The sequence below is a fragment of the Aotus nancymaae genome, unplaced genomic scaffold (assembly GCF_030222135.1).
Source record: "Aotus nancymaae isolate 86718 unplaced genomic scaffold, 86718_ANA_hifiasm-v0.15.2.pri h1tg000022l_1, whole genome shotgun sequence".
NCBI classification, from domain to species: Eukaryota; Metazoa; Chordata; class Mammalia; order Primates; family Aotidae; genus Aotus; species Aotus nancymaae.
Window position 1 is genome coordinate 34,122,420 of NW_026988435.1, and position 72,089 is coordinate 34,194,508.

Consider the following 72,089-nt stretch of genomic DNA (forward strand, 5'->3'; position numbering starts at 1 on the left):
AGATATAAAAATGTATGTGCATAGTCACATATGTTCATGTGAATATTCAGTTAACTTTTTAATTGAAATTTAAATTAAACATGTATGCAATTATATTTCAATATATATAGTCATTCTGTATTTATTATTTAAGGTCCAAAGTAGATTGGTTTGATTTGATTATTGGGCTTTGGATACTAATATATAAATTAAATTTACCTGGACATCACCAATTTCTCCTTTCAGATAACCCAGGTTTAACATCTTTCGGTAATACTTTAAAGTCAGTCTTCATTTTACTAAATTTAAAACATTATTTTTATTGTAAAATATAAATGAAAACATCACCACTGTAAACATATTTACACCAGAAAACATATTCAAACCACATGTCCTATGTCAATACAGGTAAGTTTTTTTTTTTTAAAAAAAAAAAAAGCATTCTCATATTTCAAAAAAGCATCACAAGTCTGAATGAGGAACTCCTGGAAAGGTTCAGACACTTACAGGCTGAAGTAACACATCTTGAAGTGAACCTGATCCACTGTAAGCAGAGGCTGGATTTGCTCAAGCAGCACCTTGGGATTCAAAGAAGAGCAGAATCAGACCGCAAACAAAAGAACAAAATGCCCCGGAAGTGATAAAGTATTCAATAAGAAGATTAATCAATAAACTCCTGTTGCCCTATCTCTTGTATAGCCAAGTAGCTGGTATCCTCTGTAGCTATAACAGGCAGAGGACTACAGGTAAGAAGGCACCGTCATAGCCACAGGCAGCACTGTAGCCCAAAGAAAACCCATAACTTCCCAGCAACCATTTCAGTAGTTCTCAGGGAAGAAGTTATATCACCTTGTCCAAGGAATAAAGGTTTGATCAGGCAGCAAGGTCAATGGTTACATACAGCACATAATAGGATCCTTCTTCCTTTGTGACTCATATAACCTCACCAGAGGCTGTGATGAAGAAATGTACCTCCTTCCTTTATTAGATCAAGGGAATTAGTAGTCTCGTTAATTTCCTAGATCTCCTTGAAAAAAAGAGATCCTCATTATTCTTGAAAGAAGTTTGAGCTGAAGAAGGATTCTACTTTACGGGTTTTTTTGCCTGTAATGAGAAGTTACTGCAGTGTCTTCAAAGTCTTTGGTTAAAATAGACTCCAAGTTGGATCCTCCAATTATCAGACATCTCAAGAACAAAAATAATGCCAATTGCAATACCAAACTGTGCTTTTGGTCTGCAGGAATTTACTAAATGTCCTCACGCTTCATAAAGCCCTATACCAGGATTTGAAGTAGAGATAGTAAAGAGTTTGTAGTCCTAACAAACCTTTCAAATTAGAAGCAAAGGCAAAGCAGACAAGCCTACAATCAACATACGTCTATGCAGCTAAATGCCGTAGTTATAAAAGGTTGAGTGGAGGTAGTGAGGCAGGAATAATAGTAGTCATTTGGGTGTATATAAAATTCCGTAAATGAATTATACTTCAAGTTCTGATGTTAGGACGAGTGAGAGTGTGGCATAGTACTTATAAACTACAAAAGCAAAGTTTGAAAGCTGCTGGGAAGCACTGAGATCTGGGATGAACCTCTAGCGTCTCTTTTTTATTTCTTTCTTCCCTGGCTTTCTTTCTCTGGGCAGTGCAACTCTGAAAAGCGTACTCATCCCATCATTCTAAGGCAAGGCATAAAGTCATTTTTGACATTTATGGAAAAAAATTACTTAGAAATACTCTCTATTTGATATCTCTAAAATCTAAGGGACACAATTAAATGAATGTCACTGAGACCTGGGGGAAGTAAAATTGCTGCATGATGTTACTGCTTCAGCCTCTCAGTGGATCCTGACCAAATGGCATCTGTAGCCTGTCCTGACATCTTGGGAGGCCATTTCTGGGCTCATAGTCTACACGTTCATGGGCTCTCTCTGGGGTATCACAAAAAATCCCAGCCAAATATTGCCGTGTTCATGGTTTAAATAAATGATTTCAATGGATTTCATTCACAAGCTTAGAGATGATAGACTGGACAGGGAAAATGTGGCACATATACACCATGGAATACTATGCAGCCATAAAAAATGATGAGTTCATGTCCTTTGTAGGGACATGGATGAACCTGGAAACCATCATTCTCAGCGAACTGACACAAGAACAGAAAATCAGACACCGCATGTTCTCACTCATAGGCAAGTGTTGATCAATGAGACCACATGGACACAGGGAGGGGAGCATCACACACTGAGGTCTGTAGGGGGGAAATAGGGGAGGGACAGCAGGGGATGGGGAGTTGGAGAGGGATAACATGGGGAGAAATGCCAGATATAGGTGATGGGGAGGAAGGCAGCAAACCACATTGCTATGTATGTACCTATGCAACAATCCTGCATGTTCTTCGCATGTACCCCAAAACCTAAAACTCAATAAAATATTTAAAAAAAAAGAAAGAAAAAGAAAAACATAGCAGCCTCTTTTTTTCATTCATAATAGTTTCATTGAGGGGATAATATGAGCTCAATGCTATGCCTTATTTTGGGAACATGGGGGTGAATAATACAGAGTGAAGTCCGTATACGGAGTGTGTGTTTTCAGTTCTATAGGATGCAACCGGAGTGGACTCTGTTAGCAGAGAGGAAGGTGGCGAGGCTTCAGCATCCAACACACCCAGATTAGAAACCCCACTCTGTCATATTGTAGCTTTGAAACTATGAACATGTCATTTGAACTTTCTGAACTCCAGCTTCCTCAAGTGTAAAATGGGGATAATAGAACCTGGAATAAAACCAACCTCACGGGGTTGCAAAGAGTAACGATGACCCACTGCAGGCCCAGAAATGATATTGGTTAGTTTTGCCTCTTCCCTAATTATGTTTGCCTCTGAAATGACTGAAAAATTATACTGGACTACATGCAAAATGATGGCCTAGAATCTCAAATAAGCCAAATTGAGAAGATAGTCAGCATCATAAGAAATTAATGAGACAAAAACATGTGTTTACCAAGAATTTAGCTCTAAAGTAATTACGCTGTTCTAAAGATGTACACAAAGAGGAATGGCTGGGTTTGTTTGTTGGTTGGTTGTTTTTTGTTTTGTTTTGTTTTGTTTTTTGTTTGTTTTTTTGTTTTTTGAGATGGAGTCTCACTCTATCTCCAGACTGGAGTGCAGTGGCATGATCTCGGCTCACTGCAACCTCTGTCTCCCGGGTTCAAGCGATTCTCCTGCCTCAGCCTCCCAAGTAGCTAGGATTACAGGCATCTGCTACCAAGCCTGGCTAATTTTTGTATTTTTAGTAGAGACAGGGCTTCACTGTGTTGACCAGTAGGTCTCGATCTCCCGATTTCGTGATCCACCCGCCTCAGGCTCCCCAAGTATGGTTGGTTTTTAAGTATGGTTTTCTTGCACATGTCAGAAATCTATGGGTTGAAATACGCACTGGGCAAAAGCTATACACTTTGGATGACTCTGAGAAAGGCCACTGTCTGTCTGAAGGAAAATTATGAAAAACCCAAAATCACCCGCATGAGTATGAAGCATTTCTAGTTTCTGCTTTGCCTTCTGTGTCTAAAGCTATTGTCAAAAGAGCAAGAAAAGCCTTTTCCGGATAAGAAAAGATTTACACTTTGGATAAAATTTACCAAGTGCCAACATCATCTATTCTTCGGTTTTTTATGTTTGTGTCCATTGGCATCTTTACTGAGAAGAACTCAGATTTATAAGGCATTTGATAATCTTCCTGAGGTATCCATTGTGGCTGAAAGCTTTTTGGGAGGTCTGGAAAGCAGGGCCAGTATGAATCTTTGGGAAAGATGACTTCTTATGACAATGAGATTACCCTGTGCTAGGAAGACTCCTTCCTTGGCCTAGCTTCTTGGTGAGAAACTGTTCTCAAATCCACTTAGGAACTGACCTTTCTATAATCAAATCTATGGGAACAGAATATAATCCTGAAGAAAGATATAGATGCAGAAGGGACAAAAATACAGGAAAAGAAAAAACAGGAGGAAGGGAAAATTATTTGGCCATTTCTTATGTGCAAGAATAACATGAATAGAGTACAGGACCCCTGCTTTTATCAGATTCACTACAGCTCCACTATCTTCACATTTTGGGGTATCATAATTTTATGGTCAACACCTTTGTTAGATAGTGTCACCAGATACACTGGTCACATAAAGGGTGCCATCTGGAGAATGTCTTTCCACCAACCTTATAAGAGAGGGCAGATGTCAGATCCCTTCAAAATAGCCTTTAGAGAATACATGAGAAATATTAAATAGGGTATCACATAACATACTATTTATGTTAGTTAGCCATGAAAAATTCTGTGGGACTCTAAACCTCCCCTGTGAGTCAAATGGGTAAATTCAAATTAACATTTATATATTCAGTTACCACTGGTTAATTATCACTTCAGAGTAGCCAAGGGATTGGGAAACCTAATGATGAGGAATGGGGGTCTAATTGGACTTACTGGGGGGGTCTCTCTAGAAGGTTCTTCTATACATAAGATGCCTTTAATATTCAAATCAAGTTCTCAGTAATACAGACTGTATTAAGCAGGGAAATGTTAAAGATACACAGCTTGGTTTTCAATTAGAAGAAACAAGCAATTGATGGTGAAATAGAAAATCAAAACAATACTTCCTGTGTGACTTTGTGAGATAAACCTAAGTCATAAAATGCACAGACATCAAGCTTCCAACCCACAAATGGCTATGAATTAAAGAATAGCACTGCAAGATGGTAGCAAACAGATGTTTAACATCTTTTTTGTGTTTATTGAGGAAAGCAGCCTGATAATCTAGTCATATATATTGAGTTTCTACTATGTACAGAGCACTAAACTGGGCTCAGATCAATACCAAAGTTGATAATGCAATTAGAAATGAATACCTAACTACAGTCTATACAGGCTACCATTAAGCCTTAATGTAGCAGTAAATGTGCGTTCTAGGCTTTTCTTAAATTTGCCTGTAACATGTTACTTATTGTTTTCATTTTTATGAATTCTGTATGGATATGGTGAAATTATCTTGGTCTTTAAATTCAAAATAAAAAGAGAGAACTGAGAAGCACAGAAAAGAACAGCCATGAAAACAGACCCAGTAATTGTTCTAAATTGATGGCATAAAATCACATTACTTAAAGGGATTTTTTTTTTAATACAAATCCCCAGACCCCATAGATCTTCCCTTCAGAATGTACAGGGGTGGGATCTGGGTATACGCATTTTTAAAAGACCTATAGGTGATAGAATTCAATTTCAGTTTTTAAAAATAATCATCAAATAATGTCAAGTAATGCAGGTGCACTAGGAATTTGTGCATTTCTATGCAATAGGAAAGAGTGAATTTATAAAATCCTTCTATAATGTACTTTTTCCTTTTAGCAGATCATGGCATTTGAGCCTTTAGCACCAGACTACTGGATATCTACTTAATAGATTCTTTCTCTATCTAAAAATAGTAGGCATTTTTATAGCCAAAGCAATCTTCAGTTCGAAACTTTCTAGCAACCACTTATTAACTCAAGTTGAAAGGTGCTAAACACAGATGTTGTACCTCCTGTTCTCCTTTAGGGATTTAAAGAATGTTCCACCCTCTATACTTGTCTTGTTGAGATGTCCTAGGCACCTTGGAGTAAAAGCCTTTCTTTTATCAAGACTCAGTGTCATAAATAAATGGTGTGGGTGGGTGGGTAGTGTACATCTGTAATGATCTGAAACAGTGCTTCTTAGAGTGTGGACCTCAAACCACCTGTGCTAGAAGCCCTCAGGAGCTTCTTAATTTAGATTTCTGGCCTGGCAGGTGGCTCGCGCTTGTAATCCCAGCACTTTGGAAGGCCAAGGCAGGAGGATCACAAGGTCCAGAGATTGAGACCATCCTGGTTAACACAGTGAAACCCCATTGCTACTAAAAATACAAAAAAAAATAGCCGGATGTGGTGGCACATGCCTGTAGTTCCAGCTACTCAGGAGGCTGAGGCAGGAGAATCGTTTCAACACAGGAGGCAGAGGTTGCTCTGAGCTGAGATCACATCATTGCACTCCAGCCTGGGTGACAGAGCAAGACTCGGTCTTAAAAAAAATTAAAAGTAAAAGATTTAGATTTCTAGACCTAACCCCAGATGTACTGAGTCAGAATCCCTAGGCGCAAGGCATGGGAATCTAAATTTTAAGTCAGCTACTCAGGTAACTCTCTTGCATACTGCAATTTCCAGAATACTGGATGAGATACTCTCAGAGGTCCCTTCAAGCCCAAAGTTTTATATGTCAGTCATCATTACAGAACAAACTGATAATCTTCTAATTTCTGAAAAATCCCTGTTTTCTTTTTCTGTTCTATTTTAACCTGCATGTTTAATTAATTCACTGTTCTCAGCATGAGTTAACATGTGGCTGCTAGAAAGTTGCAAACTGGAAAGTTTGTTGGCTGCAACCTTGTCTACTATTGCTAAAAGCGAAAACAATCAGATATTTCCTGATTTTTTTTAAAAGATATACATTAAAGTATGGTGGAGAAAATACTCTCTTCTGAAATGACCTCTTCAAATAGTCTTTATATTTTTAGCTACAAAGTGAACCATATGCAGTATAACCTCTTTCATATATTCAATAAAAAAGCAGAGTTAAGTCAAATCTTGTTACCACCAAAATGTTTGTACTACCAGAAGCAGCTTTATCACACAGGATCAACAATTCTTTGCTTTCTCACTGTTCCTAATGCCCATATGAGAAAAATAAATTCACTCCCCCCGACCCCCAATGTAACAGAAAATATGCACACGCCAAGAAAGGAAACTTCACTCTAGCATGAGAATATGATGCCAGTTGAAACTAGTTTATTGAGATTTTGACAGACATGTCCACGACTTCATCATGACAAGTCATGAGTGTCATGAAAAATTCAAAAGTAGTACATGTCCAAGAGGGATGTCAAGTTTCCAAATATGTCCCAGAGAACATCAGCCAGGGGAGGCAGCATGAGGAAGCGTCTGGTTTTTCATTTTCCTCCCCTGGGTCTCGAGGCAGCTTGGAAAGCAGTGTCTCTGAGGTTGATGAGCAAATGAGGACTGAAGGAGTGGATACGGGAGGAACTTGGAGATGTGCTGCTCGACCTTCAAGGGAAAGAAGATTCTATGCCTCGGGGATTTCAGCCAATCAGTAGAGAGCAAATGGCCAGTATCTCCTGTAGCCGAAAGTCCCACAGCCGTTGTAGCCATAGCCGAAGCCATAGCCCACTGGGGAGTAGGTGCTGCCGTAGCCACAGCCCACGCTGTATCCCAGCGGGTAGCCATAGCTGCCCCAGTAGCATCCTGGGAAGACAGCACGGGAGAAGTTGTTGCAGTACATGGTGTCAGGAGTGGATGGCTTAGGTAGCAACGGAGTGCGTTTCCTCAGTGAGATGGATTCCTAGTCTCAGAACCTTCTTTATATACCCTGGCTGTGGTGTGTGGTGAAAAGCACAAGGCCCTCATTTTCATTCTTGACACCAATTTACATTCTGAAAAGCTCATTAACTTGTTTTGCCCTTGCTTATGATGTCTTTACAGTTGCCTAAGAAAGCTCTCATGTGATACAACGCAGGGAGAAGATGCCTTTAAAAAAATTACCTCCCTTCCTAAAAAAAATTATTGCCAGCACTTCAAAGCACATTGTCTTATAGACCCTATGTAACACACTGTAAGCAGGCATATAATATCAAGAAATACTCTGAGGTTATTAGCTGTCATGCAGTCCTCTTGCTCTCTGAATTTCCACAACACACAGTTGGAATTCAATAAATACATGTTAAATACATTAATAAATAAAATCACAAATGGATAGTGAATCCATCGCAAAATTCCCAAAATTAAAGTATGTCTTAGAATACGTGTGTTTCAAGGATTCTCTTTCTTTGGAGTATGAAAGACAAGTGCCATAGAACTCATCAGGAAAACTCTTTTTTTCCTCTATCTACAGCTACCTTGTTTGGGAAACTGGTTAAACATGTAATCTTAATGACAGTCCCCTCCTAAACCATACCCAATATCACATTTCTAGAAGACTGCTCTAATTCATAGTATCAAAATAGTACTAAAATTAAAAATGGAGTATTTGGATTAATTCTTGTACTGAATTGTCAAACAAATTGAATTTTATAGCCTGAAACATTTTCTAAACTAAATGTTGAAACTAATAAGGTGAACACAGAAAAATGAATGAAAAAATTATCATAAAATTTAGAATATTTTTTCTCCGAGATCTGATAAAACCAGATTGTCTGAAAAATGTGATGATATTATAAAGGGCCAGATGACAATATGAAATTAGTTGTTTCACTTTTAGAATGATCATTCACCCCAGGATAAAGAAGGAATGTTATTCCTCTCTAAGCAGAGAGTTAGTTCTCAAATATGAATTAAAGAAGGGAGAAGGCTGATCAAAACTATCTTGGATCATGTAAGACCTGATATCTTATTCCCAGACACCTGCGTTAAGATTTCTTACAGTGGCACTTAGCGGAGAACTTACAGAACAAATAGCCGAAGAGGACACATGGAACAGAAATAGGCATAGAGATAACAGGAATCATTCTAGAAAGCCACAAAACAGGTATGTATTACACATGAGCTCCCCTAAATTTTACTCCATAAACCAGAGGTAATTTTGTTCCCTGCTATCAGCAGCTCAAAGACTGAATCCAAGAGCAAGACTGAATCAAAGACTGAATCAAACAGATCAAAGACTGAATCCAAGAACAAGATGAGACACTTGGAAAATGCAAAACCATGCCAGTGTTCTAACCAGTAGTAGATTAATTATATCAAAGGCATTTTTTAGTAGATACTTAGCATTTTTTTTAGTATATTTTTAATTTTTTTTTTTGAGGTGGAGTCTTACTTTGTTGCCCAGACTGGAGTGCAGTGGCTATTTTGGCTCACTGCAGCCTCTGCCTTCTGGGTTCAAGCAATTCTCCTGCCTCAGCCTCCCACGTAGCTGGGATTACAGGCACGTGCCACTATGCCCAGCTAATTTTTGTATTTTTAGTAGAGACGGGGTTTCACCATGTTGGCCAGGCTGGTCTCAAATTCCTGACCTCAAGTGATCCACCCACCTCGGCCTTCCAAAGAGCTAGGATTGCAGGCATAAGCTACCACACCCAGAGATTTTTTGATACAGATATGCAATGCTTAATAATTACATTCTGGAGAATGAAAACACCTACAGTACCCTGCTTCTTGAGCAAACCTGGATGGCCGCCTATGGGGATTCAGCATTTAAAATTCAAACAATACATGTGGCTTAAAGCTAAATAAGTTCAGGGAATTGAAATTAGATTTATTCCCAGAAAGTAAAGGTATTCAACAGCAGATTATTCCCTAAAAATCATAGAATGATTTACGTTCTCTTTCTACTGGCATCACATTGCTGTGTTTCATGACGGAAAATTTGGTAATGTTAGGAAAAAAGAAAAATTAAACAAAAAATAGCATTGTATAATGGAAAATTTAAAATTTTGAATTAATATTGTCAAAGGTCAGTTGATGCTCTATTTAAATGAATTCTCCCATTCACCTACCCAATCTGACAAGATGCTAGCCTTGCCTTCTGCAGCACAAAATCTAGCTCTGTACATGAATAGTAATTAAAATATGTTGTCTTTTTTAAAACTTAAGCCCTATTTACAGAGAACAGCTTGAATTTTCTCTAGAAAGTCTACAGAAAATTCCAACAAAAGAAAATTTTAGGGAAACATATCATTTAGCAACAAGTCATTTAAAACTTAATAGCAAACTTAATCCTATATTGAGCCTATGAAAGCTTTATTCTGATATTAGGCTTATTAAAGAAAGAGTCAGGTTTTCATAAAGCCTGAAAAGTATACAATGTTGAGAGCCCTCTTTGTTAAAAAGTACACAATATGACAAATATAAAATTAAGTACAAAAGTAAATATTTGTTAAGATGCTTAAAAATCATGAAAAAAATTTAAACACTAATAAAAAATACAAATATCACAAAATTCAGAGAAAAAATATTATTTGTATTATGAGTTGCCTGGCACACTACTGTAATAGTTTTCTTTCCCACAGGTTAGCTTCCAGCTCCATCATTTAAAACTGTTTTCCCCTCCACTACTCATCCTGTGCCCTGTGCCATGGGAAAAACTCAGGCTGAGATATGGCCTCTGGTCCTGCATTTTCACATCACACACACTGGATGGATCAACAGAGTGGTGGCAGAATTCCTGGGAGCCATTCCCACATAAGAATGACTAGAAGTAGCCTAATTAGATGCAGAAGTGGCTGCAAAACACATAAATATATCCCACCATGCCCAGACTGAGCGTATCACTGACTCTACTTCTCCTTAACCAGATCCTAAAAATGTCCACCGTCTCTCCAGTGCCACCCTACATGAGGGGAAATGTGATTGTGAGGCAGCCCAGTGGAAAGCAGCAGCATTTCAAACCAATTGCTGTTAAAATATCTCCTTTTGTAAATGTTCCCCCCAAATAAGCTATGTAACATGAAGGTTTATGAAAAAGAAAAATATATTCTCACATGTTAACTAGCATGGTAATAGACTGATCATTGATGGGTATTTATTGGCTTGGATAAAATTCATGACCCTCTTCTCTTTTAATAACAATCCTAAAATGTTGTTTAATAAATAATTTGACTTTTTCTTTCATATTTCTTTGATTTCAAATAAGACATGTTATAAATAAAGATAAGAAAAATTCCTGCTTTTTGACTTTCTATAAGGGAGCAAGAAATATATTGTGTACAAATTTCAGAAACAGAGTCAATTACAATATGCACAACAAAAATGTTCCTGTCTTATCAGCTTCAAATATAATGTCTACACATTCAACATATTACAATTTATTAGAAATGAAAGATAAATTAGAATGGAATATTTTTGTTTGTTTTTATTTTTGTTTTCATTTTTAGTTTTTGTGTTTGTTTGTTTGGGTTTTGGTTTATTTTGAGACAGGGTCTTGCTCTGTTACCCAGGCTGAGCGTGTGGTATGATCATGACTCACTGCAACCTCCACCTCCCAGGCTTACATAATAGAATGGAATGTTTTAAATAAGTTTTAGAACATGTATCAGTGGTTACCATAGAATACAAAAACTATCTTCCACTCATTTTTTTAAACATCTATTCTTACAGACATTTATTGATCATGTATTATGTTCCATACATTGTGTAGGTGCTGAGGATCCAAAGATGAATGAGAAATGGTAACTAAATGAGAAATTACAAATGAATGAAATACCTGTTATATGTTCTTTTATATGTTCTAGCCTAGAAGTCCTACTGCCCCTTGTAAACTTCTGGAGTAAAGGAGACAGTGGATGATTTTACCTGAAGTAGGGGCTACTTGCAGGAAAATTTCAGCATGAAAGGAATAGATACATGAACTGGGTCTTGAAAGAGGGTATTTTACTGGTGGACATTGGCTAGGAAGATGGCTGGATATAGGGAATATTCCAGAAGGAGGAAGTAGTTTAAAGCAAAGTCTCAAAAATATTAAATAGTCAAGTGTCTTCCAGGAACTACAAATAATTCAGAAAGACCATAGCCTTGGATATAAAAGAATAATTAATGGAAGGTGGTGCTGGAAAGGCAGTCAGGGGCACATGTGACTGTATGTGCTGTGGAAGGAAAGGAGCCACTTTATACACTAAAATGGGAGTGACATAAACAATTTTACACCTCAGAAATATCACTACTCAGAGAGTGTGGAGGATGAATTAGAAAAGGGAAACCACAGAGGTAGAAAGACCAAGTTTAAAATTTTATTAGGAATGCTTTTGGCTGCAAGTTACAAAATCCCATTTGAAAGTTGATTAAACAGAAAGAGTTTATATTTCACAAATAATAGGAAATGAGAACATGAGTAATTCCAGGGTTGCTTCAGGCCTTGACAGTGTCAGGGTTCAGGGCTGGCTTCACGGTGATTCCCTCAGCAGGTACATACTTCACATTCTTATGCATCAACATCCAAACCCAGGAAGAGAAAAAGAACTTCTTCTCAACAATTCCTCCTCATTTTGTTTCAGGAAGGAATATGTTTTACATTTGTCCTCCCATGGATTTCCTTTGGGGTCCTTTGTCCAAAACTGAGTTACATCTCATGATTGAGTTATGGGGCAAGGCAGAAAAATGTACACCTGCCCTTTCTGCCTAAATGGTGTGAAGCAGGCTCTGGAAGCACAGAAAAAGATAGAAAAAAATGGTCATTGGATTGATAATCAATAGTGTTGCCACAAAAGCCATCACACTAACTTAGGCAAGACATAATGTGAGTCTAAACTAAGGTAGTAGCATTAGCAAGGGGGTGACTTTAAGAATTGTTTGGGAGTCAGATTTAACCAGTGTGGGGATAATTATCGTCTGATGGGATCATCACCCAATGTCACCAAGGGGGATTTTGACACCAGGCATTCATGAAAGACACTGTGAGAAGGAATGACAAAGGCCAGTACCTTCCAATCTTTTGGCATTATACATTCTTATAATGTGATGGAGTAATCTGACAAGACTCACGGAGAGGAGGCAGACATCCCAGGAGTTCTGGCACCTGAGATCCTGCCAAATCTGGCAGATCAGCCACACCTCTGGCACACCTGTAATTCATTACTGAGGTCCTAGAATTATGAAGCTCTGCAAAGTAATTGGGACAATTAGAGATAATAAAATAGCAGCTAAAGGACAATATTTAATAATTGCTACAAGGAAGCATACAAAGAACACAACTTCATGCTTCCAGAATGTCAAGTTACATATCCCAAGAAAGATGCTCGCTTAGACTTTCGATCTAAACTCCTAACTCTTGTCTTTCAGTTACTATTGCCTGATAAACAGATACTATGACCCTCAAAAGTGACTTTCTTTCATCTAATTTACTAACTTGCATATAAAATTTAATTATTGTTGTCTAGAATCTCATATTAAGCAACTGCATCTGGTTTTTGCTATGTAACCAAGTCACACCCATGCCTTAGGATGATGTCATCTGAATAAGAACTGACACTTAGGATTGCCCTGGGCATCCCTGCATGTGTAAATCCAATGTGTCACAACACACTGTCAGTTTTACCTTCTTCAAGTCTGTTGGACCCATTAATTTCTATACTGCCTCAATTGTTTCTTATTGTTTGTAAACGCCACACATTACCACAAAGTTGGTGGTTAAAATTTATTATCCCTACAGTTCTGGGTGACAGAAGTCTGAAATCAAGGTGTCAATAGGGCTGGTTCCTTCTGCAGGTGTCAATAGGGCTGGCTCCTATTCCTGTCAATGGGGCTGAATTCTGAGGGGACAATTCCTTTATTAGCTTTTTCAGCTCTTAGAGGGCATCTGCATTCCGTGACCCATGGCCACTTCCTTTCATCACTCCAATCTCTCACTTCTGTTGTCACATCTCCTGCTGCTAACTCTGACCCTCCTGCCTCCCTCTTTTAAAACCCTGCTACAATCAGATTCAAACCAAATAAGACTTCACTGAGACATATTGTAAATAAACTGTCAAAAAAAGCAAAGACAAAGAAAAGTTTGAAAGCAAGAGAAGAGATTCATCATATACAGGAGAACCTCCACAAGAGTTTAAGCAGATTTCTCAGCAGAAACCTATCAGGCCAGGAGGGAACAGAATGACATATTCAAAGTGCTAAAAGAAAAAACCTGCCAACCAAAGACACTTTATTTGACCAAGTAGTCATTCAGAAATGAGAGAGAGACAAAGATTTCCCAAACAATAGCTGAGGAAATGTATCATTACTAGGCCTGCCTTACAGGAAATGCTACAAGCAGTTCTTCAAGCTGAAATGGATGTTAATTAGCAATATGGAAATATATGACGGTGTAAAATGCACTGGTAAAGGAAAGCACATCGTCAAATTGAGAATATTCTGATACTGTAATGGTAATGTATAAATCACTTATAATTTTAGGATAAAGGCTCAAAGACAAAATTATTAAAAAGAAATTTAGCTAGGATAATTTGTCAGTGGATACATAATAAAATAAGGTTTAAATATTGACGGCAAAAATGTAAAGTGTCGGGGAGGCAGCAGAAATGCACGGCATTTGTTTGTGATCAAAGTTAATTTGCTATCAGCTTAAAGTAGACTTTCACCTAAGGCTCATGGTATTCCAAAGCAAAACCTGTAACAGTTATACAAAAGCCAAAGAGAAATGAATCAAAGCATACGACTTTAGAAAATCATCTATTTACAAAGGAAGACACCAAGAGAAAAGAGAGGAATAAATTACAAAACAACCTGAAGACAATTAACAAATTGGCAATAGTAAATCTTTACCTCAATAACTATGTTAAATGTACTGCCCACTAAAGACTTGGTCACTTTTAAGGATGCACACAGATTGAAAGTGAAGACATGGAAAAAGATATTCCATGCAAACAGAAACCAAAAGAGAGCAGAAGTAGCCTCAGACAAAATAGACTTTAAGTCACAAACTGTCACAAGAGACAAGGAAGCTTATTATTTAATGACAAAGGGGTAAATTTATCGATACATATAATAATTCTAAACACATATGCACCCAACATGAGACCTGCTAAATATACAAAGCAAATATTAATAGATCTGAAAAACAGATAGAAATATATTTACAGTACAGAGCTTCATGCTCCATTTTCAACAATGAATAGATAATCCAGACGGAAAACCAGCAATGAGACATTGTACTTGAACTTAGACCAAATGAACCTAACAGGTGTATACAGATAGTCCATGCAACAGCAACAGAATACACATTCTTCTCAAGCACATACAGAACATTCTCCAGTATATATCATGTTAGGCCACAAAATAAGTCTTAATAAATTTAAGATTGAAATCATATCAAGCATCTATTTCAACTATAACTGTATGAAACTAGAAATTAATAACAGGAGGAAAACTGGAAAATTCACAAATATGAGGAACTTAACATCTTCTGAACAGCCAGTGGATCAAATGAGGAATGAAAAACATCTTGGCTGGGCATGGTGGCTCATGCCTGTAATCCCAGCACTTGGGAGGCCAAGGCAGGTGGATCACTTGGGGTCAGGAGTTCAAGACCAGCCTGACCAACATGGTGAAACCCTGTCTTCACTAAAAATACAAAAATCAGCTGGGCACGGTGGCACACGCCTGTAGTCCCAGCTACTTGGGAGGCTGAGGCAGGAGAATTGCACGAACCCCGGAGGTGGAGGTTGCAGTGAGCTGAGATCTTGCCACTGCACTACAACCTGGGCGACAGAGTGAGACTCTGTCTCAAAAAAAAAAGAAAAACATCTTAACACACTAAAAACAAACTAGAAAAAACAATACCAAAACTTTGGAATGCAGCGAAAGTTCTAAAATATAAGTTTATAGCAATAAATTCTACATTAAGAAAAATTAGAATTTCAACTAAACAACCTAATTTTATATTTAAAGAAACTAGAAGAAAAAGAACAAACTAAGTCCAAAGTTATTAAGAAAAAAAGGAAATAAAGATCGGAGCAGAAATAACTGTGGAGTCTAAAAAACATAGAAAATAGCAATGAAACTAAGAGATGATTTTTTAAAACATAAACAAAATCAACAAACCTTTAGCCAGACTAAAAAAAAGGGGAAAGAGACAAATAAAATCAGAAATAAAAGAAGAGATAATATAACTGATACTACAAAAATGTAAAATATCATGAGACTACTGTAAACAATTATATCCCAAAATAATTGGATAAACTCCAATAAAAGGATAAATTCCTAGAAACATGCTACCCACCAAGAATACATCATGAAGAAATAGGAAGTCTTAACAGACCAATAACAAATAATGACATTGAATCAGTAATAAAATATCTTCCAACCAGAACCAGATGGCTTCACCATTGAATTCTATAGAACATTTAAGAAAGAACTAATACCAATCTTTCTCAAAGTCCTTCAAAAAATTAAAGAGAAAGAAACACTTTCAAACTCATTTTATGAAGCCAGGATTACCCTAATACCAAATTCAGACAAGGACACTACGAGCAAATGAAATGATAGGACAATATCCATAATGACCATAGATGCAAAAATACTAGCAAACCAAATTTAAAAGCACATTAAAAGGATCATACACATGATCAAGTAGAATTTACCCCTGATATGCAAGAGTGGTTCAGCATACACAAATTAATCAATGTGATACGCTTTACACATTAATAGGATAAAGGATAAAAATTATTTGATCATCTCAATCAATGACCCAGCAATCCCATTACTGGGTATATAACCAAAGGATTATAAATTATTATATTATAAAGACACATGCACACATATGCTTATTGCAGTGCTGCTCAAAATAGCAAAGACTTGGGACCAACCCAAACGCCCATCAATGATGGACTAGATAAAGAAACTGTGGCACATATACACCATGGAATATTATGCAGCCATTAAAAAGAAGGCGTTCATGTCCTTTGCAGGGACATGCATAAACCTGGAAACCATCATTTTCAGCAAACTGACACAAGAACAGAAAACCAAACACCACATGTTCTCACTCATAAGTGGGTGTTGAACAATAAGAACACATGGACATAGGAGGGGAACATCACAAACCTGGGCCTGTTGAGGGGTTGGGGGATAGAGGAGGGATAGCAAGGGATGGGGGTTAGGGGAGGGATAGCATTAGGAGAAATACCTAATGTAGATGACAGGCTATGGATGAAGCAAACTACCATGGCACATGCAAAGCTATGTAACAAACCTGCGCGTTCTGCACGTATACCCCAGAACTTAAAGTATAATAAGAAAAAAAAAGAATTTGACAAAATTAAACAATCCTTCGTGATAAAAATTCTTAACAAATTAGGTATAGAAGGCATGTACCTCAACATAATAAATGAATAAATCAATAACAGTCTTAGAAATAAAACAAAGTGTTTCGATCGCTCCTATTGCTTTTAGGATATTTTTTAATCTTTAAACTAACCTGAAAGTTCTCAACTCCCTCTTCGCTAAGTTTTGCTGTCTTTTAGTTCTTCAAACAAACTGACACATGCTGTTTGTTCTGTATGGAATTCTCTTCCTTCCTCCCCTCCTGATCAACTCCCATGCAACCTTCACATGCCAGCTCAATCACTTCCTTTGGGATGCCTTTCTGCCATTCCTAATTAGCTGGAGCCCATCTGTAACATCACAGCAGCCAACCTCTTTCTCATATCTGTAGGACCGAATCGCAGTTGCCATATAACCTTCACTCATGTGATTAGTATCTGTCTGCCTCATTAACATCCTTGTTTCCATGAGAGCAAAATGGTGTTTTTAATCAGCCTTGATTCCTCAGTGCCTCGCTCACTACTGGGCATAATATAGGTTTCAATAAGTATCAGTTGAATGAATTAATGAAAGAACATTCTAAACCTAACTTGGCTACCTACTTGCTGTGAAGATTTAGGCAAACCACTTTCCGGGCCTAGTGTGACCCGACTCTAAAATGAGATGAGTTGACTTCCTGGGACGTCCCACCCTAAACATTGTATGATTCTGCTATCAAAATCATTGATGAGTTGATCCAACACTCTCTCATTGGAATTTGGTCAATTAGGCATGCGACTACCCGGAGTGCTTTTTCTCATCTTATTATACATTCCTACTAAGACAAACTAATGAGCTTCCAGCTGCCATCGCTTTGAAAAACAAAATGTAGTGACAGGAATCACAGAAATGTTGAAACCTTTGCAAGAATACCGTAAGAGTTTCAAAAGTTTAATCTGTGCAAGAATCTCCCAGGACACTTGTTTTAAATGGATATTTCTGAGCTCCATTCCTATAGATTTTGATTCTGTGCATCTGATGTAGGGCCAAGAAATCTGAAATTTTTTTTTTTTGAGATAGTTTCACTTTTGTTGTCCAGGCTGGAGTATAGTGGCGTGATCTCAGCTCACCACAAACCCACCTCCCGGGTTCACGCGATTCTCCTGCCTCAGTCTCCTGAGTAGCTGGGATTATAGGCATGTGCCACCATGCCTGGCTAATTTTATATTTTTAGTAGAGACAGGGTTTCTCTATGTTGTCAGGTTGGTCTTGAACTCCCAACCCCAGGTGATCCACCCTCCTCAGCCTTCCAAAGTGCTGGGAGGAATCTGAATTTTTAATAAGCAGACCAGGTGATTCCAATAAAGGCGGTACTTTAGTCAAACTTTGAGAAATTTGCAGTGCTCCTTAATAAGATACCTGAAAAGGCATCCTCTTTAACAAAACTTACAACATAAAATGGGATGGATGTGAAATGGTGAAGGAGGAAACAGAGACATTCTTTTAGCCAGGCTTAATGGCTAAGACTCGAGTTGATGTGACATCATTATGGACAACTGTGCTCCCAAGAGGACATCTGACAATGTCTGGAGACATTTTTCTTTGTCATAACTCAGGGTGGGAAGGGGTGCTACTTAGCATCTAATGGGTAGAGGACGGGGATGCTTTCAGACATTCTGCAAGGCACAGGACAGCTCCCACATAACAAAGAATTACCCAGCTCAAAATGTCAACAGAGCCGAGATCAAGAAACCCGAAGTCAAAAATCACACCAAGTCAAATAAAATCACCAGGCAATATACAAAAAAAAAAAAAGAAATCTTTCATGTGACAGGATCAGAACTTGCTGACCAGGACTTAGGCTAATTTAAGACACAATTTCAGTACCATGCTACCACAGCACTTTTAGGGATAAGCCACGTTTGTGAGGCTTTGTGGTTAATTATCACAGCAAGCATCTAGTTAACAAAGTTTAACTTCATTTGATTCAGAACCTATGTGGTTTTTCTTAAGAAATAATGTGATACCACAACAATGCCTAGATGCATAATAGATTGATGGACTCTGGTTAGAAACACCTCATATGTGATTCATAATGAACATGAAAAAGCAGTTCAAAGGAAGGCACGTTTCTGCAGCATGCTTTTTACCACTGTAGAATAGGAAGGTCAGTTTGGGCATCCATCCTCTATTCTTGGGGATGCAAAATGGAGAAATTAAGGTCCTCTTCTTATGACACAAAGGCAGAGTTAGAACCAGCAACTGGAATTGTGTATAAATTTAAATCAAAGCACCAGCCTGCAAGCTGAGTTAGCGGAAAGGGTTACAGATATGGTCAGTTGTGCCACCTCAGGGTGAAGATGAACTCACTGAAGAATAGAATCATGATGCTTCAAATCATTTACTCATTGACTGGCCTTTGGGAGACCAAGGGCAAATCCTTCTGACAATCTTTAAAATAATGCTTCCTGTTACTGGCAAACAGCAAATGAAATGGCAAGCTCAAAGCATTATGTTTTCGAAGTCTTCACTGACCAAAACTAAACACAAATGAAATTTAAATTTAACCAAAAAGTATGAACAGTTACAAAGATTTCTTTCTTAAAATTTAAGGTTGTTCATAAGGAAAGTCATAAAAATTCTGAAGTTGTGTCCTAGCGCATTAGACATGGAGGCTTCAAAATGGAAATCAGAAGGCACACTTGCAAAGTAGATTACTAAGAAGGGAGGATAGTTGAAAAGGGAAAAAAAAGAAACAGGATACGGTGGTGCAAATACCATTGTCAAAGATAATGTCAGAAGACTCAGAGGCAAGTCACTAAAAAGGAATTGGTGTCTGAACAATAACAGCTTATTTTGAGAGACAGCAATGCTTGACATGTTTAGTTTTATAGAACACCCAAAGAGTTCCCTGCCTAGCAAGCTTTAGAATCTGGAAATATTTCCTTTTATCTAATAGAAGTCTCTCCTGCTACAATTTTAAGTTCTTTTCCTCTATCCTCAATGGAAATGAAAAACATAATCTGATTTTTCTGTAAATAGCAATAAAAAAATAGAACAAAATTATAGGAAAAATAATAAAAAAGAGAAAACTTTCTTTTCTTGATAAAAATATTAATACTATTTCACCAATTATTTTAAGAATCAACAGTGAGAAGTATCTCCCTTTCTGCTTCCTTTGGGATAAGAGTCAACAGGACTGGGCCAGTCCTGAAATTCTATGTGCACACAAATCACCTGAGAATCTTGTTAAAGTGTAGAGTCTAATTTAATAGAGGAGAGGCCGGAGATTGTGAATCTTGAGCAAGCACAAGATGATGCCAATGTTTCTTGTCTGCAGATCATATTTTTTTTGAGACAGGGTCTCACTCTGTTGCCCAGGCTGGAGTGCAGTGGTGTGACCATGGCTCACTGCAGCCTCAATCTCCCAAGGCTCAGGCAATCTTCCAACCTTAGCCTCCTGAGTAGCTGAGGCTATAGGTGCACACCATCATGTCTAGCTAATTTTCATAGTTTTTATTTATTTATTGTTTTGTAGAGACAGGGTTTCATCATGTTGCCCAGGCTGGACTCAAACTCCTGGCCTCAAGTGATTCTCCCACCTTGGCCCCCCAAAGTGCTGAGATTACAAGTGTGAGCCACCATGCCCAGCCTGCAGGCCATATTTTAAGTAACAAGAAATTGGGCTTTTTCTCTACGGTTTTAAATAATTATATTAATTCAAAAAATATTTATCAGCTGGGTGCAGTGGTTTATGCTTGTAATCCCAGCACTTTGGGAGACCAAAGCGGGTAGATCACCTGAGGTCAGGAATTTGAGACCAGCCTGGCCAACATGGAGAAATCCCATCTCTACTAAAAATTAGCCAGTCATGATGGCAAGTGCCTATAATCCCAGCTACTTGGGAGGCCGAGGCATGACAATTGCTTGAATCCTCGAGGTGGAGGTTGCAGTGAGTCAAGATTGTGCCACTACACTCTAGCTTTGGCGATAGAGAGAAATTCAGTCTCAAAAAAAAAAAAATTATCAATTGTCTGGGATCCAGAACACAGGTTATGTAACACTGAATGAAACATGGTGCTTGACCTCAAAGAACCTACAGAATACATGGCGTAATGAGGGAATCACAGCCATCAGCTAATGAAGGCACCAGTAAGAAAGATAAACAGCAGCCCTGATAACACTAACATTAAACTAGAGCATCCCCTACTTCCCATCTGCAACTTCCAGAACAGCAAATCAGATGAGGTCAGGCTGTGATGACACTAGAGTGAGACAATAATCAGACCCCTCTGTAATCATGTCTGAGAAGGGAGAAAAACAAGTGCCGTGAGCTACGCAAACCACAACAATGACCACACATTGCCTTTGATGACTGCTGCTTCTTTACCAGTTACAAACGTAGCCTTGTTCCACCTCCTAAATAAAATTATTTGAAACTAGAATAATGTTCCCCCAGAGATGTCATCATTCTAATCCTACGAGTATGTTATACAGCAAGGCTGAATTAAGGTTGCCAATCTGTTGACCTTAAGACAGGGAGATTATCCTGGATTACCTGGGCAAACCCAGTGTCATCACGAGGGTTCTTATAAATAGAAGGGGAAGACAGGAGACTCCTGGATACGTATCAGAATCAAAGACAGAGCTGAAAGGTGCCGAGCTGCTGTCTTTGAAGAGAGAAGAAGGAACATAGCCAAGAAATGCAGGCAGCCTCAAGTGGAAAATGCAAGGAAGTGAATTCTGCTCTAGACCATCCGGAATGAGTGCAGTGCTACCAACACCTTGATTTGAGCCCAGTAAGACCCATTTGGAACGTCTGACCTCCAGAGCGATACAAGAATAAATTTGTGTTGTTTTAAGCCACTAAATTTATGGTAATTTGTGACAATGGCAATGGGAAATGAATATGCAATGTAGACGAGACCTCTGCCTCCTTCAATCTTCTGGAAAATCACCTAATTCAAGCCCAAATCCCATAACGAAACCCTCCTCACACTCTCTTATTGAGATATCTTGCAGATTCTCATGTTTTGTGGTCTCCGCTGTGACAAGTTAACGAGCCTAACTTGTTTGACTATAGGCGTGTTTCTGGTGCTCTTGGTTAATGGGCTTCAACAGCGCAGTGTGAACAATATGACATCAAAGTAAACAGAGGTAAGACTGTTCACCTGGGAAAAGGAAAGCACCCTGCGGTGGAGGAAGACCTTGTGAAGGACCTGTAGGAGTTCACTAGATTAAAAAGAATGTGGAAGGGAACAAAAAACCATGGTAGGCCTCACCGCAGGGGAAAAGGAAGCCCTTTAAGATGTAGGAAATAAGGCTAGAAAAATTGGTAGATCTGCGAGCGTCTACTTGATCATTGTCCTGAAAGCTGTGGAAATTTTTTTTTAAAATCACCAAAGAGTTTGTGGAAAAGAGCTACATAATTAGACTTGCATTTTGAGAGATTATTGTGCCTGCTGTGTGGAAGATGGATTGGAGACTGCCTGGCAGAATGAATAAGTAGCTAGGCTACTAACCCAGGCAAGAAACGATATGGGTGTGACTGAGGCAAAAATCTCAGGAATGAAGTCCTGACAACATTTCTTAGAGACAGTGAGAAGGGAAAATCTAAGGACTTGGTATTAAGATAAAGAATAGAGCCTAACAATTATTAAAATCTTTTTGGAAAGCTTGTGAAAACTCTAGTGAATCCTCTTCCCAAATGAATGATACAGTCTGAAACAAATTATTTTACTTTTGAATTTTGGCATCTTCAGTAATAGGAGGATAATAAAATCTACCTCTAATAATTATTATGCAAATAGTGAAACTGTCTATTATTGAATCTGTCACATTCTTGCTGCAAAAGAAAGCCAGTTGTTGTTGTGACTTGTTAATCCATCCTGACCCTCTTTAAGGAATTTGTGGTTTTTAGGGGCAAGTTGTCAGAGTTACCTACAGATTTCACCCTCCTTATTCCCCAGAAGCCATGGACAGCGGGGGATGGGGAGTTGGGGAGAGATAGCATGGGGAGAAATGCCACATATAGGTGAAGGGGAGGAAGGCAGCAAATCACACTGCCACGTATGCACCTATGCAACAATCTTGCATGTTTTTCACATGTACCCCAAAACCTAAAATGCAATAAAAAAAATTATAGCAAGGGAGTGAAGGAGTGGAAGCCAATAATGACAGAGAATTGTACGAATGATGTCAACTGAAGAAAGGTTAACTACATTTCTGGAAGTTGCAAAGGAGATGACCGAAGATCACAAATAAAGAGGAGCCATAGCAGAAACTGTGACAAGGGGGAGCTAAAGGAAGGAGCAAGCCTTCAAGCTCCCAGAGAGAACTGAGATTCGCAGCACTAAGAATAATAAATGCCAGGATTAAGGCTGAAGCAGAGGAAAGGTGACATGAAATCTAGTTGAGGAACAGGGAGAACTGAGGCCGCTGGTATAGTCACACAGAAGACCTTTATACTCTGGCATTTGAAGACCTTCCTCCTGCCAATAGGTCAGCCTCTCTTTTACATTAAATGCAAATTCTGCCCCTCAGTGAATTCTGTTCCCACACACAGAGCTCTAGTGCAGCTTCTGAGTGTGTCATTCTTAAATCAGAAGGACAATTAAGAATCATAGCAATGATTGTCATAGCATATGGTATGTAGCGATGACAGCACAGCATTGAGCTCCCTTAGCAACCATATCTTACTTTTTTTTTTTTTTTTTTTTTTTGAGATGGAGTCTTGCTCTGTCGCCAGGCTGGAATGCAGTGGCACGACCTCGGCTCACTGCAATGTCCACCTCCTGAGTTCAAGTGATTCTCCTGCCTCAGCCTACTGAGTAGCTGGAACTACAGGCACGTGCCACCATGCTTTGTATTTCTAGTAGAGACAGAGTCTCACCATGTCAACCAGGATGGTCTTGATCTCTTGACCTCAGCCTCGTGATCCAACTGCCTCAGCCTCCCAAAGTGCTAGGATTACAGGCATGAGCCACTGCACCTGGCCCTTACTTTCTAAATACCAATTTGCACTTTAAAAACTCAGGACTCCTAGGAGAAATCCCTGATTCTATGATTAGAGCAGAAAAGCCCAAGATGAGCCAGGCGGGAATATCTTGTTGAGCCAGAAAGAAAGAAAATGATGAAATAGTGATAGAGGACATTTCCAAAGGACATAGAAGCCAGCACAAAGGTATTCCCACTGTCCAAATCTGAGACAATTTGGAGATCAAAATAAATTTAGTGGATTATTATTATTATATGTTGAGTAAAATAAGAATCCATGAACCCCTACTTATATAAGTATTGGCACATATAAATAAGCAAACAAAAAAATAATAAATGGAGAAAAAAGAAAGTTCTTTCTTACAATAGAATACCAACTAATAAATGTAAAGGAATTTCTTAATATAAAATTAGAAATGTATGGATGAATCATAAAATTGACAAGTAAAATCTTGATGAGAAATAAGATATTTATATAGTGTCAAAGTATCAATGCACAAAGTAATTATTCATTACAAAGGGGAAAGAGCAACTTTACAGTAAGGAAATATGAAAGATACAACTTTCCCCAAGTGATTAAAGTTAGTATCAACCAAATTTGCATTTACCAACATGATGCGCCTCCTGATATGATGTGCTGGGAAGGATAAAGCATCACTTCTATGATGTTTCCAACAAAAGTGCATGATATAAATCTAATCATGAGGAAAGTCAAACCCAAATCAAGATAAATTCTGTGAAATGACTGCCTGCATTCTCCAAATTGGTTGAGGTCAAGAAAGGCAGAGAAAAGTTGAGGGACTGGTCCAGATTAAAGAGGACTAAGGAGACATACACAACACTGGACTGCGTCCTGAGGTGCAGGGGGAGGAAACTATAAAGGACGTTAGTGAGACAAGTGATTAAATTTGAGTATGCACTTTGGGTTAGAGAATAATATTATACTAATATTAAATTCTTAATTTGTATAGTTATATTGTCTTTGTTCTTGAGATAAATGGTATGATACCTGCCACCTATTCTGAGTGGCTATCCAGATGGATGGATGGATAGATAGATAGATAGATAGATAGATAGATAGATAGACACACTATATGCATACATCATATAGCATATATACTATTTGTAATAATACATTCAATGGAGAAAAATGTAAATCTGAGAATGCAGGGCTTTTTTGCACTATTACAGCTAATTTTTCATAACTTTGAAATTTTCAAAATAAAAATTAACAAAATACAAAAACATGGCCTTAAAATAGAAAATAAATGTTAATCATAAAGATAGAATCTAGAGTCTTATGGTTGATAGAGATCTCAAATCACCTGTCCAGTACCCAACACTCCTGGAATCTCTCCACCAACAGGTCATTCTACCTATGTATTGGAGTCTTGCCAGTGATAGTCTGTTTCAGCTTTAAATAGCCCTATTCTTTTTCCCATTTGCACAGCCATATTTATCTTGATATGTAACATGTACTCCCTCTCATGGTCATGTTTATATACCGAAGCTTTCCTTCTGTGCAAGCCTATAACAGTTTGTATATATACATGGTTCTTATCACAGGCTGTCTCCAATACTGAGTCCTGGGAAGTAAATGAGTAAGGAATATCTATCTGTCTTTGGGTAGTCATTTACAGCACATTGATTGACATAAAATAGGAGATTATTAAAAGCCCTTTAAATATTGAATAAAGTGTATTTGATTCTTGAGGGCAAAGATGTGTTTTAGTTATCTCTAAGATTTGTGTCCCCAAATCTTAAGCCAATGCTGTGTTATACTATGTGATGGGTGCCTCTTAAATGAATAAATCTTGAAGACAGTCAGATTCTCAGACCAAAAACACCTCTGCCTAGGTGTTTTTACAACTGCAAAACTATTAACAGAGTGTCCACAGCCCAATACTTGATACATGAACTTTACATTGGACAATACAATATTTTGCACCCATACAGCAGAGATTGAACAGGTAAAGTCAACGAACAATTAAGCACCTTCTCTCAGACAGAGGTGCAATAAATACATCATATGTAAATGAATGAGTTTTAATTCAAACATGATGTATTTTGCTTCAATAAAGTAGAGATTTTTCAGTAAGCAAGACAGGGAGCATTTCCTAAGTGCAGACCATATATCATTTCAAGTGCTTTTGATGGCAACTATTATTTCAAAGAATAAATGCTTCATTTCTAGTACTAGTTATATGTATAATCAAAAATGAAGAAAATGGAGAAAATAAAACCCATCTATCAAGAAAGATTAAAAATGGTATGTGATTTTAGCAGTTGGCTTCCCTTTATTGACCAAATTTTAGAAACTCCTAAAGATAGTTTAATAACTAAGTTGATTTAGTTCCAATTCTTCCAACAATCTGAGGGGTGCAAATCTCACCAGAACTGAGTTTTATAAGCAGTAGGAAAGAAGAAAGGAACCAAAATGGAATCGTGTCACTAACGAAAAGAGAAAAGAAAACATGTTTTAGCATTCAACAGCTAAGAAATGTTCCTGCTTTATAATCAGCATTGAGAAATGCCAATAATTTTGCAGTATATCTGGGTTAAATTTGGGACATTTTCAGGGAGTTTTTAAAATTGAAGTATCAATATAAAAATAAAAAATCATTAGACATCACCCTATCCTGACTATATAGTCTGAAATCAGAATAAAATGTGGTTAAAGTCAACCATTACAGGTTTAAATTGGTTGATGAATTCAAGAGCATAAAAGCAAAGTAAAATAAATAACCAGAACAAAAATGTTTATGCTGAAGGAAACAGATTTATTAGGATACTAACAGAAAATTCCCTTCCTACCCACACCCAATTTGTAATACATTAATGTTGATGTAGAAGTTAATAGTACATGAGCAGAGCAACCATGGGAGGCAAACTACTGTTTCACTGCTAAAATTCAAGTATGACAAAAAATGCATCTTGCTTCCTTTGGCTGTAGATGAGTATCAGTTCAGTACTTGAGTCTTGGGTGACTTGTCCTACAGCATCAAAGACAAGGACCACAGCAAGAGGTCAGCAAGAAGATGGAAGACATATCACCCAAGCACGTGGGAAGTCAGGAAGACATTGCTCTTCAGGTTGCAGAGAATTGATTGAGAGTCCCGTGGTCGCTGGAGCCATTGGTCCATCAGTAGGTGCTGTAGCCGAAGCCAGAGCCAGAGCCCCATGGCCTGTAGAAGCTGCCACCATAGCAGCAGTCCAGGTTGTTGATGTTGCTACCACCAAAGCCGTAGCCCAGGGAGCTGTAGCCATTGCACCCACAGCCATAGTTCAGGGGAGAGCCCAGAGGCACAACACAGTTCAAGGGGGTGGCTCTGAAGGTCCTGTGGAAGTTGGTTCCATAGCAGGGATACCCTGGGAAGTAGCTTCCGCAGCAGAAGTAACGAGTCATGGTGGCAGCAGTTGAGAAGGCTTTAGATGGATTGTGAAGGGTAAGTTACCCAAGTGTGAATGAAGTTCTCTTCTCACACAGGGCTTTTTATACCTCAGGCTGGTGGGCACAACACCTCTGCCTAAACATCTTCCCACTAATTTGCATAGGTAATCTCATTCTTTTCTAATAAGATGCTTATAAGGAATGCACAGACTCATTGCCCACATTTTTGTTGGCTTTTCTCTGTACTATTTTCAAAGCCAGTAACCATACTTGACATGCAATTGAATTCTTTTCATCAGAGTCCCATAGTTTAACTACTGTGCTTGATTGCATCATGTGAGACTCTTTAAATCTTCTGATTATAAACTCTTCCCAACTGACATAGCTAGACTAAAAAAGCTTTGGCAAGAATGCAAACACTTCAAGCCAAGACAAGGCCATCTATTGAGGTCTTTTGAACATTCTTTTGAAATATCAAACTGAAATTCTATAACCTCTTGAAATTTACTCCATGTGCCATTTTAAAACAATTGTATATCAACTGGTTAATGGGTACGGAGTTTCCTTTTGGAGTGAAGAAAATCATTTGGAACTAGACAGAGGTGTTGGTTGCAAAACATTTTGAATGTACTAAATATCACTGAATTTTTCACTTTAAAATGACTTGGTTTATGTTATACAAATTTTACCTCAATAATGTATTTTTAGTTTTAAAAATCATTGCTACACAAATCCATCCAAACAACTGTTTTTATAGAGGCTGCAAGGGTGCCAAATAATAAGTTGGCTGTGGACAACCTGCAAGTAATTTTCATCTATTTCATATATGAGCACTCTGTTTGTTAATACGTATTTTATTTTTCATGGAGAACATACCATGTTTTCTTGTAAATCACCTTGAACATTGCCAAGCTGTCTTTTGTGGAGCTGCCACACTGGCCCTGAGTGGGATGATGCCCAATTTCACAGTCATGTTACACCACGCTTGCTTCTTACTGACTCCTATAAAACAACCTTGAATACCATGATCCATTATGAAATACCAGTTATATTTAAGGATGCAACACTTTCTTCTGCTTTTATTTTGCCTTACATAACCAATTCTCACGAGGAACATAAACAAGAAAGAATCTGAGCTCAGCAGAGCTAAGTCTATTCCAATTTAAAGGTTTAAGACATCATCTTTCTATATGTGAATAAAAGTCAGGATTCTCTGAAAGTAGAAGAAAAAACTTACTGAATACCAATTTCTTTTTTTTATTTCCACTTTAACAGACAATCATAGAGTCCAGTAGGCAAAACTAATCATTCCTCTCAGACATCTCTCTCTCTTTAAGATTCTCTCTCTCTTAGATTCTCTGACAGAGAGCTGCCAACAGAACACTCTGTAAGTGTATATAATTTCTTTTGTTCTACAAATTAATTATATATCATGAGAGTTTATATAGAAAGTTAAAGAAAAATAAATTCTATTTTCAAATTCAGTTTAACAAAAAGAATGAATTAAAATGGTAAAAGCCTATGTCCTTAGGGTGAAAATTAAATAAACTCTACATCAGATAATCCAGAAAACTCAAAAATACATTTGTGATTAGGAGAGGGTAGGGGCGACTAAGAATTAAACGTGACTGAATGGTGGCAACTTGAAGAATTTACTGATTCAATCACATGACATTGGAACCTGTAATTTGTACATTCTGCCACCAGGTGGCAGTGGTATTTCAGTTACTCCATATAAACTGTAGGACTGGATTTGAAGTTCTCAAATGTAAGCAAGTAGAAGAATCTCCTAAAGAATTTGTTTGAAATTCAGAATTCCAGGAGCTCTCCTCTCCCACCACCTCCTGATATTCTGGAAATCTATATTTATAATGGGTATCTCAGATAATTATCATGAATAATCATCCTGATATATTCCAAAGCCAGTTTGTCATGAGAATTCAAGAAATTTTTGCTGGGCTGTGTGAAATTGCCCAGAGCTGCTTATCTCTTATTGGCAGGAGTGTTTGGTTTCAGTCGCAGGTGAATTATTTCCTTTTACTCTGAATGATAGAGGTTATTAAAGAAAAAGCTTTAGTTTGTCTTCTTCCATTTCTTCTGCTGTCTGCTTCTTGTCCCAGGACACACCTGATTAGAAAGGGAAGGTAACAGCAATGTGTTCAGGCATCTTCCCAGAGGTGAAATCCACCTGTGTGGGCACTGGTTTTGTTACCCATAATCCAAAGAAAAAAATATATTTTCTCCTTTGCTTGTTTTTACTTTCCTATCTCTTAGACTTTCCCAGAGAAAACTATCAGCCAACTACTTGATTGCTATTCAATAATTTTTATTTTAAATATTGGTAATAACAAAAAGTATTCATTGAGGACTTACTCTGTGCTAGGGTCTTAGAACAGAATTTGCACATAGTACTTAACTATATATTTTAGCTCTATATATCGGAAAAAGATTTACTATGCACTATTCTGGGCACTTGACAAATGTTAATTCATTTAATTTTTATAATGATGTTATGATGTGGGTACTATGATTCTTTATAAGAAAACTGAGTCCATAGAGTTTAAGAGAATTACTGAAGGTCACATGGTTAATCGCAGAATCAAGCTCCAAACTCATGCCATCTACCTCCAAGCCATGCTCTTAACCACTTTACTAGCCTGCTTTTGATAGGCCATTACAACTTTAAAAGGCTATAGCTTCTATGTGCCTCAAATCTATAATTCATTGCATTATTTTATTGAAGAACATATGGGTATAGTTTTTGCTGCTAGTTTTTGCTGCTAAAAACTAGAAAACAAAAAAATTAAAGGCTAATTTTTGTTGCTATAACAGACAGATAATCCAAACTTCCATGTTTAGAAATTTATTGCATGCTCACACTACAAATTCCTCTCAGATTGGTGAGTGTCTTGGATACACATCGTTCTCATTCAGAAGACTTAAGCTGACAGTGCTTTCATTATCTGAAACATTACAAACAGGGGAGATGAATAGGGTAACCCATGGTAGCTTTTAAAGACTCTCCTCAAATATTATACGCTACTTCCACATTTGTCTCATTTCCTGAAGCAAGTTCCACAGCCACCTCTAGCTTCGCAGGTCATGAAGAGCAATGCTACTACGCGCCTGGAGGGAGCAAGCCCACAGTGTCTCAGAACAACATTAATGACTTCCGTGGAGTTTCTAGTCCTTACATGGGCTAAAATAATTTTAACGGATTTTAACACATATTTCAAAAGATTAGATAAGAACAGGAATAAAGTTTTTTTAGGGCTTTACATACGATATTTTAAAATGGTCCTGATAATTCTAATACTGAACAATTTTAAATATGTAGGTTTTCTAGGTTGTTTGTGCAATTCATTTACTCTTAGTCTGCCTTTGGTTTTAGATTAACATATAGCTTTAATTCCTTTTCTTTGTTTTCTTTTCTCCATTTCCCCCTAATCACTATGTGCTCTAATTGAGGGAAGAGTTGCCATAAATATTAGTTTTGCAAAGAAAAATCCCTCAATTCGGGGACAGATTAGTTCTAATACCAGATTTTATTTGACTTATTTGAATGCATATATTTTCTTTAAAGAAAAGAGAAAATGAATCAACATAATAGTATTTACAAGGAAAAAAGCAATAAGGAGCCTACTTGACATATTCACTTGGATATTTGACTCACCACACACTATTCTTCCTCCCTTCCTATAAAACAGTGAAGAGATCTCCTTCCTCACTGCCTGTCTTCCTCACTGGAATTCCCTGAAGGTAGGCACCTCTTCTGTCTTGTTCACCATTGTATCTCCAGCATTCTGTGTCATACCTGACTACTACATAATTGGGACGCAATAAGTATCTATTAATCTGTTAAATATATGAATGAATGAATGAATGGATGTTTGAATGAATATCATGGAAAATAATACCAGTACAGCTAAAGATGATAGAATTCCAAATACCCTCCTGATGGCAAGATAGATATCTGACATCTCCTTGCCCCCAACAAGTCTAGCTCTGTGTTGACATAATCCCTGGCCTCCCAGACTGTGTAACGCTAGTTCTTGGACTCTATGTAGACCAGGGATCAACCCATAGTGGGCCTTGATTCTCCTGGATTCAGGAGGCAGGGCTGTCTTTGGCTTTCTAGAATCTTGTGTTTTGATGAGACAGATAAAAGACAGAACTCATGGCTAGGTGTAGTGGCTCACACCTATAATCCTAGGACTTTGGGAGGCCAAGGCAGGTGGATTGAGGCCAGGAGTTTGAGACCAGCCTGATCAACATGGTGAAACCCCATGTCTACTAAAAAATACAAAACTTATTGTTAAGGTGTGCCATGAAGGACAGGTATGATTTCAACAGGTGGAGGAGAAAAAGGATATTTATGAAGAAGGAACACCAAAGGCAAAGACAGAGCATGAATGTCTGGGTTTGTTTGGGGATTGGAGAGCTGACCTATTTAAATTGAAGACAGCATGTGTAAGAAAAGAGAACTCAGCACATGTAAGAAAGGAGAACTTTAAAGAGAACTTTCTGGCAAACGAGTGCCAGAGTTAAAGAAAAGATGGGCATACGTGCAGAGCAGGTGCAGGGCATAGATAAAGAGCAGCTACTAAAATACTTAATTGAGGAAATGATACAATTAGGACTGAGTTAGTGTGAATGATGGATTCTAAAGGAAAGCTATGGAGAAAGGGCCGTCTTTTAGTATTCTATCCTAATCATCAATACAAGAAATAAGTGAGAATCTGAATTAAGTTTGGGGCAATACAAATGGGAAAAAAGAAGACAGATCTGAGTGAAATTGGGGAAGAAGAATGTACAGAAGTTGTTTAGCAATGAAAAAGATGGCAGATATGGAGGAAAAAAAGATATCCAAAGAATCACTCCTGGTACCTGGATGAAAGGTGCTTCTGGTAATAACAATAGAGGAGTTAAGAGAAGGATTTTAATGGTGAGGACTCTCTTATGCCAATAGGTTGTAATTAAATATTTGGAAATAAAGAAAAACAGCATAGAAGAAAATAAGCTAAATATAATAATCAGAGCATCATCTTCCAAGAAGTGATACTTCAAGGAATGTTAGACAGATAGAGAAGACCCACCAGATAAAACAAAAGGCTGAGAACAGAACATTGGGGATGTCTAGTTTTAGAGGGATGAGAAGTAAGAGAAGTCAGAGGACTCAGAGTCAGAGAGTCAAGGTGTTGGAGCTCACAGAAGCCATAGGACATGGAGGTTTTCAGGGCAGAATAGTCAATAGCACCTAATGCCACAATACAGCTGGGGAAGGGGGGATCGAGAATACTTCGCTGATTTGGCAAGAATCGTTTATTGATGATTTTTAAGGGAGAAAAAGGAACAAGGGAAAAATCTGTATTGCAAGTGACTAAGAATTGCAGCACCAACAAAAAAGTAGCAAATGTAAACTCTGCAGATGCCTAAGGGAAGAAAGAAGAGCTACGAGAAAATATAGCTCAAAGAGTATACAGATCAGGGTTAAGTTTCTGTTCTTTGGGTCTTTTAATACTGAAAGAAATTCTGGATGTTAGAACTGGAGTAAATACCAGTCTAAACTCGCTTTTCCTTTTATACATGAGGAAAACGAGACTCAGAAAAGAAAGTGAGCTGCCCAATATTGCATCATCAGTGTTGATTTGAGCCTAAAATCAAAATGTGACGTTCTTGTCCATTACAGATTTGAATCGAACCAACCACTCAACAACAACAGAACGTATTCCTTGCCTGCACCTGGTATCCTGTGGTTGGCAGACTCAAAGGCAACCCCATGATCCCTGCAACATAGTGTCCACACCCTCGAGAAATGCCTACCTTCGAACATGTGTGGAGCCAGTGGCTCGCTTCTACTAAACAGAGTACGGTGAAGGTGGCAAGATGTCACGTCTGCGATGACATTTATAGACTGTAGTGTCTGTCTGGCTGAAAGACTCTCTCTCTTGCTCATTTTGATAAAGTAACCATGCTGCCGAGATCTCGTGACCAGGAAATGGAGAAAGCAGCCAGCTAACAGCAAAAAAATAAAAAAAAAAGAAACAGGCAGCGCACACCTGTAATCCCAGCACTTTGGGAGGCTGAGGCAGGCAGATCACAACGTCAAGAGATCGAGACCACCCTGGCCAACATAGTGAAACCCCATTTCTATTAAAAATACAAAAATGAGCTGGGCATGGTGGCACGCATCTGTAGTCCAAGCTACTCGAGAGGCTGAGGCAGGGGAATCGCTTGAACTGGGGAGGCGGAAGTTGCAGTGAGCTGAGATCGCGCCACTGCCCTCCAGCCTGGTGACAGAGCAAGATTGTCTAAAAAAAAAAAAGAAAAGGAAAGAAAAAGGAAAAGAAAAAAAAACTTGAGGTTCTTAACCTAACAGGCTATTCCACCAACAATATAAATATGGAAGTGAATCTCTATCTCAATATCTTCACAGGGCAAATATAGACTGAGGCCCCACTCAAGCCTTGAAGTGAGACTGCAACCCCAGCAGACACTCTGGTTGCAACTTTCAAAGAAAACCATGAAGCAGAGAACCCAGGAAAGCTGTGCCCAGAATCCTGACCCCAAAAAAACTGAAATAATAAGTGGGTGCTGTTTTAAACTACTAGGTTTGTGGTAATATTGTTACACAGCAATAGAAAAGTAATACAACATGCATGTGTGCATACCGACCTGCCACTGAAACCATCGGCTCCAAAATTTGTCTCAAATCCATTCACATTTTATTTCTACGGTCACCAGCTACCAAAGGAAGTAGCTCTTGGCTCCCTACAATTTCTGCTTCAACCTTGAGGTGAATTTCTCATCTTCACACTGCCAAGCACAGGGAAGAAGGGGTACCGGCCAGCTCACCCAGCCCCTCCTGAGAAGCTGTCCTCACCAGACTATCACAATCTCCTGCACCCGCCCCAGCAGACCTGCGTGTGCCCAATCTTGTGTGCTTTTTGTCCTTACAGGATTTCATATTTCTGTTGTCTTCTGACGGCAATCTTTTTTCCAGGATTCTTACAGTTCATTATTTTTAAAGAAATTATCTTTCTATCATTTCTAGGTCTGTGGGGAGAGAGTAGAAGGCAGGCTCCTGTGTTCGGTCTGTCATTTTGATACAATCTTCTTTCCAGGGTAATTGTGATGATTTCATGCTGTCTCCAAAAGAAACAACAAAAAAAAAATCCATTTACAACATTTTTTTCAGTAACTAAAGTCTAGTGGAGACTTTTTACAATGGTTCTTGTAAGTACTATGGAGCCACTACAAATTTCATTTATAAGGAATGTTTCATGGTGTTGCCATAAGTTCATACTGTAAGGATAAGTTATAAGACAGTATAAAAAGTATATTGAAGCATCGTCCTCCTTGAGGTGAAATGTTAAGCCATATGAATGAACGATGTACACAAGAAAACAGAAGAGGGCTGAGAACAGACCTCAGAAAATCCCCAGGAGATTTCAAAGAGAAAAAGAGAGAGACTAAGAATTAGAGAGAGAAAAAGCTGCAGACAGAGAGAGAAAGGCACTAAACAAGATTGTGGACATCCTGGAAGGCTTCCTGAAGTAGGACCCAGGTGAGCTGATTCTGAAAGATAAACAGGAAGGATCCAATAGAAGAGATCAGAGGAATAAGGGACCAAGGAATGAAGGGAGGAAAATGAAGAAAATGAGAAAGCATTTAGATTTGGAGACGCTGGTGTCACAGAGCCTGGTACACAGACGAATTCAATAAGTATTTTTAATACATTAATAAATTGGTGCTAATTGGCTAATTAACAAAATCAAAAAAGTGGTTCAGATAAAACCAACATGGTAGCATTTTTATAGCAGCCAGACCTGCAACGTGAACCCTGGACTCTTTGAGGAGCCTGGTCCTGCAGTCTAAGCTGAACTCTCTGCTGCCCTCTTGTCTACAGTCACCATCACCACACCGCTCAGAGCAGCCAGGGTCCTGGGCAGCCTGCAGTCAATGAGTCACGTGTATGAGTCTTCTAACTTTGAGCTACCCGCGCTCTCTATCTCAATATCTTCACAGGGCAAATATAGACTGAGGCCAACAGAGAGGTACCAGGAAATGGTAGCTCTCAAAAAGCAATTGATAAGTTATTATTAAATACCTTTTTTTTTTTTTTTGAGACGGAGTTTCACTCTTGTTACCCAGGCTGGAGTGCAATGGCGCGATCTCGGCTCACCGCAACCTCCACCTCCTGGGTTCAGGCAATTCTCCTGCCTCAGCCTCCTGAGTAGCTGGGATTACAGGCACGCGCCACCATGCCCAGCTAATTTTTTGTATTTTTAGTAGAGACGGGGTTTCACCATGTTGACCAGGATGGTCTCGATCTCTTGACCTCGTGATCCACCCGCCTCGGCCTCCCAAAGTGCTGGGATTACAGGCTTGAGCCACCGCGCCCGGCCATTAAATACCTTTAATTTTACTCACCTATGTTTCTGAGTCCCTATGCACCTGTCATAATTATTCTGATGATACCTATTGCTATACTTTCTTTCTAAATTGCTTCACTCCTTGGTTTTATCAGTGAGAAGCATGGCGTGGGCTTTAGGCAGGAACTGAGAGATGTCCTTTGGCTCAGTCTAGTCCAAGAATATGCTTTCCCAATTTTCCAAGCAGAAAAAAAAAACTGAAAAAAAATTCTTTTAAAAAACTCAGGTTATCAGGGTCCCTAAACATCATAAAACACAGGCCCTGGGTCACCCTACAGTGATTGGTCTTACAGTTCTGTGCATTCTTTAATATATTAATTTATAGAACACTCTTGTCCGTGCACAACAGCTATAGAGAAAAATCAGAACTTTTTCTACATTGGGCTTGATGCTCTCTATAAAATTAAAGTTTAACGGTCAGAAAAAAATTGGAGCAAACTTCAAAACTAACAGTGAACAAATGAAGAACTTAACTACAAAATTATGAAAATATTTTTTTAAGTTCTAGTTTTATAATTCAAGAGAAAAATAATCATTACATGTATTTAATCATTCAGTCAAAACTGTATATTCAGTTACTTTTTGACTCAGAGATTGCCTTCTGAATATCTATCCCAAAGATGCAATGGCAAAAATTTAAAATGACACATGCACAAAGCTATTCATTGCATCATTTTTTGTGAAAGTAAAAATCTAGAAACAAGTCCTATATCCATCACTAGGATACTGGTTGAATAAACTATGGTATATCCAGAGACTGTGGGAGTAGGCAACTCTAAGCCAAATAGGGGAAACTCCCAAGATCCCAGCATAGGGGGTTATATTCAGAATTTACTCATCAAAAAAAAATCACAGTGTGGAGTATTTGCATTATGCTACATTCTGAGGAAAAAAAAGAGAAATATACAAATATGTATCCATATTTGCTTGACTTTTAAAATAAACAGTGAAACGGTAATTCAAAAACTCATTAAAATAGTCACCAGTGGGAGTAAGAGAGAAGCATGGAGGGGACACAACTTGTTTTACTGTTTTGACATTGGGATAACAAATATTTTAATAAATTTTAAAAACTAAATAAAAAGAAAAAGGCAATCTGAAAACAGAAAACGATGTGAAATAAATGAATCTAACTAAATGTCAAATCAGTAGCACAACTCGTAGAATTATTTCAAGTGATTCTGAAACACAGAATTTTGGTTGTACATCTCTAGAGGTAAAATATCCTCAGATGAAAAGAAATATTAAAAAGCCTTCAATTGTATTCAGTAATCTTATTGTTCACAATGACATTTGTTTTATTATTTTGAAACTGTCATAGGTCATGATAAGATAAATAAACAAAAACTAAGATTTTCAGCTTAAGAGGAAAAAAAGAAGTTTAAAAATCAAAGAAGAAAATGTGAATTTGAAATATCAGAAAAGATTCACTATTTATGTTTCTCTCTCAAAAAATACAGATCCCCTGGCTCCGTTTATTAAAACTGTAATGACAACTCAGTAGCAATATGGACTCATAGCATCAAGACTGTGTGCTTTTTTTTTTTTTTTTTTTTTTTTTTTGAGACAGAGTTTCGCTCTTGTTACCCAGGCTGGAGTGCAATGGCGCGATCTCGGCTCACCGCAACCTCCGCCTCCTGGGTTCAGGCAATTCTCCTGCCTCAGCCTCCCGAGTAGCTGGGATTACAGGCACGCGCCACCATGCCCAGCTAATTTTTTGTATTTTTAGTAGAGACGGGGTTTCACCATGTTGACCAGGATGGTCTCGATCTCTTGACCTCGTGATCCACCCGCCTCGGCCTCCCAAAGTGCTGGGATTACAGGCGTGAGCCACCGCGCCCGGCCCGACTGTGTGCTCTTAACGTCAATTTGCAGCAATAGGAAAGAGCTTCTTGGGAAAATGCCTACTTCCAGGTCTGGAGGAAGACATGCATAAAACGAGCTTGAACACCTGTGCCTGAAAGCACATGAGCTGTCAAAGACACCTGGAGTCACAGCAAAAGGACAGAAGGCAACCTGACAGTATTCCTACTGGCCAAAGGTGATATAATATAAACACGAAAATAAAAATTACTGTAATTGGTTGAGAAAAAGATTTTTTTAATTCCATGAATTGTTAATAATATACAAGTAAATGAACTGGCAACTTTGGAGGTTGCTACAGCACCAAAACTTTTAGCGGGGGCAGGTAGTCGGTAAGTAAAGTTATAAACTATGCATTTATCTTCCTTATTCTATATACATTCTATCTAAGAGTAAAATGAATAATTGATGAGAAAAAGTTAATCTTCATAAAACAACTTCACCTTATAAAGTAACGGCAAAAAATAGAAAATTCCTCTCCACAACACTTAATGAAATCATGGGTCCTGGCAATGATCATCAATGGATCCTAAAACTATTAGGTAAAAAAATAATGTGAACTGTACGGGGTGGCCAAAAGGTCTGGAAGCATAGGTATTATTTTACCTGGTATTGCAATGTAACATCACTGAAACGTTCATGATGCATTTGCCTGTGATTTGAGACTTGGTGGCCACTCTAACAGGTAGATTAAACATATAGAACTCAGACTTACTAATTGATCCCAGCAACACTACAACAAAGTCAACCTGTGCCTCCTGATGTCTGCTGTGATGCAATGGAAGCATAAGGAATTACCTATGAGATAACTTTTTGAAAAAGGAAGAAAGAAAGGAAGGACAAATGAATGAGAAGGGAAAGAATAGGAGGGGAGGAGAGAAAGGAAAAGAATGTGGAAGGGAAGAAAGAAAAAGCCTGAATTTAATGAAACCCCTAGATCAGAGTTTCTCAACCTTGGTACTATTAAAATTTTTGAGCTACATTATTCTTTGTGTGAGGGCCATTCTTTGCAGTGTGGGGCATTTATTTAGTAGAATCTTCAGCCTCTACCATTAGATGCCAACAGCACACTCCCCAACAAAATGTGACAATCCAAACTGTCTTCAGGCATTACCTAATGTCCCATGGTGGTCAAAATCATCCCATTTTAGAATCACTGTTTTAGCTCTCACTGCCATTTTAGATTAAGACAGGATATATAAGAACAAGTAAATGAAACATGAAGAAGCAATGATCTAAACCTAGAATGAGTTACCACCACAACACTCCCCATCAGCAATAGAGCCCTTCAGCCATCTGACTGGTTAGTGATGGAGAATTCCTCTTTCAAGAATTTGCTTTCTTGGACTATTCCTGTTTTACATGTCTAAGTCAGTGTTATCCGAGAATCAGCAAATGAAATCAGGTTTGTGTGCAAGCAGTTCATTTGGGAAGAATTAACTCTCGGCAAGCTGAGGCGGCTGGGATCGTTACATGCCAGCCCCCTAGTAGCACTCATTGTGGACTGTGCCTCTGCATGTTAATTCCTTGGCACTTCCAGCCTGCACCACGCAAGAGCTCCAGAGTTCTCTACAAATCCAGGGAAAGGCACTCAAGCATAGAGATTACAGGCACTGACAGCTGGAACCATGCTGGAGAGAGATTTGGGGTCATCTAGGAGTTAAGATCAAATGATATTTGAGATTTGCTTTAAAATACTGAAGCAAAGTAAAAAGTAAAGGAAGATAGGCAAAACAATACAGGCAAATGTCGATCATTAGTGAAGTTGCTGTCTGCACAAGAGTGTTTATATCAGTCTCTCTGATTTTGTGTTTGAAATTTTTTATAAAATTTAGTGAGAATAATACCACTACCTATCACTGTATTTATTATTTCAGGAACCATTATCTTCTGAGAGCCCCATCTCTTCTCTTTTATTTTTGCTAGTAAATATTTGTGTGAAGTCTTAATACTGTCACACAGTATTAAGTGTGTAGTATTCACACAGTATTGTGTGAAGTCTTAATACTTCACACAAATATTTACTAGCTTCTTCTCATCATCTATAAAATAGTATTGGGTTGGTGCAAAAGTAATTGCAGTTGTTATTATTGAAAATAATGGCAAAAGCTGGATTAACTTTTGCACCAATCTTAATAAATGAAAATTACATAATTCCACATTTTTATGTTGTACACAGGATTTGAGTCTGAATAAAATAAGTACTTGTATCATTTTCCAAACTATATATGTAACTTCTATGAAAACAATTAGAACATGACAAATATTAATGAAGAGCATGTACTAAACAAAATTAAATAGAGGCCAGGCGTGGTGGCTCATGCCTAAGACCCCAGCACTTTGGGAAGCTGAGGCAGAAAGATTGCTTGAGGCCAGCAGTTGGAGGTTACAACGAGCTATGACTGCACCACTGCATGCCAGCCTGAGCAACAGAAAGAGACTGTGTCTCTAAAATGAATAAATAAGTAGAAAGATGAACACTTATGTTTATGACTTAGGAGAAGAAAAAGACAAACTATTTCGGAAGGAAATTTAGCATATAGACACCAAAAGGAGAACTCTATAATTTACTAATGATTTTTAAATAGACAAAATAGCAGTTCTATGCCAAAAGAGAGGACATTTACACCAGGGTGTCAAAGAACAAGGGGCCATTCTGTGGGCTGTCTCATATGGAGTACAAGAAATACAAGTTAATTGTTAACAATTAAATGGAAGGTTATATTTCCTTAAAATGTATTCATTACTAACAGTGAATCAATGAACCATAGAAGTCTTTAGAAAACTTAACAGAGTTTATTTTACAATGGTTTATTTCACAAATATGAATAGAAGCTAATCTAAAAAATAGTTCCACAGCTTTGCCACAGTCCCTGAATCATACAAACCTCCTGCACATTAAGATCTTCACTAACCTTAGTGAAAAGTTTAACAGGAACTCGGGCATAATAGCGTGACATGGTATGTCACAACTTTTTAATAAAGGAGAAAGATTTATTTCATTTTCCAATATCCTCAGAAACTCTCTTCTGCATCTTGTTTCATAATAGAACAAAGCAATTGACAAGATAATGTTATGCTTTTTATATTTTTACATGTATTCTGCAAGTCATTCATTCATTTTCAAAATACTATTCTAAGAAACACTGCAATCTTATCCTTTTATTTCCTTTCAAAGAAATATAAAACTTGTAAAACATCTTTCCACATAAATGCTCGAATTTCAAGAAGTTATTAACAAATGAACCATCACATCTGTTCAAACAGGAAGCCAAATTTTGTAAACTCTAAATCAATTTGCAAGAAAAAAAGAGAGAAAAGGAAAATTTTCCTCTGTACTTTTGGTAAAGAAATATCACATGCCAAGATTGGAAATAACTTATAATCTTATGTCTTTCCTGAAATATCACAATGGCTTCTAATATCTCTCTGATTTCAGACTCTCCTCTTCCTACCCATTTTGCAATTCTTCAAATGTGTCTTTGTAAAACCCTGTGTCATTATGCTGTTGGCCCGTTCAACAGCTCTCATCCGTTTTCCATTGCTACTGAATTTCAAACATTTCAATCAAAGATAAAGCCCTCCAAAATCTGTCCCCAGCCAAACTTTCCAAGCATGTCATTCACTACCCATTCCTCTTCCTTTCTGTGCAACGGGGAACTTCAGTGATCACCATTTCTCATATGTACTTTTTCTTTTTTTAGACAGAGTGTTGATCTGTCAGCAGGCTGGAGTGCAGTGGCATGATCTCAGCTCACTGCAACCTCCGCCTCCCAGGTTCATGTGATTCTCCTGCCTCGGTCTCCTAAGTAGCTGGGACTACAGGTGCACGCCATCACACCCAGCTAATTTTTGTATTTTTAGTAGAGGCAAAGTTTCACCATGTTGGCCAGAATGGTCTCAATCTCTTGACCTCGTGATCTGCCCGCCTCAGCCTACCAAAGTGCTGGGATTACAGGCATGAGACACCACACCTGGCCCCAATTTTTTACTTTTTACTTCCACTGCTTATTGGAATGACCCTTTCTCTGAAATCCCCTCTGCCTTTGACAGAGCCTCGTTTCAGTCATGATTCAGTTACATGCCACCTCTTCTGAGAAAGTAACCTGACCAAACATCAGAAGTGATTTTTCCTACCTCTGAATTCCATTAGCCCTTGTTAAAGCAGATTAGAACCCTTGTTAGAGCAAATGTACCCTTTATGCTTTTTCTTTACCCATATTAGACCATGAGCCTTTTACAACGACAATTGCAGACATTTTCCTTAGACCTACCTAGCTGTGAGTTTGCCAAGTTCCAGCAAAGGAGCAATATTCAACAGGAATAAAACAGCCCATGCACTCACCCCCTCTAACTGAACTGAATACTTCTGAATGATTACTTCTTGGATGGGTTGAGTGAGACACATGGACGAAACTTTGGGAAACTGAGAAAACTATAAATTAACTTTCCTAAGAACAGGGATAATAAGACATGTTGTAGGAGAAAAAAAAAAAATCCAGAGGGGAAGGAGGAAGGCTAGAGAAATTATGACTGAAGAAGGGAGCCAGGAGGAAGCAGAGGAGGAAGATGTAGAGCAAGAAATGAAGAGAGAAAAACACAGGCCATGAGAAGAAACCAGGTGACAATTCCATGGGGAGTGGAACTTTGGAGAGGGAAAGAGAGATGGAAAGAAGAATTTTAGGAACTTTAGTTGCAAGATATGCACATAATCTCCTTCCCTTTATTATCTATCAACTGCCTTGATGTTGAAATTTGTGACGCTTTTTAAGATCTGGCAATTTGCAAGACTAGCTTTAAGGGTAGCACATGTTAAGAACAGAACTGGCTGAAGGGAGTCAGTTTACAATGTATCGCAATTAATTCCAGAATCATACTACATTTATATCTGAATATTAGTTTGGGGTCCTGGTACATATGCAGACTCTACAAAAGCTAAATATTAGGAAATTTTATGTAAAGTTTTGATTCGCTTATTCTCTAGTATTAATTTCATTATCTTTGCAATATTTCTTTATACAAGGAAACTCATCAGGTATTATTAAAGAAACATAGTACCTTAACTGCAGGAACAAATTAACACTTGCAGACAATGTTCTATCTAATATTCCAGATACTGAGAAGCAAGATCCCTTTGCAGAATTGAGCCTGGACAAAGTCTATTTCTACTCCAGTGGGCTGCACTTTACACTAACTAAGGGCATTATTTTTTACTGGCTGAGGAATGAATAAAAAATGAATAAATTTCTCTGTCTCTATTCAGAATTATAATTGAGATTAACAGACTTTTAAGTCAGTGAGTTATTTCCATTACTATATTAACAAATTTGTGTTTTGTCTGCCAAGAATATTTCAAAGCCCTGTAAGTCTCCCACAAAAAGACTCTTTTTAAAACTTATCATTAGACTCTAAAATTGCTTCTCCTCTTTTCTCACAAAAATGCCATTCTCTTAGAGCCAAACAATCCCAGTTAGGTATAGAAAGCAGGATGTAGGGGCTGGGGAGTGGGCGGAAGAAGTTGAAAACACTAATTATGCGAAATTAACTTATATGACCACCGATCTTTAGTTGGTGACATTTCAGTGACAGAAGGGAATCATTTGAGTGGAGATTTCATTTCCAGGGATCTTTAAGAGTGCCATAACCACATCCCAGGTACTATTTCACCTACAGTAAATTCAACACTGAACATAAATTTTTGGAAGATAAATCTGTGTACTCCATCCTCTCCCCCATTCTCCACTTCCAAAGTAACTGAATTAGCTGGGTCAAAAACTTGGCTGATGAAGAATGGTGACATTTAAAATAGCATACTTGCTACTACACTTTGAAGATTAAACAGAAGCTTGATATAAGACAAAAAATCCAAGATCTCACCAAATGGAGTTGAGAATTAATATGCACCATCACATCTTAGCAAAGACTTGATCATCTACATAAAGTATATGCTTTCAACATACTGCTCATTATTGTCATCTGAGAGTAAATGCTTTGAAAAAGATAAATATGAAAATGATTCCTTGAGCTGCCTGCAACTGTCAGGCCCAAGGTACACCACTTGAAACCATTTAAATAAGTGAAAGGATGTGACTGCCACAGTGGCTTTACCATCTGTGACTATTTATTAGAAAACGAAAACAGAAAATCTTTACCTCCCTTAAACAGAGCAAACAGAGAAAAATAAACAAACAGGCACCTTTTAGAATTTAAGAAAGCTTGTCCTTGAGCATTTAATATTTAAAGAGATAATTTCTGGATAAAGACAAGCTGGATTCTTAAGAACTATGCATGCAGCTAATGTCCTGACAGCATCCATTAACTCAAAACTGATCTTTGAAACTTAGCCAATTCAAAAATGTTATTGCAGGAAACACATTGCCAAACACATTAACCTAAGAAGCACGTTGTCCGTGACCCGTGACCCAAGGTCATCAAAACCCACTGTAGCCCAGCAAGGACCAAGGCCCCATGAGCAGCAGATAACAACATGGACATTGCATTGAAGACATTACGAACTGTTGGATGAATTCAACTCCATGTTCCCAACTGGTCACAGGGTAGAAGGAAAGGTACACCATCTGGATTGAACTGACCTAGGGTCAAAGTCTTCCGAACTTGGACACTTGGAACGAGACTGTACACCTCTAACATAGAAATATTATTATTTCTAAAGGACTGTTTGGAGGTTATAGAAGATTATAAGGATGAAATATGTGTCATTAGCATTAAAATGCAATTTGTTCTTGTCAACCACTCTTAATTAACACAAATATTCTAACAACTAAGAGCAAATTCTAAAACCCAGTGAATAAAATTCCCTTTGCATTATATGTTTAACCCCTAGGGATAACAAAAAATGTATCTTGAAATCTCACATCAAAGAGATATCATTTAGAAAATGAGATATGACATAATCTGAAGTGTGTTGTTACTTTCTGAAAATTTTTCATCATGTTAAATCAGATATACATTATCCGAAGTTAAGAAATTTAAACATTTAAAATCATAAAATAATGCTTTTAAACATTTTAAATTACTTTTCTAAGAGTTGAAAGTTGAATAAATTTTTAATAATAATATGTATAAAAACTAGAAAAAATAACAAAATCAGTGAAATTTTTATTAAGTTAGGTAAGCTTTAATCATTTTTGTAATGTGAGGAGAGTAAGAGTAGAAATGGTCTTTAAGGATTTTGTTATTTCTGTCTGTTAGGTTTTATTAATAGATTCACAATGGAGACAATTATACTATCCTCTTGCTAGACAATAGATGTAGCACTATGGTGAGATCTTGGCATTGTACTTTAAGAGGTAAATTAATAAACGCTGATGTGATGTAGAAAGACAGAGTGCTTTAAAACACATTTATGTACAGAAAGGTTAAAGAAACTTGGGCTTTTGAGCTTAACTTTTAAAGACAAGGAAGAAATAATTACTTCCAAATATTTGAATAGCTATTAAAATTACAGATACTAGAATTAGAAATAATTGCAGGCAGCTACAGGAGACTATATATCATTCCTTTTCTGAGAATAGTGCATACTATTAAAGAGGAGGATGGACAACTATTGAATGTCATTAAAGAGATTTTAATATTAAATGGAATAAGTAAAAGGTTACACTACGTCATATACAAGGTCCCTCATAACTCAGGTTTTATGATTCTGTAACTTTTTTTCTTTTATAGCTCAATGTAAAACAAATGCAATATATGCAGCTGAAATGTGCCAACAATCTTACATGAACCATGTATGCATTTTTTACTAGCATAGCTCTACAACTTAAGGGTGATATTGGTTTTAGAACCAGAAGAAAAATAAATAGAGTTAGAAAAATGTCTTCTCACAAACATGAAATATGAAAAATGTTAAATGTCCTTTCAGGAAATACAGAAAAAGGACCCTTGCTGACTTCCACTTTGTGAAGTGCCAGGACACATCCCTATTGAAAAAGAAAAGTAAATTAGTCATTTTTATGCCAGTATCATGCTGTTTTGGTTACTATAGTTTTGCAGTATAATCTGAAACCTGTTAGTGTGGTACTATCTCCAGCTCTGTTCTTTTTGTTCTGGATTGCTTTAACTATTTGAAGCTCTTTGTCATTCCAAAGGAATTTTAGAATGGGTTTTTTTTTTCTATTATCCATTGTGCTATGAGAGAGAACAATTATCCCCTAATCCTCCTGTGTCGTTAAAGACAAAACTTTCACTTCTTGGGGTAGGGAGTGGACATTCAGGATAACACTCTGCATTTATTCCTTTTTATTATCTGATTTGATGAGAGTGGGAGAAAAAACTAGGCAGGTTAGGTTCAAATCCCTCTGGGTTCCCTCTGAGAATATATATATTTATTTCCTTTGCCATGTGGTTTTCTGCCTGCTGCGATGTGGTGACTTGCAGTTGTCTGGCACTTACCTATGACTGTGTCCTAAGTATTATTTAGGGGTGAGTGAAGAGGGGTATTAGAGTCTAGGTATGAAAAGGCTGTATTTTCTTATTGATTTCTAGGTAACAAAGCTGAGATAGTTTCAGTAGCCATCTGCTGAAAATCTATGTTTATTTTTTGAAACTGGCTGTAACTAATGCATGAGGGAAAGACATATGATGAATTATTTGCTTCCAAAACATGCACAAGTTTTGCCCAAATGACAGAAACACTTCACGTTGTATGCAAATTCATGCTGGCATTGTCCTAGCGACCATGTTTATTTGGGCAGAAGAAACATCCGCTAAACACAAAAAAGCGGCAAAGAGGGAATAGACACATAATAAATTTAGAAAGAAACAAAATAAATCCTTATTCGACATATAGAGATTTTTGTTCTTTTTGTATTATGCAAAGTTACATATAGTAGCTATTGACTACACTAAGGGAGAAGAGTTCACTTCAAATTTACTATAAATAGATGAATGAAATACAGCTGGTTTTGAAACTTTACTAAAACCTTACCACAAAATAAAAAGATTTTCACTGCCTATGAAAGGATTCTATAAGAAATGAAAAGGAAATATTGCACTCAAGAAGAAAAAGCAAAGCGTTTTTAAATAATTTATTACAGAGAAAGGAAAATGTTAAATGCATATGTTGTAACCTCCATAAAATATAATTAAACAAAAATTCTAGGAAATAAAAGATAAAGATAAGATAAAAAAGACAAGATGAGATAAATAGGGAAATTTTTTGAGATGCAAGTTGTAGTCAAAATGTTTCAAATAATATAGCAAAATATTAAAAAGAGTAATAGAATATATATACCTGTATACACATATATATGTGTTTTTTTGGTTTTTTTGGAGACGATGTCTCACTCTGTCACCAGGCTAGAGTATTTTGGCACAATCTCGGCTCACTGCAACCTCTGCCTCCCAAGTTCAAGCAATTCTCCTGAGTCAGCCTCCCAAGTAGCTGGGACTACAGGCACGCGCCACCACGCCCAGCTAATTTTTATTTTTAGTAGAGACAGGGTTTCACTGTGTCGGTCAGAATGGCCTCGATCTCTTGACCTCATAATCCGCCTGCCTGAGCCTCCCAAAGTGCTAGGATTACAGGCATGAGCCACCATGCCCAGCCAGACTTTATATTTTTAGCACGTTGAATACGGAGTAGGATTAGTATGATAGAAATAAGTCTATAAAATGAAAAGAAAGCTTCAAAAATCCCAAATGCTAAGGTTAAAAAAAAAGATTTAAAAAATAAGAGCACTTGGTTTCTATTTTCACCTATAGCTAATTGGACCACAACAGAATAGAGATTATAGTAAAATAAAATACGCTAAATTTTGAAATACTGGCTTCAGTATTTTCAAAACAAAAACATTTGCTTATTGAGTCAAAAAGTCTAAAACATTAATGGTAGGCTCACACACCTATAAGAGTTATGCAAGAATATAAATATGTGAATCACTGTAGTTAAAAGACAATCAAGACTTTGGAGATTGTGGCAAACAGAACACATATCCTATCTAAAGGCCCCCCAAAATAAAAATTTTAAACGAATTTGCAAGTCAAAAAGCATGTGTGTTAGCTACATTGGGCTCTCTTCCAGTTGGTAACCCCTGGTCAACAGATTAACTTCTCTTGATTTAAATCCCTTTATTGTTTCCTCTTTCTTATATATACATTTATATAGATTGTTTTATATATATATGCACATGTGTGTGTATATATATATAAAACAAATGAAAATATTGCATTTAAGAAGAGAAAGCAAGGCATTTTAATTAAATGATTCATTGTAGAAAATAATAAATATATACATACATGTATAGATTTATATACACACAAAATATATAACCATGCCTACTTCTCAAAAGGTGTGAGTTATTCAATTAATTTCAAAAAATGTATACATGTATAATAAGGCTCCTAAAATGCAGTTTGGAAGCAAGAGCCATATGCCGTAGAAGGTGATGGCACATCTCAAAACCAGTTGAATGGATAACACTGAAGCATAGCGCTGAGCTTCCAGGCAGGCTCCTTGTGACTGGACTTAAGTTTTGGAATCACAGAGGCAAAGTCTGAAAAGATGTGCGGAACCCAATCAGATAGCACTTTGTGATTTATCAGTTGTGGTCTGGCCAAAAAAGCGGAATATGAAAAGAATTCAGAAAAGGTTTAACTTTAAATAAATTAACTGTATTCTTCAATTCAGTGGTAAAACAAAAGATGAGAGATTGCAGACCTAATCATACCAATAAGAAATTAGCAGTAGTAATAACCACTGAATCCCATGCTGGTTCCAAAACCCTTTCCATCTGAAGTGAATAGACTTAAAGTCCCCAGTGTCACAGAGACTAAGGGTTTGGTGACCCCAGACCTAAAGGAATTCAAGTAGTTAGCTGACCTCTTAAACTCTGACCCATTGACCATGAAATTTGTAGCTAAAATTTTGACGGGAACAGAATAGAAACCTTCCACATCAAAATCTCCAGTAGGCCTTAAAATGTAAGCCAGCTAAGTATTGATTCAAAGACAATTGATTTTAGATACCTTTTCTTGGGAGCGTCAACCTCCACATTAGGGAAAAAAAAAAAAAGGCAAACTTAAGTCTGACTAATACTCTGGCCCACATGAAAAGACATGACAAGGCTCCATTTGTCTTTCTTGGGCCTCCAGCAGAAGTCACAGTCATTTCCATTCCTTACCATGACAGTTTGGGGCAGAATCAGGTATTGTGAGACTCCACCCTGTGCCTAATCAGACCACGGCAAGAGCCCAAAATGGACATACGCTCACTGAAATATTTGAAATGTCATAGAGAGCCTGGATGAGTGACCATGGTCGCAATTAAAAACACTCCTCCAAAATTTTAGTCCAAGACTCCTCATCACATATTTCAGACTCTATTCATCAAAACTGAACACACCTCGAAAACAAAATCTGCTAAATGAAGCCACTAAAATAAATGAAAATATGTGATCATCTTGTTGGCTTTGGTGACATCATTATACTTATTTAAGAAGTAGAGCAAAAATAAAGAAGGGAGCATGTTCAGAATATCCTTCTAGAAAAGTGGACTCAATAGTCAATGTCAACAGAGCTCAGTCTCAAGTAAATACGATCTGGAATTTCGACAGCCACAGATGGTGACTGTTGTATTGGAAAGACCAGACAACAATTTGTCATTAGCTAAGAAATGATTGCCGAAACCTAGGAAAGCAAAATAATTGTATAAATCTGCATAAATCCGTAGTCCCTGAATTCTAAAGTGTGGGGATTGGTTGATGCTGCGGGCTCAAGTTCAGCTGCATCTTCAGCCTTCAGTAACTGCCACATTCCCAACCAGAGCCAAATCCCCTTGACTTAGCACTGCTATCCTTTCTGTTTCCTCTGGTGCCACAATTCACTCAGCCAAGTTCCCAGCCACTGGAGCTAAAGCTGCCAAACCCAAAACTATAGCCCAAGGAAGAACAGTTGAAAGCCTGCAAAGTCAAAATGGCCAGGCCCATATGCATCCCTGGAGAGAAAACCCAAGATGAGAGCTAAAGAGAGAATGGCACATTGAAGCAGGAATGTTCCCAGAAGATGAGGTTTGGCTTATTGAGTCAGGGTTTGTAAATGAGGTTTATCGAGCAAAAAAGTTGCCAGAGCTTGATGTCTCTTCTCACAGGCACTGAAGGATAGGGCTTCACCCAGAACCATTCTTTCTCAATACCCGCATCCGTTTATTTGGAAGATTGTTCTATTTAAAGACAGGCAAATACGTGTACGTATGTATGCATATACAAAGTGAGTTTATATGAATACACAGCATGCTAGTGTTCCAATCACTAACGGTAAATAAGAAATGCCCCCTTTAAACGGCAATGTAGGCCGGGCACAGTGGCTCATGTCTGTAATCCCAGAACTTTGGGAGGCCGAGGCAGGTAGATCACCTAAGGTCAGGAGTTCAAGACCAGCCTGTCAACATGGTGACACCCTGTCTCTACTAAAAATATAAAAATTAGGTTTGGTGGCATGTGCCTGCAATCACAGCTACTTGGGAGGCTGAAGAAGGAGTTCAATCACTTGAACCCAGGAGGCAGAGGTTGCAGTGAGCCGAGATCTTGCCACTGCACTCCACCCTGGGCGACAGAGTGAGACTCTGTCTCAAAAAAATAAGAAAAATAAAATAAAATAAATAAAAGACAATGTATAGTGACTGGATGGGGCATGAAGGCCTTCTAGGAACTGGTCATGCTCTGATTTCCTAATCGGATTTCCTGATTTATGCAGATTTATACAGTTGTTCTGTGGCACGTACACTTTGAAAAATTGATTGTGTTGCCATACTCATGTACTTTCTTTTTACTTTCTTTTTATATTTCAATGAAATTTGCATCTAAAAAGTCAATGGGCAGGTACAAAATTGCAATCCATTCCTCACTGGAGTAATTGTGGTGAATCAAGTGCATTTTTACTCATTGACTCCTATTGGCATTTTTGTAATATGTTTGGCATATATCTCCCTGTACTTAAGGCTTCTCCTATAACTAATGGTTTCAAATTAACATCTGACTGCAACATTTGGCAAAATGACTCCCAATTGCATATGTTTTTTATCTATAAAGATCAGATACCACCTCACATTGCACAAAGAATAAACAATATATCAAGGTGATTGAGAGTTTGGGCTCTGAAACCAGGCTGCCTGGGTTGAATACAACTCTCTCACTACTTTGTTGGTGTATTTGAGAAAATTTATCCTCTTTGTAATTTTTTAATTTGCATAGTAGTAATAATAATAGTGCTACTTCCTAAGTTAGGATCATTGTGAGGATTATTTTTATTAATTCACAGAAGCTCTTAGAACAGTGCCAGCTCATGGTACGTTTTAACTGTGACTTCAAAAGGTGGAAGTTTATTTTCTCTCATACAGAGGTAGGCAAGTTTGGTAAACAGCTGTACCATCCTCAGTACATAGATTCCACATGGGGGTCTGAGTCAACTGCTCCTAACTTTTGCCACATCATAGCAGACAAGAAAGTTGCCAAGAGGAACACAAAACCAGCTCTTTTAAGAATTAAAGTGGGTGGGAGGAGGGTGAGGATTGAAAACCAACCCATCGTGTACTATGCTGAGGGCTTTGCTCGTGGGATTTCTCAGTTTTCGTAAGCCTCTTTTTGTATATTTATACTATATCTATGTTTATATCATAATGGTCTGTTTCTCTGAAGAATACTCACTGTATAGAAATTGGTGCTGAGAAATTGGTGTTGCTATATAACAAATACCTAAAAATGTGGAAGCAGCTTTGGAACTGAATAGGGATAAAGTCTGGAAGAGTTCTGGGGTCCATTCTAGACAAAGTCTACATTGCTGTTGTGAGTGGACAAAACACAAACTGCTCTCACAAACAACAATCAACACAGAAGACCTTTTTTTTTTTTTTTCAGATGGAGTTTTGCCCCTGTTGCCCAGGCTGGAGTACAATGGCGCCATCTCGGCTCACCGCAACCTTTGCCTGCCTCCCGGGTTCAAGCGATTCTCCTGCCTCAGCCTCCAAAGCACCTGAGATTACAAGCACGTGCCACCATGCCAGACTAATTTTGTATTTTTAGTAGAGAGGGGTTTTCTCCATGTTGGTCAGGCTGGTCTTGAGCTCCCAGCTTCAGGTGATCCGCCCACCTCGGCCTCCCAAAATGCTGGGATTACAGGCGTGAGCCACCGCGCCCAGCTAACAGAGGACTTCTATCACCAAATGTGTGGGGATCTCCTCCAACCAACTAGAAAGCAATCAGTTTTTCAATGGACACCAGCTGAGTATCCTCCAGTTCAGTTCTGATACTGTCTACCTGGAGATAGTGTCAGATCCCACAGGTTAAGGGCTCAGTCCCACAAGACCATCTCCTACTTCCAACACCAACGGCAAGCTCCAAGTTATTTTCCCTGTGGTACTGACCACCCAGCTATACATTGAAGTTCCCAGGATTCCCTCCTTGGATTTAGTTAATATGCTAGGGCAGCTCACAGAACTCACAGAAACACTTATGTTTACTGATTTATTACAAAGGATACAAATGAAGAGACCCATAGGACAAGTTATAGGGGAAGGAGTGCATAGTTTTCATGCCCTCCTCAGGCACTCTACCCTCCAGGAACTTCACATGTTCAGCTATTCAGAAGTTCCCTATACCACAACCTCTTGGGCCTTTCATGGAAACTTCGTTGGATAGGCATGATTGAAGCATAGACAACCATGTAGAAACGTGACTGGACTAGTACTAACAGAGTGAGTGGGAAATCCAGCAAGGCCTGTCTGCTCATATTTTCATTGGCTTTTCCTCTTTGTGCAGCATTCCTTCCTGCAGGGTATGAGGCCAAACACTTACTGAAATTAGGGTCTCATGACCTACAATCAGACAAGGTAGGTCAGAGAATGTCACTATGGCCCGTTCCAAGATAGAAAAATGCGTAAAGATTAGAGTATATTTTTAGTTTCTATGGCCTGCCTTGGGGAAAAATAATAAGGGCTATTGGAGTTACAAGCCAGGAACCATGAACAAAAACTATGTCTATATAAAATCACTGCTGCGAATGGACCTATAAAGCAATTATGGTGACTTGGGAATAAAAGAGGAGAGATGTAGAGAAAACTTCAATCTTCTTAGATGATATATAAATAATCTTGAAGGGAATGTTCATAGAAATATGGATGGTAAAGGCTGTTAGAGGAGATCTCAGATGAAAATGAGCACACGTTATTGGACAATGTAGAAATGATGATCCTTGTTATAAAACGCCAAATAATTTGACTGAATTTGTTCATGTCCTAGTGTTTTGTGAAAGGCAGAACACGTGAGCAATGAATTGGATATTTATTTGATGCTATTTCTAAACAAAGTGTTAAAAGCACAGCTTGAAGTCTCCTGACTGGCTATAGTAAAATATGGGAAGAGAGAAGTTTCCTAAAGATGGAATTGTTGAGCAAAAAAGGAAGCAGGTATCAAAGATTTGAAAAACTCTCCACCTATCCATATTGCAAAAAAAAATGAGTAAGTGTATTCAAGAGAGAACCCTTAGTGTTGTCTAAGGGTGTGGCCAAGAGTCCCTCTGATAAAGAGATTAATATGAGTGTAAACCATGAACTTAATAAGCCATTACAGCTGGAAGTCAGCTTAAACTGAAGAGGAAGAAGACGGAAAGAAATGAAAGAAGGCTGTCAGACTTCTTGGATTTTACGGGCCAGAAAGATAGAGTCATTCAGCTGAGAATGTGCACTATTCTTAAAGAAAAGGGGAGCATGACCACAAAGATGATTCAGGATCATCAGGGCTGCCTTCAAAATGGGGAACCATTGACTTGTTTTCAACAGGCCAGATGGCCTCTGCCTGCAGCCATGGGGACAGGGCCATTTAAAGCCATTTTTGTGAGGGGCCAGCCAGACCTGTGTGCATGGGACCTCCCAGCAGAGCCCTAGGGCTGCAAACTCTACCAGGTAGAGCTGGAGGTAAGGGGTCAGGACTTCCACACAGTGGGTCCAGAAGGTAGAACCGCTGACTCAGTAGGTCTAGAAGGCAGCACTCTTTCCCAGTGGGACTGAAGCATGGAGCATCAAGCCAAAGAAGATTATTCTCAAGCCTTGAGATTTTGTGCCATTTTCCTTGTAGTTCAGACTTACACAGGACCTTTTTACCCCTTTTTTCATTTTCTATTTCTCCTTTCTGGAATGGAAATATCTGCCCTATGCCTATCTCACCACTATATTTTGGAAGCACACACCTTATTTGGTCTTGATTCTTACCCATATCTGACTTAGATGATGTTTAGATGAATTGTTGGCTTTTAGACTTTTGAGTTGCTACTGGACCAAGTTAAGACTTTTGGGACTGTGAGGACAGAATTAATTTATTTTGCATGCAAGAAAGACACGAATTTGGGGTGGGGAGGTGTAGATTGCTACACTAAATCTTTGTGTCTCTCCAAAATTCATATGCTGAAATCCTAACCTCCAATGTGATGGTATTAGGAGGTGGGGTCTTTGAGAGGTAATTAGGTCATGAAGGTGGGGCTCCATGAATGAGATTAGTGCCCTTATAAAAAAGACTCCAGAAAGTTTCCTTGCCGCTTTCCACCATGTGAGGATACTGTGAGATATACCATCTATGACCAGGAAGCAGACCCTCACCAGACACCAAATCTGCTGGTGCCTTGATCTTGGACCTCTTATCCTATACAAGTATGAGTAATCAATTTTTGTTGTTTATGAGACACCTAGTCTGTGGTATTGTCATAGCAGCCCAAAAGGACTAAAACAGTCTCTCAAAAAGGTTTAAAACTATTCCATCCATGAAACAAGAGGAGGATGTTATTAAAAGAGGAAGCCATATAACAAAATTTTAAAACTCTTAAAAATAAATGATTTTTAAAATTCAAAACTTCAGTGAAAGATTGGAAAGATAAAATCAGATGATTTTTCCATATATTACAACAAAAAAGGAATAGAAAACGTAAAACAAATGAGAAACAAATAGGATCTTTCTGAGAGATCCAAAATATAACCAATCAATTTTTAAAAACAGGTAATGATTGGATGCCTGTTTTTGGATACCAAAGAAATAATAGAAGAGAATTTTCTTTAAATGAAGGGAAGAAAATCAGGAAAAAAGGAATATTCCAGAATATTCTGGAAGGCTGGAAGACAGTGTCTTAGTTCATTTTATGTTGCAATCAGAATATTCTAATTAAAATGATCCATTGTGTATCCAGAATGGTGACTAAAGATAGATTTATATCTACTGTTTCAGTTGTCTACTGCTGTATAACAAATCACCCATAGTCAGTGGCATAAAACTACAACTACCTTATTATAATCATGGATTTTGTGGATCAGGAATTCATACAAAAGACAGTGAGGATGGTTTTACTCTTTTCCATGATGTCTGGATTCTAAACTGGGAAGACTTGAATGTCTGGGAGTGATCCAAACATCTAGAGAGTAGAATCCTCTTGCGGCTTCTCTACTCACGTTTCTGGCACTTGGGCTGGGCTTATCTTAAAGACTAAGTTTAGCTCAAGGCTGTCAATCTGATCACCTACACATGGCTTCTACACAGGGCCTTGGCTTTTTACAACAAGGCAGCTAGGCTCTGAGAACAATATGTAGCTTCCAGAGAGCAAGAGTTTCACAAGAACCAGGTGGAAGGGGCAAGATCTTTCATGACTTAACCTTAGAAGTCACCTAGTGTCACTTCCTATAAACTTTATTTGTTGAGACAGCCTTTGACTTTAGCAGCCTTTGACAAGCAGTCACAAGTCCAGATTCTATAGGAGAGAATATAAACTCCACCTCTCAATAAGAGAAGTATCAAAGAACTTGGGGGTCACGTTTTAAAACTGCAACTCCTACATACATCACTATGAAATTTCATAACACCAAGGATAAAAAGAAGATCCAATACTTCCAGGAAAGAAGGGAGAAAAATGAGCACAAAGGAGAGTCTGCTATTGCAATCAACTAATATTGCAAAAAGAAAAAACCAACAACAATAACAACTAAAGACAGAGAAGCAAAACTGTCCATAAAGTGGTAGAAAATTATTTTCAACCTCATGTTCTCCACCTAGTCCATCACTCAAGTTTGAGAATAATGACACAGCCATCCAAAATTCAGACAACTTACACTCTACACATTCTTTTTTTTTTCTTTCTTTTTTTTTTTTTTTAAATTGCATTTTAGGTTTTGGGGAACATGTGAAAAACATGCAAAGTTGTTGCATAGGTGCATTCATGGCAGTGTGATTTGCTGCCTCCCTCCCCCTCACCCATATCTGGCATTTCTCCCCATGCTATCCCTCCCAAACTCCCCCCCGCCGCTGTCCCCCCCCACTCCCCCGCAACAGACCCCTGTGTATAGTGCTCCCCTCCCTTTGTCCATGTGTTCTCCTTGTTCAACACCCTCCTATGAGTGAGAACATGTGGTGTTTGGTTTTGTGTTCTTGTGTCAGTTTGCTGAGAATGATGGTTTCTTAAGGATTTACCATAAGAATTGCTCCAACAAAACAAAGGATTTAATCAAAGGCTGGAAGACACAGTGTCTTAGTTCATTTTATGTTGCTGTAACAGAATGCCGTAGACTGGGAAACTTATAAAGAAAGGAGATGTATTTGGCTCGTGGTTCTGGAGGCTGAGAGGTCAAAAAAGACTGAGACTCTACATCTGGCGAGTAACTTTGTGCTGCCTCAGATGTCGCAAAAGGTGTCACATGGTGAAAGAGGGCATTAGAGGCTGAAAGTTCATGAGATAAATGGAGAAAGTAGGAGCTGAACTTTTATCAGGAGCCCACTCCAGTGATAACTAAATGTGGCCTAACACAAATTATAAACTTTCTTAAAACATTATGAGATCTCTTTTGTAATTTTTTTAACTCATCAACTATCAATAGTGTTAGTGTATCTTATGTATGGCCCAAGAAAATGTTTCTTCTTCCACTGTGGCCCCGGGAAGCCAAAAGATTGAACATCTCTGCCTTAAACCTTTTCTCGTAAAATTACTGCTTTAAAAACAGCACAGGAAAACAGATTTGAGCTTCACACTCCTATCTCCTTGTTGAGTCAACATGCAATATAAAGCTTTTTTTCCCTCCAAAAATCCAGTGTCACAGCACTGGCTTCTAGTGCATTGGACAGCAAGCTCCTTTTGCTCTGTAATAGTAGAGTCTGGAAAGAATGTGGCCTTGCCAGTGAGCACTGTCATCCCTGTTCCATGTAACAATCACTATCATAAACAACGGTCTGCATGATGTAGCTTCACTTTTAAAAAAGAATAAGATGATGTCTTTACTTTATAAAACTACATCCATGACATATGAAGACCAACAGATGTTTTTCTTTCTCTCTTCCAGAGCACATAGGGTCACACACCTGTGGGAAGATGAAGTAGGAGTAGGAGGAGTTTATAGTAGGAGTATGTTAGCCAGAGTGGTAGTGCCATTGGTGAGAACAGTCACAGAAGCACCAGGAAACATGAAGGACATGCATATCATTCCCCATGACTTCTCCTTCAGAAGATTCAGGACATGTTTTATCTTCAGAAGAGCTTATTTTACTCTTTGTGTCAACAGAGACCACAACTAACTTATTAAAAACTTTCTCTTATGAGGCTTAAAGTGCTTTTCTAAATAAAATGTTCATTTTTATATCTCAAATGCTTGTTCTTCTTTTTAGTATTTGAGGATTCCTCGAGGAAATTGAGATTGCTTTCTGGCCCTTATTCTTTAAATGCTTGTCGTCTTTGCTGGTATCTCCTCCTAACCTTCACCTTTCCAGGGAGAAAATCCATAATTATTTTTCTTCTTCTTCTTCTTCTTCTTCTTCTTCTTCTTCTTCTTCTTCTTCTTCTTCTTCTTCTTCTTCTTCTTCAGAAGCTAGCTTTCTCCTTGAGTAATTTGGTTACACTTCATGTTTACCTCCTCTTACATCTTAAAATCCAATGATACCTGTAAATAATCGTTCAAAAACAAAAACAAAAACAAAGCCAAACTAACATAATGTCTTCTTCCAGAGGCATGTGAATAAATACTCCAGTTGGTGATGTGATGTGGCTTTAGTGTGGTTGACAGAGGAAAAGATTCACTTGGACCACACCTCCTTAACCTGTTCCTGGCCTCCCTTTTTTTTTTTTTTTGAGATGGAGTTTCGCTCTTGTTACCCAGGCTGGAGTGCAATGGCGTGATCTCGGCTCACCGCAACCTCCGCCTCCTGGGTTCAGGCAATTCTCCTGCCTCAGCCTCCTGAGTAGCTGGAATTACAGGCACGTGCCACCATGCCCAGCTAATTTTTTGTATTTTTAGTAGAGACGGGGTTTCACCATGTTGACCAGGATAGTCTCGATCTCTTGACCTCGTGATCCATCCACCTCGGCCTCCCAAAGTGCTGGGATTACAGGCGTGAGCCACCGCGCCCGGCCCGCCTCCCTTCTTTAATCACACACTCCTCACTAAGATCAGGATAAAACTTGAAATATCAATATGAGGACCATATTTGTGAATGGCTAGAAACTATTCTTTATCTCCCCACCTCTAGCCAAATTTTCACTATGTTTCAGCAGGAAAAAAAAAATAAAAGTCAAAAGGACTGCTAGGTAGAATTAAACAGAAGAGAAATGTATTGAATCAAAATAAATTGAGGGTGTGTTGTAAAGTTAAAATTTATATTTTATAATGCATATTTGAAAGTGTTGTATTAATAGAAATATATTAGGTTAGTAAATTCAGAAGGCTTTCCATCTTTTAGGAAGACCTAGGAAATCCTGGTTTCATTCTTATGAATGAAGAAAATATTAACTTTTGATGAAGTGGAGCAAAGGCAACATCCCATATTAAGCTTACTATAGTAAGAAAATTTGGTGGTTACTTAAGCACATTGCCTTGCTACCTCTACATTGGGAAAGAGACTGAAAAAAAAAAGTTGGGGTAAGTTTGTGAAGTAAGATCATGAACATGGATTGTAAATTTAAAGGATTGAAATGAATCAGCAAGATCTAGAATTTCAGAGTAGCCTGTGTAAATAAATAAAATAATCATGAGCACACACTGCCCCTTTATTCAACCTGGTATCATTTTTTTGCATGGAAAAAAACCCAGAGTGGACATAAAAGAACTCATTCTCTCAGAGCTTTATAAATTGACTTGGGATGTGAATGGCGTGCTTGCTTGTTACCATAATTGTACTTTGTGTCCCTTAATGCCACCAGAGAGGACCAAGTCCACCGAGGGATCAGCACAGATGGAAGAAGTTCTGACATTGCGACGTGTTTGAGCTCACAATGTGTATCACATTAATAGCTAGTGTGCTGAGCTAATACAATCTTGTACTATCCCAATAGCAATTCAATGTCAAGTTTTGGCTTTCATCTGTACTGAGCCCAGAGATAATCTTATGAGTATTACTGTACTATATTTTTTCTAATGATTAAGTTGCTAAGCCATAGTGATTTTAAATGGATTCTATTTTTCAGTTCAATATGGTTACAGTTTTTAAAAAAAATTTCTTCTCAGTTTCTAGAGTTGTAAAAAAGTAGTTAAATAATTCAACTCTTTTGACAGAAAGTTAAACAGTCCTACTTCTTTATGTGCAATGTAATTATGGTTGAAATAACAATTACATTAAAAGAACCAAATGCTAAGCTTTCCATAAGTGGTCCTTGCAATTTGCTTGTTTAATTGGTTTGTTGTAAGTACCATGCTCTCAGCTGTTCCAAGGTTGTACATGATGTTTAACCTTAGATGTAATGTTTTCCAAACAAATCAGACTAGAATGATCAAGGGAGCTGGAGTGGGTAATAGCAGGCCCAACAATATATATCCAAATCCTAACCCCCAGCACTCATGAATATGGTCTTATTTGGAAATAATAGAGTCTTTTCAGATGTGGCTAAGGATCTTGAGATCATCCTGGATTTAGGATGAGCCCTAAATCCAATGATGTGTATCTTTACAAAAGACAGAAAGAGACAAACAGACAAAAGACAAGGCCGTGTGAAGACAGAGGCAGAGATTGGAGTGATGCTGTCATAAGCCAGAGACCACCTAAAGCCCCCAAAAGATGAAAGAGGCATGGAAGGATTCTTCTCTACATCCTTCTAAGGGAGTGTGGCTCTGTCTACACTTTGATTTCAGAATTCTGTCCCCACCACGGGAAGAGAATAAATTTTGTTGTTTTAAGCCATGCAGCCAGTAGTGATTTGTTACAGCAGACCTAGGAAACTAATACAGAAGGCATCGTGGAAATACAACATCTCAATGCCACTTTGGAGAATGGGAGGAAACTCAGCAGGAAAGGGACCTAGAAAGGATGCTTATGTATGAAAACCCAAGGCATTCATAGATAAATTTCTATTTTGAATGAATTATCCTGTTCCTGCACACAAATGGTCACATATAGACTGGAAAAGTAATTGTGGCCTGGTAGAGCATTGATGGTCAGCCTCGAAATACATATACAATACTTTGTTGAGCAATAGTAGTACTTTATAGGTCTGTTTTGTTCCAAAGTTTACAAAAAGTGTCTTCACATATTATCTCATTTAAATCCCACAGCAAACTTATGAATTAGACAGCAAGGGTATTACTATATAATTTCTTTTTTTTTAGGGGAAAGCACGAAACGCAGTCCCCCACTACCACAAATTATGCAGTTGAGTTTCCCACATTTGGGAAAATCGCGGGGGTCAGCACATCCAGAGTGCAACGGGTAAGCCTCGTCCTGGGAAAATCACCTTCGTGATCATGGTATCTCCCCTGCCAGGTAAGTATTGCTATGTAAATGTTATAGGTAGAAACGGATTCACCTCTAGTTGTTAAGTAACCTGCTCAGGGTTGCACAGCTCATAAGTGGCTCTCAAGAATATAAATTTTTCGCTTGAAATCCAATATTCTGTTCATTACATCTTGATGATCTTGGTAAATGACAATGACCTCAAAAAGTATAATTATGAGATCACAATGGTGCAGTAAGAATATTAATTTAGATAAGAGGTTATAATTAGGCAACCCTATTAGCCAGGTCTTATAATAGTCAGGTATGAAAGAATCAAGGCCGAGGTCAAGCTGGTGTCAATGCAGGCACGTAGGGGCACATGTGGAAAATGCCGATGAGAAAGCCTCAACCTATGTTAGACAGTGTCCACCATGCCTTACCAATTTTGTCGTATATTCCTAAATCCTTTCCTACTTTGAACTTTCTATAAACATTAATTACATTCCTGTATACTGAGATATGAGATATATTATGTTTTTTCTGGCTTCTCCATTTAGCATAACTTTTCGGACACTTTGGCACATATTTTTTTTTCCTATAATAACCTACTTTGTAAGGAAAATGATCCATGTTATTTTCTCAATGTTTTATTTTGTCTCCAAACTGAACCTCTTCCTCAGTAGGATTATCTGCATCTAACTTCAAGCCCCACAAACAACCCCCTACCATCACTTCAGCATTTTGAGAAGGTTGGATACAGTTCCATGATCCAACTTCAATTGTCAAATTTAATCTCTTCTGCTATCCCCTTCCATGTTCCATTTTGTGATATGGATTTAATTTTTTTTATTGTATTTTAGGTTTTGGGGTACATGGGAAGAACATGCAAGTTTGTTGCATAGGTACACACGTGGCAGTGTGATTTGCTGTCTTCCTCCCCTTCACCTATATCTGGCAATTCTCCCCATGCTATCTCTCCCCCACTCCCCACACCCCGCTGTCCCTCCCCTATTTCCCCCCAACAGACCCCAGTGTGTAGTGCTCCCCTCCCTGTGTCCATGTGTTCTCATCGTTCAACACCTGCCTATGAGTGAGAACATGCGGTGTTTGATTTTCTGTTCTTGTGTCAGTTTGCTGAGAATGATGGTTTCCAGCTTCATCCATGTCCCTACAAAGGACACGAACTCATCGTTTTTTATGACTGCATAGTATTCCATGGTGTACATGTGCCACATTTTCCCTGTCCAGTCTATCATCAATGGGCATTTAGGTTGGTTCCAGGTCTTTGCTATTGTAAACTGTGCTGCAGTGAACATTCGTGTGCATGTGTCCTTATAGTAGAATGATTTATAATCCTTTGGATATATACCCAGTAATGAGATTGCTGGGTCAAATGGAATTTCTATTTCTAGGTCCTTGAGGAATCTCCACACTGTCTTCCACAATGGTTGAACTAATTTACACTCCCACCAACAGTGTAAAAGTGTTCCTATTTCTCCACAACCTCTCCAGCATCTGTTGTCTCCAGATTTTTTAATGATTGCCATTCTAACTGGCGTGAGATGGTATCTCAATGTAGTTTTGATTTGCATTTCTCTAATGACCAGTGATGTTGAGGTACATCTTTTTTTCTATGAAAGAACTAGCAACGACTGCTAGCCTCATCTCTGCATCAGGCAGGATTTATTCTACATGAAATCTAACAAAAAGATTCCAGAATTAAAATTGGTTAGATACACACACACACACACACACACAGAGACACACACATATACACACATACACACACACAAACACACACACACTTGGATTAATCAGCTAAACCTATTGTACTGTACTCATATGAGTTCAGATAAAATTCTCTGATGACATAAACCACCTACATTGAAAGAGACTATAAGAAATTGTTATTGGTTTGGCAGATCGGGGGAGCAGATAGACTAAGATTGAACCCCAAAATCTGAAAAACTCTTTCTTATACAATTAAAATTTTAAAATAGCAAGATTGGATACACCTTGATAAAAGAAATCTACAACCAAGATTGGATACAACCTTGATAAAAGAAAATAGTTTAGCTAACATAGCTACATTTTAACAAAAATTACCCATGTCAGATTGAGTATATATACCTCAATGCATGACTTCAGAGAATGTGTTTAACTAGACTCTGGTCCTTCAAGATATTCTAGGGAGAAAACATGTTTGGGATTTATTCTGAGGTACATTTCACACTGAGACAGTCACAATGTACATCAGCACGTTGAGACAAATAGAACATACAAGAAAGAAACCAGCTTAACTTTCCTTCACTCAGCATTTTTCACATATATTTCACCTGAAATTTTTTTGATCGGGGGGATAAAAGAGAAAGAAGGAGTATCGCTTTTTTATCAAAAAAGAAGGATTTCTTGAATCCTTCTTTGGGTGTATATGCTGCACTATTCCAACATGAATTTTTCTGTGGGTTAATGGATAGGTTTGATTAAACACACAGATTTATGTGGAGGTTGTCTCCACATAAATCCGCGGAATTAGAGCTCCATATAATGCTGCTCCAATATGTTTAGTCAACGTGCCTGCTGTGGAAAAACTATTTTCCTTTGTGCAAGTGGCAGTAGTTAGGGGCAAAATATGAAACTATTCAATAAATGACAAGATGGGCCAACCTTGTCAACTGAACTGGTCATTATTTTTGTCAAGAAACATAAGATTACACACAGAAAGTGAGAAAGCAAAAAGAAAAGAGAAAAATGAAGAGAAAAAGTGCTGGTATCTTTTAAAAGTATTTGGGAAACTAGTTTTATCTTTCAGTATTATGCAAACTATGCTCTGGATGAAAAACATCTGGGTTCTTCTCGCTGAAGAACAAAACACATGAAACAGTATTGCAGAAATATAGATCTCAAGGTACAGGCAAAGAAGATTGTGATGATTCCAAATCTACTTGCAAACTCTTCCATAGCTGCTGACTTCAAAAGAAAGTGCCATGACCAGTCAACACAATACAACATATTCTCTAGTCCACTATTTCCAAAGCTGATCCAAAGCAGCAGACCTCAGAAGTTAAGGGAGGAGGGTCCCACTGATGACTCAGAATGGAAGATATTGTGCCAGATATATATTTTTCTATAATAAAACTGCAAGACCAAGGTTTTGGGCAAGTTATCGGTCCCATAAGAGTACAAAAGCAAGTTCCCAGAGAAAAAGTTGTGATTCTCTCAGTCAGGAGAGAAAGGTAAGGTGCGAAAGGAAGAACAAATTCCTGGAGTTTGATGTTACCTTCTGCCTAGAAACATCTATATCTTTTCCCTCATTAAAAAGTATGTCCCTCGGCTGGGGGTGGTGGCTCACACTTGTAATCCCGGCACTTTGGGAGGCTGAGGCGGGCAGATCACCTGAGGTCAGGAGTTCGAGACCAGCCTGGCCAACATGGAGAAACCCCATCTCTACTAAAAATACAAACATTAGCTGGACATGGTAGCATGCATCTGTAGTCCCAGCTACTTGGGAGGCTGAGCCAGGAGAACAGCTTGAACCTGGGAGGCGGAGGTTGCAGTGAGCCAAGATCGTGCCACTGTACTCCAGCCTGGACGACAGAGTGAGACTCTGTAAAAAAAAAAAAACAAGTGTGTTCCTACCTAAACATGTTCCTACCAAACAAGTGTGTTCCTTCCTCTGCAGTGTGTATACTAATTGATTGAAAAATCCCTTTCTCTAATCTTAAGTAGCAGTATTCCCTCGTTCAGTAAGACATTTACTTAATTTTGCAGAGGAATTAAAGCAACAAATTATAGGATATATATACTGTCTTCAAAGAGTGGATAGGGCTATTAAACCCATGCACCTTTGATATTCCTCAAGGGACTGCTCTTTCTGCAACAACTTTATTACTTTGTCCTTTGTGAAGACTACTGTCAAGCCATTGTCAACCTAGTATTTCACAGTATCAAAACACACCAATGATTTGTGGAGGAAATCGTGTAAATTTATTTCTAGATGCAGCAAGTGATCAATAGAAATACATAGAACTTGATCATGAGACAGTCTCCACATAAATCTCAGTGCGTTTAATCAAGCCTACCCATTAACCCACAGAAAAGTTCACATTGGAATAGTGCAGCATATACACTCAAAGACTCAATTGTTCACCTGATCGTACCCACCTGAAGTTCTGTCTATGTCTCAAATGCAGTAAGCTCTAAACAAAAATCATTACCTATTGCCCACTACATGTATCCTTTTAACATGTTCCTCCTCTGGATAAAGAACACACTATCCACCCAGTCTTTCAGAACAGAAATTTCAAAGCCATTTTTGAGTGCCCATTCTTCTGGAGGTCACCCTTCACCTTCAACCTCACTGGGATCTCTGATCATCAAGAAAAGACAACTCTAAACACCCTCTTATGAGGATTTATTAGTTACATTAAAAAACTAAACTCATCACATGACATTCAAAATACCCAACATAGAGATTATTGGTTTACACTTTGTCTTCCTCCGTTACTGTTCACCCACCAAGCTGGGCGCAGTGGCTTATGCTTGTAATCCCAGCACTTTGGGAAGCTGAGGTCAGTGGATGGCTTGAGCCCAGGAGTTTGAGACCAGCCTGAGCAACACAGTGAAACTTCATCTCTAGAAAAGTTAGCTGGGCATCGTGGTGTGCACCCATAATCTCAGCTACTTGGGAGGCTGAGGTGGGAGGATTGCTTGAGCCTGGGAGAGTTTCAGGCTGGGGTGAGCTGTGACCATGTCACTGCGCTCCTGCAGCCTAAGTGACAGAGGGAGACCCTGTAAATATATATATACACATTTTACCCACAATCGTGTTATTGTGAAGCCACACTCACTCCAAACACGATCAACATTGTTGGAGCCACATCAAACCTCACTGTTTTCTGAATGCAGTATAAGCTTTCATGCCCCCACGGTGTGTGGCTTGCAGTTTAATCTATGGGAAGCTACCCTCCTTTTTTTCCCCCTCATTCTGCCCCATCCAACATCACTACTCCTCACTTTACCTTGTGGGCATCATGACCTCATCTATTCTTTAAGACCCAGTACAAATTATTTCCTTTAGGAAATCTTCCCATAAGTCTCCACTCCAGAGAAAAATCGATCCTCCTAACTTGATAGATTCACAGCACTTTACATACGCTTCTCTATTGTGGTATTCACTTCATGTCAACTGGTTACTTACCTATCTGCTTCCTTACTATATTAGAAACTCCAAAGAGGCATTGTCCAAGTACTAACAGATATTCAATAAATATGCACCAGATGAATGAACAATTAGCTGAACGATTGGTTTAAACTGTAAAGTCATTCTAGTACTCTGTGATTTTAAATGTGAAAATGACATCTCAGTTAATGAAAACTCCCTTTTCAATGTCTCCTGAGGTCATCTTACACATTTCTTCTCTTGGAGATACGCAAATTTAGGGGATGAAATGAGAATATAAAGCCATCAAATAAGAAATGAAAAAAGGAAAGGAGTGGGAGGAGAATCTAATCATAAACCATCAATTTTCCCTATGACCCTGAAGAGACCAGTCAGCAGCTTTGAAAAATCACTCACTTGATAGATTCTGCTCAGAAATAAGTTATCTGGGAAAAAAAGAATCAGAGAACTATTCTAAAGTGCGAAAGGTTTTTGGTGTTTTGCAACTGGTTTATTTGGCATTAGAATGTCACACCTCACTTTGAAACGACAAAGCTACCCATCAGAACATTACACAACTCAGTCAGCTGTATTTACTCATAGATGTATTTTGCATTTTCAATTACAGTTGCACCAGAGATACAGGCAACCTCAAAGAATTGCATTGAAAGCCACTCACATAAAACATGCCCTAGACATGTTAATTTAGCAGCACATATGGAACACTGGAGAGCTTGGCAGCCTTAACTTTGAATCAGAGCAGAATTTGATCAGCCAGCCTGTCTGACCCTTTATATCACAGAATGTAGGTGATAAAATAATGTAATGAGGCTTCAGGATTATGCTGCACTGGCTCTTGCACAAGTCACATGGATATTTTCGTCTTTCTTCTTAAGATTCACGTGTCTTGGTCTTCTCACCCATGTCTCACGTTAGAAAAAGAGTGGAATCCATCTCATGGAATCCTGGCACTCCTCTTCCCCAGTCTTTTCCAAAATTCCTTTCACAGAATGATAGTCTCACTAGGAGCTCCAGATAAATGGGTTCCATAGTTCTAATGTACACATATATATACACACATACACACACTGAATATTATGTCACGCCAGAAGAGATTCATAGTGCCTAGTAACAATATTAAATATCTGAGAGGACCAAGGAAACAAATCATGTTAAATTAACTGGATCTGAATTTCCCAAACATCTGCCCTCCTGAACACTTTTTTCTCTGCTATTGTTTATATTACATCAAACAAGGTGTTTGCAGAAATTTACAAATAAAATACAGGACCCTAGTTACATTTGAGGTTCAGATAACAAAAACGTTTTAGTATGAGTATATCCCAAATACTTGTCCCAAATGAGATATACCTATATTAAAATATATATATATATATATATATATATACACATTCAACAAGACCAAAGCCAGCCAACAATGAGAATTTGACATGGCAGAGGGATGATGAGATCTTGTGAAGACATCCTGAGGTGATAAAGAATGCAAGCAATAGGATTGTGAGATAGGAGATGGCAGACTCATCAACTAGAACCACCTACCAGTTTGCAGATGCTCGTTGCTGTGCCAGCTCAGCCTTCTGGTACCATCATAAGCCCCCAAGGACTGTGGAGGTCACATCAAACAGGACAGGGCAGACATCAGGAGGAGTGGGCCAGGTCTTTGTGCTTAGAGAGCCAGCTGAGTCCTCTAGGGTAAAAACAGCTCCCTTAAGTATAACATAGAATTACTTTCCTGCATAGTCTTATGTGCAGGATATCTGATATGTCTTATGAGCAGGGTATCTTCTATCTGTTGTTTATGTCTTAGCAACAGATATAAGACTCTGAGTTACATTTGAATTTCAGAAAAGTAAAAAATAATTATTTTGCTAAATGAAACAGGTATAGAGGCCCTTGTCAAAGAGCATAGAATCTAAGAGGAAATAGAGAATCTATGTAAGTAGATGGCCCACCCCTGGTTTCACCCACCCCTGGGCCACCTACTTACATAATAACTTATTAGAAAATGTGAATATTTTTACTACAAATATGAAGGCAACGCTATTCAGCCACAAAATCTGAGTAGTGTTGCCTTCATATTTATAGTAAAAATCCCCCAATCAGAAGTCATTTACTGATTCTATCATTGTCTTTTTTTTTTTTTTTTTTTTTGAGACAGAGTCTCGCTCTGTCACCCAGGCTGGAGTACAGTGGCCCGATGTCAGTTCACTGCAACCTCCACCTCCTGGTTTCAAGCAATTCTCCTGCCTTAGCCTCTCGAGTGGCTAGGATTACAGGCATCTGCCACCACACCTGGATATTTTTGTATTTTTAGGAGAGATGAGGTTTCACCACATTGGCCAGGCTGGTCTCAAACTCGAGACCTTGTAATCCACCCACCTTGGCCTCCCAAAGTGTTGGGATTCCAGGCATGAGCCACCAATAGGACAACAAAGTCACTCCCTCTCTATTTCCTCATCCATTAAATGAGGGGGTTGTATTAAGTTAGTTCTAAGTTGTCTTCCAGCACTAAGATCTTACAAAAAATACTGTTACACCATGAAAATAAGGGACAGACCTAGATAACGTAAGATGATAGTATGTGGTTTATGTATAATAAAGATAAATAGAAAAATTATGTGCCTTAGTTTCACTTATGGAGCTATTTTCTGGTCAATTTCTATTTTATTTCAAGTGTAAAATATCTAAATTATTTCCAATTATTGTAGACATTACCAGAATTAGCTCCTTTTAAATGAGCACTAATTGCTAAAGTCTCAATTTTAGTGTGGAAGTATTTTCCCTGGGATTTAAAAAATAATGCCTCCTATAAAGATGGATCCTTAACTGCTGTGCACAGTCCCTGAATTTATTAGACTAGTGCCCAGATGAATCCCTTCCTATGAATTCTTGTTTCCTAAAGCAGGGCTCCTTTGGTGAGCAGATGAAAATAGAAACCTAGTTCAGATTCAGCCAGCACTTTAAGAGTGCCTACTGCGAGTCTGACTTTAATATCACATTCTTTCATTCTCACGGTCACATTTTAAGGAATGGCAGACACAAACTAGCTCTTCACCAAACCCATTTTCTCCTCTTCCTTTGCCCACATCAAGACCATATAAACCAGATTCCTTTTACATCAATGGAAACTTGCCAATGAAATGTGAGCAGAAGCCACAGGGGTCACTTGCAAGGCAGCTCACAAAAATTTCCCATGTACTCCCCTTGCCCTTTGACCTTCTGCAGCTACACTGGAAGCCATGAGTTGAAGCTACGAGAGGCACAAGATAGAAAGTGCCAATGTCCTCAAATCATACTGAAGAAGAGCTACCCACTAACCAGAACTCCTATTCAAGGCTTGAAATGAGCAGGAAATAAATTCCCATTGGGCGAAGCCACTAAGACTACACAGTTGATTTTGTTGTTGTTGTTAACAACGTTGTTTATTTATTTTATACATGTACATTTACAAAACTGTAACAATGTGGCATATTGTTTTACTAATTGCATTTTTTTATTTAAAAACAACACTACTGAGTATTGTTTCGATGGTTAAATTTGTACAGATATTGCCATGATTTATTCAACCACTCTACTACTGGGAAGGTATTTATGTGGTTTCTAATTTTTGATACAATAAGAAGCATATAATAGCATATCTCAATATAATTAATTATGCACATTTATGACTATTTCTCATGAATTAATTTTATAGGAATAGAAGTAATGGCACAGTGCATAAACTCACTCTCTCTCTCTCTTTCTCTCTTCTGTCTCTCTCTCTCTCTCTCTCTCTCTCTCTCTCTCTCTCTCTGTAGCAATGCTTAGAATCCAAAATGCATGTTACTTTCATCCCTGGACATTTACACAGTTTATCTTTTATAACAATGAGCCTCGACCTTAGCTAATACTTGCAGTTAGCATTACCGTCCTCATTTACACCGGAGAAGACAGTGACTGAGAGATCAAACAACTTAACTTGCTGTCAATGTGCTAGAACTGAATTCAATACCGAACCTCTCCCTCCAAGTCCTGTGACTTTTCTAAAGCAATGTTTTCCCTCTTCTAAAGTTTCTGATTTCTACAAGAATATTACATATGCTTTTCAGACCGTTTGCATGCTTTTCTTGAAAAAGAAACATTTTTTCAAGCTCATTCCAGAATCATATACACAGATAAGGGAAGAGTCAATGAATTATTATCTTGGCAAGAGCTAATGAAAGATTAAATTCTTTTCTCGTTTTAATCAAATCAATTTGAAAATGAATGCAACCCTTAATCCCAGGATTTATAACTATAACTTTTGTCCATGGAGTAAGCTTTGGGGATAAATTCACTTCACTTTCCAGTGAATTTTATTTCCATATTTTATTATTTACCATGGAAAAAGAAAGAGGAACAGACTATTGAATCTGTTACTGAAACCACCCAGTTTGTAGCACTTTGGCACCCACAGCAAACTAATCCAGATAGTTCTGCTAGTGTTATGCAGAGAGGAAGAGACAGAAAATAGAAACACTGGGATCAGTTAGCAGCTTATTTTGGGCCCCAGTATAAGGCAAGGCTGCCCACAATAAGTAGAAGTAGAGGAAATGCTAAGAAAATCACCAAAAGAATTATTATGCTTACCAGAGAAGAAACAATAGCTCTTGGGGTTTAATTAAATATGTGAAGTTAGGAGAAAAGAGGAGAAAAACCAATAACAGAATTTCAATTCTAGGTGACTTGGAAGATGCTAGCACCATTAACCAAGAGGCAAAAATTAGTATGATGAGAGGTTTTAGTAAAAGAATATTTTATTTTTGTGAAAGTCTTCTCTGCCATTGCAATTGATGTGTTCCTAAGAATGTTTGCATTGACATTTAAAAAAACAAAATTTCAATAAAGAGAAAGGTTGTTTAGGGGCTAGAGTTTCAGGCCCAAAAATATAAAGTCTTTTTCATGAAGAAATCTAGAAATCATCATTCTCAGCAAACTGACACAAGAAGAGAAAATCAAATACCGCATGTTCTCACTCATAAGTGGGTGTTGAACAATGAGAACACATGGACACAGAGAGAGGAACATCACACACCAGGGCCTGTCAGGGTTGGGGGACTAGGGGAGGAACAGCAGGGAGTAGGTGGATAGGAGAGAGATAGCATTAGGAGAAATACCTAATGTAGATGATGGGGTGATGGATGCAGCAAACCACCATGGCAAGTGTATACCTATGTAACAAACCTTCACGTTCTGCACATGTACCCCAGAATTTAAAGTATAATAATATATATATGTAAAGAAATTTTAATAACTTGTTTTAGCGGTAAGTATATAGCTAAGAAATTCATACATCACTAAATAAATTCTACCCTAGACCACATCCAGTTCTGGATCAAGAGTAATCACCTGTCTGGAAGGATCACTTGAACCTGGGAGGTTGAGACTACAGTGAGCTGTAATCACACCACTGCACTCCAGCCTGGGTTGCAGAATAAGATTCTGTCACAAAAATAAAAATATAAAGAGTCATCACCTGTTTCTTATGGGAACCAGCAACTATCATTAATGTAATTATTACACACTCTTATTATCTTTATCATCTGTTTTTACAGTATGGCACAAAACAACTTACACAAAGCAGTCATATTTGCTTATAATAGCTTTTTACCTGTGCTAATAGATACTGGTTCCCAATCATAATTGTTTTATATGAGGTGTACAACACAAATCATGTCTAATTAATAGAATAGATTGTATTATAACAATTTGAGTTTTGAAAATTTCTTTGAATATTGGCCAGGCACGGTGGCTCATGCCTGTAATCCCAGCCCTTTGGGAGGCCACACAAGTAAATCACCTGAAGTCAGTTCAAGACCAGCCTAGCCAACATGGTGAAACCCCATATCTACTAAAAATACTCATACAAAAAAAATTATCCAGGCGTGGTGGCAGGTGCCTGTAATCCCTGCTACCCAGGAGGCTGAGGGAGGAGAATTACTTGTACCCAGGAGGCAGAGGTTGCAGTGAGCTGAGATCGCCCCACTGCACTCCAGCCTAGGCAACAGAGTGAGAGTCCATATCAAAAAAAAAGAAAATGTCTTTTCATATTACTCTAGGCATCTCTCTCAACATGCCCATCAGGCAGTTAAATACAGGAAAGCACAGTTTATAAAACAGGTTGAAGTGAGAGATCCTAGTAAGTAAAGCTTTCAGATGTATCAAAGCAAACACAAAGTCTTTCAAATAGGAAGCCATTAACAAATTCCTAAGCACAGGTAGGAGTTTTCAGAAAATCTACAAAGACCAAGCCTAGGTCTTTACCAAGGCTAGAATCGAAGATCAGAGCCCACCTTTATCTACCTACATGGATAGATTTAAAGGGACTGTTCTGGGCTGTGTCCCAACGTGTTGAGTATTCATTCCTGCTATTTGACCAAATCTCAATGCCTTCCTTTGAGTCTTATAATCCTTAGATCGCTCAGATTTAAAGTCACATATTCCAAAGGTAGGTTATACTTTGAGCTTTCATCATAGTTTCATTATAAGCAGCAACATATAAGTAAAAGGATAGAATATCCACCCATCTTTTATTGAGAAATTACATGATGTAGCATCTTGGTAAGCCTTTACATGCATTGGAGGAGAAACGTAAGGCATTTGAAAGTAAAATGTGAAGCCCTAAGGGGAGCAAAACATATAGAAGAAGATGCTGAAGAATCAGTGCGCTTATCCTTCACAACCCAACTATGGGCTTCAGGAGAGCAGGAATAGTAATGGCTTTGTTTGCCACTGCATAACCAGCACCGCACATAGAAGTTG

At 38.2% G+C, this 72,089-nt stretch overlaps 2 protein-coding genes and 1 non-coding gene across 3 annotated transcripts; all 3 read right to left on the bottom strand.

The window, feature by feature from the left end:
• Nucleotides 1-6,800: 6,800 nt before the first annotated feature.
• On the bottom strand, nt 6,801-7,380 carry LOC105713717 (keratin-associated protein 8-1). Its single transcript, XM_012447487.2, has one exon. The coding sequence runs from the start codon at nt 7,324-7,326 to the stop codon at nt 7,135-7,137; it is 192 nt and encodes a 63-aa protein (XP_012302910.1). The 5' UTR covers nt 7,327-7,380; the 3' UTR covers nt 6,801-7,134.
• A 19,144-nt stretch (nt 7,381-26,524) lies between these two features.
• On the bottom strand, nt 26,525-27,232 carry LOC105713707 (keratin-associated protein 7-1). Its single transcript, XM_012447479.2, has one exon. The coding sequence runs from the start codon at nt 27,169-27,171 to the stop codon at nt 26,908-26,910; it is 264 nt and encodes an 87-aa protein (XP_012302902.1). The 5' UTR covers nt 27,172-27,232; the 3' UTR covers nt 26,525-26,907.
• Nucleotides 27,233-60,018: 32,786 nt separating this feature from the next.
• Nucleotides 60,019-60,183, bottom strand: LOC135276451 (U1 spliceosomal RNA). Its single transcript, XR_010343992.1, has one exon. It is a non-coding gene; the product is annotated as a U1 spliceosomal RNA (small nuclear RNA).
• Between the last annotated feature and the right edge of the window lie 11,906 nt (nt 60,184-72,089).

Excerpts from the sequence above, each read along its gene's own strand:
- LOC105713717 (XM_012447487.2), bottom strand. The coding sequence starts at position 7,326 with ATGTACTGCAACAACTTCTCCCGTGCTGTCTTCCCAGGATGCTACTGG.
- LOC105713707 (XM_012447479.2), bottom strand. The coding sequence starts at position 27,171 with ATGACTCGTTACTTCTGCTGCGGAAGCTACTTCCCAGGGTATCCCTGC.